The sequence below is a fragment of the Prionailurus bengalensis genome, unplaced genomic scaffold (assembly GCF_016509475.1).
Source record: "Prionailurus bengalensis isolate Pbe53 unplaced genomic scaffold, Fcat_Pben_1.1_paternal_pri Un_scaffold_100, whole genome shotgun sequence".
Taxonomy (NCBI): Eukaryota; Metazoa; Chordata; class Mammalia; order Carnivora; family Felidae; genus Prionailurus; species Prionailurus bengalensis.
Window position 1 is genome coordinate 8019 of NW_025091197.1, and position 66771 is coordinate 74789.

The 66771-nt window shown below is 55.1% G+C and overlaps 3 protein-coding genes and 3 long non-coding RNA genes across 12 annotated transcripts in view; all 6 read right to left on the bottom strand.

The window, feature by feature from the left end:
• The window catches only part of LOC122478589 (heat shock transcription factor, X-linked member 3-like), a 1543-nt gene extending 756 nt beyond the window's left edge, over positions 1 to 787 (bottom strand). Inside the window, exon 1 of the mRNA XM_043572117.1 lies at positions 269 to 787. Coding sequence (XP_043428052.1) covers positions 269 to 766 — 498 coding nt within the window. The 5' untranslated portion in view covers positions 767 to 787. The remainder of the gene's footprint in view (positions 1 to 268) is intronic.
• Positions 788 to 13239: 12452 nt separating this feature from the next.
• LOC122478591 (melanoma-associated antigen C3-like) lies at positions 13240 to 35266 on the bottom strand. Its single transcript, XM_043572128.1, has 5 exons — positions 34384 to 35266; positions 32296 to 32493; positions 32050 to 32249; positions 14993 to 15118; positions 13240 to 14617 (listed from the first exon to the last, which is right to left on the bottom strand). Exons 1-5 carry the CDS (start codon positions 35114 to 35116, stop codon positions 13733 to 13735), a joined length of 2142 nt encoding a protein of 713 aa, XP_043428063.1. The 5' UTR covers positions 35117 to 35266; the 3' UTR covers positions 13240 to 13732.
• LOC122478592 lies at positions 14957 to 19058 on the bottom strand. 2 transcript variants are annotated; one of them, XR_006296106.1, is made up of 3 exons: positions 17983 to 19058; positions 15277 to 15379; positions 14957 to 15118 (listed from the first exon to the last, which is right to left on the bottom strand). It is a non-coding gene; the product is annotated as an uncharacterized LOC122478592 (long non-coding RNA). The 2 variants fall into 2 exon arrangements; XR_006296105.1 differs by lacking the exon at positions 17983 to 19058 and adding an exon at positions 16232 to 16320.
• A 339-nt stretch (positions 35267 to 35605) lies between the features above and the next one.
• Positions 35606 to 42965, bottom strand: LOC122478593. Of its 2 annotated transcripts, none has more exons than XR_006296108.1 (3): positions 38631 to 42965; positions 35926 to 36028; positions 35606 to 35767 (listed from the first exon to the last, which is right to left on the bottom strand). It is a non-coding gene; the product is annotated as an uncharacterized LOC122478593 (long non-coding RNA). The 2 variants fall into 2 exon arrangements; XR_006296107.1 differs by lacking the exon at positions 38631 to 42965 and adding an exon at positions 36881 to 36969.
• An 11558-nt stretch (positions 42966 to 54523) lies between these two features.
• LOC122478596 (melanoma-associated antigen 9-like) lies at positions 54524 to 55901 on the bottom strand. Of its 4 annotated transcripts, none has more exons than XM_043572133.1 (2): positions 55485 to 55901; positions 54524 to 55352 (listed from the first exon to the last, which is right to left on the bottom strand). In XM_043572133.1, exons 1-2 carry the CDS (start codon positions 55749 to 55751, stop codon positions 55017 to 55019), a joined length of 603 nt encoding a protein of 200 aa, XP_043428068.1. In that variant the 5' UTR covers positions 55752 to 55901; the 3' UTR covers positions 54524 to 55016. The 4 variants fall into 4 exon arrangements, with proteins under 4 accessions (XP_043428068.1, XP_043428067.1, XP_043428065.1 ...); XM_043572132.1 differs by having other exon boundaries at positions 54524 to 54757; positions 54904 to 55901; XM_043572130.1 differs by having other exon boundaries at positions 54524 to 54760; positions 54904 to 55901.
• A 339-nt stretch (positions 55902 to 56240) lies between these two features.
• Positions 56241 to 60927, bottom strand: LOC122478594. 2 transcript variants are annotated; one of them, XR_006296110.1, is made up of 3 exons: positions 59266 to 60927; positions 56561 to 56663; positions 56241 to 56402 (listed from the first exon to the last, which is right to left on the bottom strand). It is a non-coding gene; the product is annotated as an uncharacterized LOC122478594 (long non-coding RNA). The 2 variants fall into 2 exon arrangements; XR_006296109.1 differs by lacking the exon at positions 59266 to 60927 and adding an exon at positions 57516 to 57604.
• Positions 60928 to 66771: the final 5844 nt, after the last annotated feature.

Here is a 66771-nt window from a genome sequence, read left to right on the forward strand (position 1 = left end):
AATAAAGACACATAAAGCCCAGTTGAAGGGATTCACATACCTATTTGACGTTACCTGGCCTCTGAATGTTTAGTCATACCTGCACACTCCATCTAAGGGGGTTGTAGGTTAATAGGAAAGTCTAGACTTTCTCATCTCTCCATAATGTCTCTTGAGAAAGAAAGTTGTCCTCGGAAATTAAACCCTTTCAGTAGATCATTCATCTGGGGTCTACTAGGAAGGTGCTGAAAAGACAGAAAACATGGGAAACCAAGGACTTTCTACTTACCAGCATTCTCTTATTCCCTGGGGACTGAATCCCCCAAGGGTCGGTTGCGCGTATTTTGCTGAAGCCGTACAGGTTCAGCAGGCGGATGAAAGTCTTCAAGCTGTCAGTTTCAAAGATTCTCTCCGCGCCTCTGCGGTGAAGAACCTCCCTCCGGAAAAGGTCTTCGTCGATGATCACGGTGTCCCCGGCATCGTTCCAGCGCACGGACGTGAAGGTGTTGTCCTCCAGGATCATCCAAAGCTTTCTTGGGAAGGAGAGCCCAAGAATACTGTTGTTTTCTCCCACGTTGGCAGCGCCTTGGTTTGGGGCCTGTGGTTGTGGGTTGTCTTGGGGGCCTGGATCTTGGATCACTGCTTGGTCCCTATTCATCACCAAAATCTCCCCGGAATCCAAATTTGGATCCTGGGATGAACTAGATGGTAATTCTGGTGCTGGCTCTCCATCATCAGATGGGGCCAGCTTCCCTTTGGGTATCTCCTTAGCACTCTGACTAGCCATGGAGCTAGTCTAGACCAAGAGCACTTTTGCCATGAGAATGTCTCACTGACCTCTCAAGTCGCAAATGCCTTCAGTCAGTATGGGGATGCCCAATATATACCGTCCACAAAATTCTAGAATCTCGTAGTGAGGCAACCAGATACCTAAGTCATCGCCTCTTTATTTGTCATGTGATGTCACAAAGGTGGCTCACAGCTGATCTGGCAAGGCAGCACTGGCCAAGTGTGGGGGAGGGGGTGGGCACAGGGCCCCCAGCTTCTCTCTTTTCCAAAAGTATATGCAAACATCTGGTTTGAGTTCCCAGGAAGGGCTCCTGTCTGCAGCCAGGAACGTTGTTTCATGGGACCAGGCCCTGGATGGGAAGAGAAACCATGATCCGAGGTCCACTCCCACTCCAGGGATGGGGGAGACAAGTTGCTGGTCTCTCAGATTTGGTCAAGAGCCAGGCCCTGGTTAGTCCTGGCTTGGGCTGCCCCCAAGACTGCCTGGGTCAGATGGACCCTTGGGGTCGGTACCTCTCAGAAGATGGCAATCCCTAGAGGACTTGTCCTAGTCTTACTTGGTAGCCTCCGTTTATTCCTACCTGCCCTCCCCCCCCCATACTTACTGCTTTGGTCTCTTCCAAAATTTCCTGCTGGTTACTTGGTACTGCTCAGAAAGGCCCCAACAAAAAGTCCTGTTTTCATGCCCCTTGTGTCAAGTTGTCCTCAGGGTAGGGTCTCAGTTAGGGCCCCTTTTATGCTGCCCCCACACAATTCCCTTTTTGGTCTCTTCCAACTGTTCCTGCTACTTAGTTGGTCCTGCTCAGATAGGCCCCAACAAAGGGTCCTATTTTCTTGTCCCCTGGGTCAAGTTGTCCCCAGAGTAGGGTCTCAGTTGATGAGCCCCCCTTTTATTCCTGCCCCCCCCACTTCCTGCTTTGGTCTCTTCCACGTATTCCTGCTGGTTAGTTGCTCCTACGCATATAGGCCCCAACAAAGAGTCCTATTTTCTTCCTCCAGGTCAAGTTGTCCTCAGGGCAGGGTTTCAGTTGGTAGTCCCCCATTTATTCCTGCTGCCCCCCCCACACTCACCGCTTTGGTCTCTTCCAACTGTTCCTGCTGGTTAGTTGCTCCTGCGCAAAGACCCCAAAAGAGACTCCGATTTTCTTGCCCCCTAGGTCAGGTTGTCCCCAGAGTAGGGTCTCAGTTGGTAGCCTCCCCTTTTATTCCTGTCACCCCCCCCCCCCCACTTCATGGTTTGATCTCTTCCATTGTTCGGGCTTGTTAGTTGCTCCTGCTCAAATAGGCCCCAACAAAGAGTCCTGTTTTCGTGCCCCTAGGTCAAGTTGTCCTCAGAATAGGGTTTCAATCGGTAGCCCCCCATTTATCCCTGTCGCCCTTCCCACAACGTACTGCTTTTGTCTCCTCCAAAGATTCCTGCTGGTTAGTTGTTACTGCTCAGACAGGTCCCATCAAAGAGTCCTGTTTTCTTGCCCCCTACAATAAGTTGTCCTCAGAGTAGGGTCTCAGTTGGTAGCCCCATTTTATTCCTGGCCCCCCCCCCACCACTTCTTGGTTTGATCTCTTCCACTGTTCCTGCTGGTTAGTTGGTCCTGCTCAGATAGGCCCCAACAAAGAGTCCTGTTTAATTGCCCTCTAAGTCAAGTTGTCCTCAGAGTAGAGTCTCAGTTGGTAGCCCCCCTTTTATTGCTGCACCCCCACACTTCCCACGTTGGTCTCCCCCAATTGCTCCTGCTGGTTAGTTGCTCCTGCTCAGCTAAGCCCCAAGAAAGGGTCCCATTTTCTTGTCTTGTCCCCTAGGTCAAATTGTCCCCAGAGTAGGGCCTCAGTTGCTAGCCCACCCTTTTATTCCGGACCCATTAACTAACTTCCTGCTTTGGTCTCTTCCAGCTGTCCCACTGGTTAGTTGGTGCTGCTCAGATAGGCCCCAACAAGGGTCCTGTTTTCTTGCCCCAGGTCAAATTGTCCTCAGAGTACATTCCTACTTGGTAGCCCCACTTCTATTTCTGCCCCTCCCCCACTTCCCGCTTTGGTCTGCTCCACTGTTCCTGCTGGTGAGTTGCTCCTGCTTAGGAGCTCCTGCTCCTGTTTATTTGCCCCAACAAATAGTCCAATTTTCTTCCCCCTAAGTCAAGTTGTCCTCAGAATATGGTCTCAGTTGGTAGCCTCCGCTTTTATTCCTACCCCTCCCCACACTTTCTGCTTAGCTGTCTAACACCTGGTCCTGCTGGTGAGTTGTTCCTCCTCAGATAGTCCCCAAGAAAGACTCCTATTTTCTTGCACCCAGGTCAAGTTGTCCTCAGAATAGGGTTTCAGTTTGTAGCCCCCCTTTCATTCCCTCTCCCGCACTTCCCAATTTGTGTCTTCCAACTATTCCTGCTGGTTAGTTGGTCCTGCTCAGATAGGGCCCAACAAAGAGTCCTCTTTTCTTTCTCCCAGGTCAAGTTGTCATCAGAGTAGGGAGTCAGTTGGTGGACCCCCTTTTGTTCCTACCACCCACCCCACGCTTCCTGCTTTGGTGTTTTCGAACTGTTCCTGCTGGTTGGTTGGTCCTGCTCAGAAAGGCTCCAACTGTGAGTCCTATTTTCATTCCCCTAGGTCAACCTGATCTCAGAGTAGGATTTCAGATGGTAGCCTCCTTTCTATTCCTACCACTCCCCCCACACACACACACTTCCTGGTTTGGTCTATTCCAACTGTTCCTGCTGGTTAGTTGGTCCTGCTCAGATAGTCCCCAACAATGACTCCTATTTTCTTGCCCACAGGTAAATTTGCCCTCAGAGTAGGGTTTCAGTTGGTAGCCCCCCTTTTATTCCTGCTGCCTTTGCCCCACACTTCCTGCTTTGCTGTCTTCCAACTCTTCCTGCTGATTAGATAGTACTGCTCAGATAGGCCAGAAGGAAGAGCCCTGGTTTCTTGCCCGTAGGTCACCTTGTCCATAGAGTAGGATCTCAGTTGGTGTCCACTTTTATTCCTGCCTCCCCACTTCCTGCTTTGGTCTCTTCCAACTGTTCCTACTATTTAGTTGGTCCTTCACAGATAGCCCCAAAGAAAGAGTCCTGTTTCTTCCCCCCCCCCCCCACCAGGTCATGTATTCCCCAGAGTATGGTCTCAGTTGGTAGCCCCCCCTTTTATTCCTGCCTCCCCACATTCTGCTTTGGTCTCTAACAACTGTTCCTGATGGGTAGTTGGTCCTGCTCAGAAAGGCCCCAACAAGGAGTCCTATTTTCTTGTCCCAGATCAAGCTCTCCTCAGAGTAAGGTTTCACTTGGAAGCACCCCTTTTGTTCCTACCGCCCCCCCCCACACACTTCATGCTTTGTTCTTTTCCAACTGTTCCTGCTTGTTAGTTAGTCCTGATCAGATAGGCCCCAAGAAAAAGTCCTGTTTCCGTGCCCCCAGGGCTAGTTGTTCTCCGACTGGATTTTCAGTTGGAAGCCCACTTTGCATTCCTGCCCAGGACACACTTCCTGCTTTGGTCTCTTCCAACTATTCCTCTTGGTTAGTTGGTCCTGCTCATGTAGGCCCAAACAAAGATTCCTCTTTTCTTGCCCCCAGGTCAAGTTGTCCTCAGAGTAGGGTCTCAGATGATAGCCCCCCTTTTATTTCTGCCTCCTCCCACTTTCTGCTTTGGTCTCTTACAACTATTCCTGATGGTTAGTTGGTCCTACTCAGATGGGCCCCAAGAAAGAGTCCTCTTTTCTTGCCCCCGAGGCCCAGTTTCCCTCAGAGTAGGGTTTCCTTTGGGTGCCCCAGTTTTATTCCTGCTCCACCCGACACTTCCCTAGGTGGTCTCTTCAACTGCTCAGGCTGGTTAGTTGATCCTGCTAAGATAGGCCCCAGGAAAGAGCCCTGTTTTCTTGCCCCCTAGGTCACATTGTCTTCAGAGAAGCATATCAGTAGGTAGCCCCCTTTTTATTCCTACCCCCTCCGCACACTTTCTGCTTAGCTATCTAACACCTGTTCCTACTGGTGAGTTGGTCCTCCTCAGATAGTCCCTACAAAGTGTCCTATTTTCTTGCCCCCAAGTCAAGTTGTCCTCGGAGTAGGGTTTCAGTTGGTAGGCCCTCTTTTATTCCCTCTCCCACACTTCCCGCTTCCGTCCCTTCCAACTATTCCTGCTGCTTAGTTGGTCCTGTGCAGATACGCCCAACAAAGAGTCCTAATTACTTGCCCCCCAGGTCAAATTGTCCCCAGAGTAAGGTCTTAGTTGTTGGCGTCCCCTTTTATTCCTGCACCCCCTACTTCCTGCTTTGGTCTCTTCCAACAGTTCCTGCTGCTTACTTGGTCCTGCTCAGGTAGACCCCAATAAAGACTCCTATTTTCTTGCCCCCTGGTCAATTTGTCCTCAAAGTAGGGTTTCAGTTGGCAGCCCCACTTTTATTCCTGCTGCCTCACCCACACAATGCCTGCTTTGGTCCCCTCCAACTGTTCCCTCTAGGTAGTTGGTCCTACTCAGAACCCCCCCCACAATTCCTGTTTCCTTGCCCCCAGGGCATGTTTTCCTCAGAGGTGTGTTTCCGTTGGTAGTCCCCCTTTTATTCCTGCCCCCACACACTTCCCCCTTTGGTCTCTTCCAACTACTTTGGTAACTTGGTCCTGCTCAGATAGGCCCCAACAAAGAGTCCTGTTTTCTTGGCCCCAGGTTACATGGTCCTCAGAGTAGGGCCTTAGTTGGTAGCCCCACTTTAATGCTGCCACCCCACTTCAAGCTCTTGTCTTCTGCAACTGTTCCTGCTGATTAGTTGGGCCTTGTTAGATAGGCTGCAGCAAAGAGTCCGGTTTCCTTGCCCCCTAGGCCAAGTTGTCCTCAGAGTAGGGTCTCAGTTTGTAGGCCCCCTTTTATTCCTACCCCCTCTGCACACTTTCTGCTTAGCTGTCTAACAACTGTTCCTACTGGTGAGCTGGTCCTCCTCAGATAGTCCCAACAAAGAGTCCCGTTTTCTTACCCCCATGTCAAGTTGTCTTCAGAGTAGCGTTTCAGTTTATAGCCCCCCTTTTATTCTCTCTCCCCCACTTCCTGCTTTGGTCTCTTCCACCTATTCCTGCTGCTTAGTTGGTCTTGCACAGATAGGGCCCAACAAAGAGTCCTCTTTACTTGCCCCCTAGGTCAAGTTGTCCCCAGAGTAAGGTCTTAGTTGTTAGCCCCCCCCCCTTTATTCCTGGGCCAACAGTTCTTGCTGGTTAGTTGGTCCTACTCAGGTAGGCCGCAACAATCAGTCCTATTTTCATGTCCTTATGTCATGTTGTCCTCAAAGTAGGGTTTCTGTCGGTAGCCCCCTTTTTATTCCTGCCACCCCCTTACACACACTTCCTCATTTCTTCTCTCGTAATGGTTCCTGCTGGTGAGTTGGTCCTGCTCATGTAGGCCCGAAACAAGAGTCCTGTTTTCTTGCCCCCTAGGTCAATTTGTCCTCAGAGTAGGGTCTCAGTTGGTTGCCTCCCTTTTTCTCCCGCATCCCCACATCCTGCTTTGGTCTCTCACAACTGCTGCTATTGGTTCATTGGTCCTGCTAAGATAGGCCCCAACAAAGGGTCCTGTTTTCATGCCCCCAGATCAAGTTATCCTCAGAGCAGGGTCTCAGTTGGTAGGCCCTCTTTTATACCTGCCCTCCCCACTTCCTGGTCTCTTCCAACTGCTCCTGCCGGTTAGTTGTTCCTGGTCAGATAAGCCCCAACAAAGAGGTCTGTTTTCTTGCTCCAGGTCAAATGGTCCTCAGAGTAGGGTCTCAGTTGGTAGCCCCACTTTTATTGATGCCTCCCCTCACTTCCAGCTTTGATCTGCTCCAAAGGTTCCTGCTGGTTAGTTGGTCCTGTTCAGATAGACTCCAACAAAGAGTCTTGTTTTCTTGCCCCCATGTCAGTTTGTCCTCAGAGTAGGGTTTCAGCTGGTAGCCCCTTTTTATTCCTGCACCCCCTCACACACTTCCAGCTTTGGTCTCTTCCAACTGTTCCTGCTGGTTAGTTGGTCCTGCTCAGATAGGCCCAAAAAAGAGTCCTGGTTTTTTTTTTCCCACTAGGTCAAGTTGATCTCACAGTAGGTCCTCAGTTGGTAGACCCCCTTTGATTGCCTCCACCAAACACCTGCCGCATTGGTCTGTTCCAACTGTATCTGCTGGTTAGTTGGTTCTTCTCAGATGGGCCGCAACAAAGAGTCCATTTCTCATGACCCCTAGATGAAGTTATCCTCAGAGTATGGTCTCTGTTGGTTGTACCCCTTCTATTCCTGCCACCCCCCTCTGCCTGCTTTGGTATGTTCCAACTGTATCTGCTGGTTAGTTGGTTGTCTTCAGATAGGCCCCAAGAAAATGTCCTATTTTCTTGCCCTCTAGGTCAAGTTTTCTGCAGAGTAGGGTCTCAGTTTGTAGCTTCCCCATTTATTCCGCCCCCCCCCCCACTTCCTCCTTTGGTTTAATCCAATTTTTCCTGCTGGTTGGTTACTCCTGCTCAGATAGGCCCCCCAAAAGAGTCCTGTTTTCTTCTTGCCCCAGGTCAAGTTCTCCTCCGAGTAGGGTTTCAGTTTGTGGCCCCCCTATTGTTTTCTCCCCCCACGCTTCCCGCTTTGGTCTCTTCCAGCTGGTCCTGCTGGTTAGTTGGTCCTGCTCAGGTAGGTCCCAACTAAGAGCCCTGTTTCTTGCCCCCAATGTCAACTTGTCTGAAGAACAGGTTCTCAGTTGGCAGCCTCCCTTTTTTCCTGCCCCCCAATCCTGCTTTGGTCTCTTCCAGCTGTTCCTGTTAGTTAGTTGGTCCTACTCAGATAGGCCGGAACCAATAGTCCTGTTTTCTTGTCCCCTATATCGAGTTGTCTTCAGAGTAGGGTCTCAGTCGGTGGCCCCCCTTTTATTCCTACCCTTCTGCACATGTTCTACTTGGCTGTCTAACAACTGTTCCTACCGGTGAGCTGGGCCTCCTCAGATAGTCCCAACAAAGAGTCCTGTTTTCTTGGCCCCAGGTTACATGGTCCTCAGAGTAAGGCCTTAGTTGGTAGCCCCACCTTAACGCTGCCACCCTGCTTCAAGCTTCTGTCTTCTCCAACTGTTCCTGCTGATTAGTTGGGCCTTGTTAGATAGGCCGCAGCAAAGAGTCCTGTTTCCTTGCCCCCTAGGTCTAGTTGTCCTCAGAGTATGGTCTCAGTTGGTAGCCTCCCCTTTTATTCCTAACCCTTCTGCACACGTTCTGCTTGGCTGTCTAACAACTGTTCCTACTGGTGAGCTGGCCCTCCTCAGATAGTCCCAACAAAGAGTCCTGTTTTCTTGATCAAGATCTGTTTTTCCAGATCAAGATGTCCTCAGAGTAGCGTTTCAGTTTGTAGCCCCCCTTTTATTCTCTCTCCCCCACTTCCCACTTTGATCTCTTCCAACTATTCCTGCTGGTTACTTGGTCTTGCTCAGATAGGGCCCAACAAAGAGTCCTCTTTACTTGCCCCCTAGGTCAAGTTGTCCCCAGAGTAAGGTCTTAGTTGTTAGCCCCCTTTTATTCCTGTACCCCCTACTTCCTGCTTTGGTCTCTTCCAACAGTTCCTGCTGCTTAGTTGGTCCTGCTCAGATAGGCCCCAAAGAAGAGTCCTGTTTTCTTACTCCCTAGGTCAAGTTGTCCTCAGAGTAGGGTCTCAGTTGGTAGCCCTGCTTTTATTCCCGCACCCCCCCCACACACATTTCCTGCATTGTTCTCTTCCAAATGTTCCTACTGCTTAGGTGGTCCTGCTCACATAGGCCCCAACTTAGAGTCCTGATTTCTTGTCCCATAGGTCAAGTTGTCCTCAGAGTCGGGTCTCAGTTTTTAGCCCCCCTGTTATAACTGCCCCACCCCCACATCCCGCTTGCTCTCTTCCAACTGTTCCTGCTGGTTAGCTGGTCCTGCTTAGATAGGCCCCAGCCAAGAGTCCTGTTTTCTTGCCCCAGGACAAGTTGTCCTCAGAGTAAGTTCTCAGTTGGTAGTCCCCCTTTTATTCCTGCCCCTCCCTCACTTCTCGCTTTGGTCTCTTCCAACTGCTCCTGTTGGTTAGTTGTTCCTGGTCAGGTAGGCCCCCAACAAAGAGTCCTGTTTTCTTGCCTCCTGAGTCAAGTTGTCCTCAGAGTCGGGTCTCAGTTGGTTGCTCCCCTTTTATTCCCACCCCCCACACACTTCCCTATTTGGTCTCTTCTAACTGTTCCTTCTAGTTAGTTGGTCCTGCTCACCTATGTCCCAACACAGAGTCCAGTTTTCTTGCCCCCTAGGTTAAGTTGCCCTCAGAGTAGGGTCTCAGTTGGTAGCCCCCCCCAACTTCTGCCCACCCCCGCACTTCCTGCATTGGTCTCGTCCAATTGTTCCTGCTGATGAGTACATCCTGCTCAGATAGGCCCCAACACAGAGTCCTGGTTTTTTGCCCCCAAGTCAAGTTGTCCTCAGAGTAGAGTTGCAGGCAGTAGCCCTGCCTTTATTCCTGCACATCCCAACTTCCCGCTTATGTCTGCTCCAGATGTCCCTGCTGGTTCCTTGCTCTGCTTAGGCCCCAACGAAAAGTCCTATTTTCTTGCCGCCTAGATGAAGCTGTCCCCAAGGTAGGGTCTCAGTTGGTAGCCCCCCCTTTATACTCGCAGCCTCACCCCACACATTTTGCTTTGGTCTTTTCCAAGTATTCCTGCTTGTTAGTTGGTTCTGCTCAGATAGGCCCCAACAAAAAGTCCTATATTCTTGCTCTCTGGTCAAGGAGTCCTCAGAGTAGGGTTTCAGGGGGTACCCGTCTTTTATTCCTGCCTCCTCACTTCCCACTTTGGTCTCTTCCAAATGTCCCTGCCGGTTAATTGTTCCTGCTCAGATAGGGCGAACAAAGAGTTATGTTTTCATGCCCCCTCGGTCAAGTTATCCTCAGAGTAGTGTCTGAGTTTGTACCCTCCTTTTATTCTTGTCCTCCCCCAATTCCCACTTTGACGTCTTCCAACAGTTCCTTCTGGTTAATTGGACCTGCTCTGATAGGCCCCGACAAAGACTGATTTTCTTCCCCCAGGTCAATTTGTCCTCAGAGTTGGTTTTCAGTTTGTAGCCCCACTTTCATTCCTGCCACCCCCCAACACACACACACACACTCACACGCACACACACACGCGCACACACACACACACACACACACACTTCCTGCTTTGGTCTCCTCCAAATGTTCCTGATGAGTTGGTTCTGCTCAGATAGGCACCACCAAGAGTCCTGTTTTCCTGCCCCCTATGTCTAATTGTCCTCAGAGTAGTGTCTCACTTGGTAGCACCCCTTTTATTCCTGCCCCTCCCCACTTCCCGCTTTGGTCTCTTGCAACTGTTCCCGCTGGTTAGTTGGTCCTACTCAGATAGGCCCCAGCAAAGAGTCCTGTTGACTTGCCCCCAGGTCAAGTTGTCCTCAGAGTAGGGTCTCAGTTGGTAGGCCCCCTTTATTGCTTCCACTTGCTGCTTTGGTCTCTTCCATCTGTTCCTTTTGGTTGGATGGTCCGGCTCAGATAGGCCCCAAGAAAGAGTCCTATTTTCATGCCCCAGGTCAAGGTGTCTTCAAAGTAGGGTTTCAGCTTTTAGTCCCCCTTTGTTCCCTTCCCCACTCTTCCCGCTGTGGTCTCCTCCAACTGTTCCTGCTTCTTAGTTGGTCCTGCTCAGATAGACACGCACCAGTAGTCCTGGTTTCTTGCCACCGGGTCAAATTATGTTCAGGATAGGGTCTCAGATGGTTGCCTTCCCTTTTATTCGTTTCCCCCACTTCCTGCATTGGTCTCTTCAAAACGTTAATGCTGGTTAGTTGCTCCGGCACAGATAGGCCCCAACAAAGAGTCCTTTTTTCTTGCCCCCAGGTAAAGTTCTACTCAGAGAATGGTTTCAGGTGCTTGCCCCCTTTTATTCCTGCTGCCCCCCTCACAGTTTCTGCTTTGGTCTCTTCCTACTGGTCCTGCTGATTAGGTGTTCCTGCTCAGAGAGGCCCCAACAAAGAGTCCTGTTCTCTTGCCCCCAGTTCAAGTTGCCCTCAGAGTAGTTTCTCAGTTGGTAGCCCCCCGTTTATTCCTACCGCCAACAAAGTTCCGCCTCGGTCTCTTCCACGTGCTCCTGCCGGTTAGGTGGTCCTCTTCAAATAGGCCACAACAATGAGTCCTTTTATCTTTCCCCCAGGTCAAGTTGTCCTCAGAGTAGGGTTCCAGTTGGTAGCCCCCGTTTTATTCCAGCCACCCCTCCCCAGCACACACTCCCATCTTTGGTCTCCACCAAATATTCCTGCTGGTTAGCTGGCCCTGTGCATTTAGGCCCGAGAAAAGAGTCCTGTTTTCTTGTCCTCTAAATCAAGTGGTCCTCAGAGTAGGATCCCAGTTGGTAGCCCCTCCCCCCCACTTTCTGCTTTGGTCTTTTCCAACTGTTCCATCTGGTTAGTTGGTCCTGCTCAGATAAGCCCCAAAAGAAAGTCCTGTTTTCTTGCCCCCAAGTCACGTTGTTCTCAGAGTTGGTTTTCAGTTGTTAGCTCCCCTTTTATTCATGGTGGCCACACACTTCCCACTTTGGTCTCTTCCAACTGATCCCGCTGGTTAGTTGGTGCTGCTCACGTAATGCCCTGATAACGCGTCCTGATTTCTTGCCCCTAGGTCACGTTGTCATCAGAGTAGGTCTCAGTTGGTAGCCCGCACGTTCCACACCCCCTCCTCAGGGGCACAGTTGTTCTCCAGGAGGACCACCCCCAAGACCAGCACCAGGAGGCTGGCCGTGGGCATGCCCTGCCTACTGCTTAGCATCCCATCACATATCAGGCCAAGGATGGTGACCAGGAAGAAGGCGTGGTCTCTGGCGTCCGCTTCCTTCACGTCAACACCAAAGACCAGCTGCAGATACTCGCAGGCTTGGTGGAAGATCACGGAGACGTGGTCCTGGTCATCTTGGCTGACCGGCACCAGCATCTCCGCCTGTGTGGTCGGTCGGCTGCTGAGTGGGATACTTGAGGAGCAGGAATGCCACCAGGTCAGCCAGCCTCATGCCGAATGCATCTGGGAGCGAGGGCTGGGCTCCTTCTGGGGCCCCTCTGGTGCTGGACCCCTCCTCATCGGGGCTGCTGGGGTCCTCATCGGACTGGCTCCACGGAGCACCTGCCATGTCAGCGGGGGAGGGGCAGGCATTCGGAAGGCTCAGACTGACTCTGTTGAGGGGCCCAGGCTCCCTCTGTCCTCCTTCTGCATCCTCGCCAAGAATGGCCACAGGGCCCAGGCCCTGCCCTCTGCCCACTTGAGGTGTCCCAGCCGCCTCCCCCCGCCCACACACACACACACACACACCCCGTGTCTGTGAGACTCCACTGTGGAAGTCTGGCCCGACTCATCCACCCAGATGCCCATCCTGCCCATGGCCCTTCACAGAAGGACGCGGGTGCCCGAACTCTGGCAGGTTCCTTCTCTGTGTCCTAGGGACCTGAGTCCTTCGGTCCTCCCCCCATGTCCCCACCTGGACCCACCACCCGGCCTGTGCCCCTGCCCTTTCTTACCTGGGATCCTGTCCCTCACCCCAAGGTCCTCAGCTCCCTCAAACCCCCGAGGTACGGTTGAGTGGACACAGCCTGCGGCCGCCCTCTCCAGAAACCCCGGCCTCAGCGGGGCCTGAGCGCCTCTACCCAGGGTGGGTGGGTGTAGTAGGCCCTACCGCTCTCCCTCAGGTCCAGACACCAGCTCCAGGATGAGCCTGGGCCCATCCCTCTGGGGCCCCGAGTCTACCACCCTTAGCCCCGCTGGGAGAAGGGCTCCGCCTGACCACCCTGCCGGGGTCTCTCGGGCTGCCGGCTGGACTGACCTGGATTCCGGGATGGGGGGCCGGCCGTGCTCCCTCACATGTCGACGTGCACGCCTTGCTGCCCGGCCGGGCCCCTTCTCTCTGCCGGCCCGAACCAGGCATCCCAGACTGAGGCTCCCACCTCTGTCACCATCCTTTCCGGGATCCTCACCTTGACTCTGACGGGCTCGGGCCGTGCCCCCGCCCTCTGCACAGCTGAGTCTGTGCGCCTCAGACCCAGGCTCTCACTCCCCGCCTTCCTGGAGACAGAGGCAGGGAGCACACCGCAGCCACTGTCCCCTCCCCGCTACATTGTGGTCAGCTGCCCAGAAGGCATCGCACTGAACAGAGATCCCAGGCCAGCCTGGCTCGGGCAGGGCATCTCCACCGCAGGGCTCCCCCCCTGGAGCCCCACCGCCTCAGCCTTCTTTCATTTCTTCTGCTCCTCTTAGGGGACCTTTCCCTGCCTTCCCGTGGGGACCGCAGCTGCTAGATAGTCACCTATGGGTGGGACGTGTCGTGCCTCTCCTAGTGTCCTCACTGCCAACACAGGGCCCTTCCGAGCGTGAGCAGAGCTCAGCGAACGTCCGGCCACAAATGTCCCAGTGAGCTGGGGACCTCTGCTCAGATCGAGTGTCTCCTCCTTTCTTGGAGACCCAAGCAAAGGCAGGCACACATCTCTATGTCCCTTGTCCAGAATGACAGATGACAAGGGACAAGAAGCAAGAACGAACATCTTTTATTTCTCCATGTCCTGAAACCATCCGTTTACTGCCAAGGTCTTCACGTTTGCAAGACATCCCTGTCTGTGCCCAGCCCAGGCACCGCGATTCCCTTCTGGATCCCGAACGAGGACGGAAGGGTTCCCAGCTCGTTGCACCAAACGGCACAACTCTGACTCTTGAACACCTGTGGCGTGGGTGCCGCTCCCACACTGAGCCCGAAGCTCACGAAACCTTCTATGACAAGGAACAACATCTGAAAACTTCCTCGAGGAAACAAAGATCGATTTCCGAGGCCACGTAGACAGAGAACAAGAACCCACCCAAACGTGCGCTTGGCCCCGCTTTCCCCCAAGCCGCCCTGGCCCTCCACTACTCACAACGCCCAGCGCCCGCTCTGCTCGCACTCGCAGGGGAGAAGTGGCCTGGCTTCGTGTCCCGCAGGAGAAGCTGCTCGACCCCAGGTGGGAACGGGCCCGGCTGCCCCTCGGGCTCAGGCCCGCTCTTCCTCATGGCTCACAGCGTCTTCGGACAGACACGGAGACCCGGGCTGCCTGCTGTTGACCGCGAGGATGTGCTGCAGCACTTGCACGCCGCTGGTTTCTGCGTGGGCCCTGGGACCCCACAGGAACTCGTAGCGTGCGGGCTCGCTGCCGGGCACCTGCCGGTACTCCAGGTACCCTTCCTGCACCCAGACTTCGGTCAGCAGCTCCCTGGGCTCCCCATAGAATACGTGCTCCCTGCCGGCATACACCCCCATGACCCCCAGCGCTTCCCACACCGCCTCCTCAGGGGCACGGTCGTCCTCCAGGAGGATCACCCATAGGACCAGCACCAGGAGGCTGGTCTTGGGCATGCCGTCCCTACCACTCGGCGTCCCATCGCAGCTGAGGCCCAGGATGCTGACCAGGACGTAGGAGCGCTCGCGGGGGTCCACTTCCTTCACGTCGACTCCAAAGACCAGCTGCAGATACTCGCAGGCTCGGCGGAAGATCACGGGGAAGCGGTCCTGGTCATCTTGGCTAACCGCCGCCAGCATCTCCGCCCGTGTGGTCGGCTGCTTGGTGCGATACTTGAGGAGCAGAAGCAGCACCAGGCCGGCCACCTTCACGCAGAGCGCATCTGGGAGCGAGGCCTGGGCCCCTGCCGGGGCCCCCCAGGTGCTCGACCCCTCCTCATCGGGGCTGCTGGAGCCCTGGTGGGACTGGCTCCCCGAAGCGCCTGCCATGGCACTGGGGGAGGGGCAGGAGCTCCGAGGGCTCTGGGGAGGACTCGGGGACCCGGCAGCAGCAGACCCCTCCTCCAGGGGGACCAGAATGAGGACAGAGCAGGAGGAGGACAGGGAGGAAGGAGAGGAGGAGGAGGAGGAGGAGGAGGAAGGAGATGGGTATCCCCCCTCCTCCTCCTCTGCTTTCTCCTCCTCCAACTCCTCCTCTTCCTCCGACTCCACCTCCTCCACCTCCACCTCCAACTCCACCTCCAACTCCAACTCCTCCTCTTCCAACTCCTCTTCCTCCAACTCCACCTCCTCCACCTCAACCTCCACCTCCTCCACCTCCACCTCCACCTCCAAATCCACTTCTTCCACCTCCTCCTCCTCCTCCGCCTTCTCCTCCTTCAACTCCACCTCCTCCACCTCCTCCTCCTCCTCCAAATCCACCTCCTCCTCCTCCTCCAAATCCACCTCCTCCACCTCCTCCACCTCCTCCACCTCCTCCTTCTTCAACTCCACCTCCTCCTTCTTCAACTCCACCTCCTCCACCTCCCTGTCCTCAGGCTCTGGCAGCGGTGCATCCCATGGCAGCGGGACCTCTCTTGGCTCCTCCTTCAGCTTGCAGAACACACTGCTCTCACCCAGGGGCATGATGGTCGCCAGACCCTGAAGACAGAAGAGGGGTGGCTCCTCAGGGGGAGGCCCAGCCCACCCAGACCCCGAGCTCCCAGGCCTGAGAGCGGGGCCGCGTGGGGGTTGGGGGCCGAGGGGTCCCCTCTGGGGTGGGATGGGCGAGCCCCCGGCCCCACGCGCGGAGCACGCACCTCGCCTGGACAACCGACTGGCACGCGGCCGCGCCTCCTCTGCTCTGTGAGCTCAGGACTCCTGCCTCAGACCAAGGCCTCAACTGCAGAGCTCGCAGAGCCCCTGGAAGAGGGAGGGAGGGGGGGAGGGAGGGGGCGCCTCAGGGTCTCAGGGTGGGTGCAGACCGCGAGCATCGTCCCGGGCCCCCACCCCCCACTGCGGCCAGGAGATTCTGGCCAGGACTCTGGGCGGCCCCGCCCCGGGAGCCCCCACCCCCCCCACCCCCCATCCAGCCTGGGCCTGCCCCTTCTGGGCCTCCGCTGACAGCCAGAGCGGACCCGAGCGGCAGGGCAGGCAGGCCTGGGCCCTACGCAGGTGTCCTGGGCTGCGAGGCAGCGCCTCCTCTCTCCCCTGCACCCCGGCCAGGGCCCGGGATCCTGCCTCGGCTGACCGGGGTCCAGCCCCGCACACCAAGGCCCTCCCCTCGCCCAGACCCACCGCGGGGGCGGCTTTCCGAGGGCGGCCCCGGGGCTGGGGTCCAAGGGGCCTCCGGCCGTCCTCCCGCAGGGCTCTCCCGGGGAGCCCCGGGCCCGCTGCCTCCCACCACAACCCTCACGGCCCGGCGAGGTCCGGGCCAAGGCGGCTGGCGTCGCACGAGGCGACCAAGTCCGGGGAGGCCCGGGGCCGATGGCGGGGGGCTCACGTGGCTTCCTTGGGGGTCCCTCAGCCCTATCCTCTCGTCCCCATCCGGACTCCCTGGGCGGCCTGGGCCTCGGGCTCTGCCGCCTGACGCCGGCTCCTCGCGCGCAACCAGCTCTCAGTCGGGCTGGGACCCAGAGCCCGAGTCCGCCCACGCCTCACGCCCTGGTCACAGTCGTCGTGGGCGCGCCGCCCTGCGGCCTCCACCGCCGCCCCCACCGCCGGACTCATTCCCCTCTGGGTCCCGGCCCCCTCGCTCCTCCCGCTGGGCCTCACCTCGAAGCCCACGAGGCTCTGCGCCCTTCCCGCGCCTGACGGGATTCGAGGCGCGGCCGGAAGACGCCGACGCCGACGCCGACGCCGACGCCGACGCCGACGCCGAGGCCCCCTCGCCCCGCCCCGCCCCGCCCCGCCCCGCCCCGCCAGTCTCTTGAGACCCGGATGCGGAAGTCCAGACACCCCGCGGGGCCTCATTCCCACTAGGGGCTTCCCTAGGCTGCCGCTAGGGGTCGCCTTCCGGGCCGGGGCCTGCGTTCTGGGGGCCAGAGTCCCTCCCTCGGTGTTCCCTCCGTGGCCTCCTGCACCCCGGGGACGGCCTGTGTGCGTGGCCGCTGACGATGGGAACTCGTGCCCCTCAGACCGGGGTCTGAAGGTCTCTGGGACGCACCGCCCAGGCTCAGTGACGGGGCGCCGGCCACCTCTGGCCGCCCGATGCAGGGGCTCCCCGGGCCTGCGGCACGGACTGACTTCGTAGCTCTGGGCTGGGGTGGACCTGGTCTCCTGACAGCACCTGGGCCCTCCTCCCCTCTGCCCACCGGAGCGGCTGCTCCCAACAGACAGCGGGTCCTCGGTTCTCCCCAGCTCACCCATCCGACCCCCACTCCCCCGTCCAGGTGATCCGAGACCCGGATGCCCAAGTCCAGCCTCGCCCAGTGTCCCCATCCCTCCCGGGGGCCTGCGCGGACTGACTCTGTTGTGGGGTCCAGGCTCCTTTGCCTGCAGGTCCCTCTGTTCCTCATTAGGAATCGCCCCGGGACACGGGCCCTGCCCTCTGCCCACCTGAGGTGTCCCAGCCACCCCCCGCCCCCTGCGCCTCCTCCGGTGTCTCTGAGACCCGGCTGCGGAAGTCTGGCCCGACTCTCCTCCGCGAGTCCCCATGCCTCCCAAGGGCCCTTCTCAGAAGGCCTGAAGTCTTGAACTTTGGGGCGTCCCCTCTGTCCTGGGGGCCCGAGTCCCTCAGTCCTCCCTCTGACCCCCACCTGGACACCGTGGCCCCGTCCTGTGTCCCTGCCGTTTCCTGACCTAGGATCCTGTCCCTCACCCCAAGGTCCTCAGCTTCCTCAGATCCCCGAGGCACAGTTGAGTGGACGGGGCCTGCGGCCACCCTCTACACGTACCCCGGCACCCACGGCCCAGGCTGATCTCCTCTCCCCGGGGCGGGATGGGCCCTGCGGATCGCCATGAAGTCCCCACACCTGCTGCAGAAGAGCCTGGGCCCGTCCCCCCTATTATTCCTGCCGCCCCGCCACACACACTTCCGACTTTTCTCTCTTCCAACTGTTCCTGCTGGTTACTTGGTCCTGCTCAGATAGGCCTGAACAAAGCCTCCTGTTTTCCTTGCTCCTAGGACAAGTTGTCCTCAGAGGAGTGTCTCAGTTGGTAGCCCCCCTTCTATTCCTCCCCCCTCTCTTCTTGCTTTGGTCTCTTCTAGCTGTTCTTGCTGGTTGGTTGGTTCTGCTCCGACAGGGCCCCAACAAAGTGTTCTATTTTCTTGACCCCATGTCATGTTGTCCTCAGAGTACTGTTGCAGTTGGTAGCCCCCCACCCCCCCCCCCCCGTTTATTCCTGCCACACCCCCCCACACACATTTCTTGCTTTGGTCTCTTCCAAGTGTAATCACTGGTTTGTTGGTCATGCTCAGATATGTCCCAGCAAAGAGTCCTGTTGCCTTGTCCCCAACACAAGTTGTCCTCAGAGTAGGGACTCAGTTGGCAGCCCCCCTATTACTCCTGCTCCCTCCCACTTACCGGTTTGGTCTCTTCCAACGATTCCTGATGTGTAGTTGGTCCTGCTCAACAGGCCCCAATAAAGAGTCCTGTTTTCTTGCCCCCTGGGTCAAGTAGTGTTCCGAGTAGGGTCTCAGTTACTAGCCCCCTTTCATTCCTGCTCACCACACTTCCTGCTTTGGTCTCTTCCAACTCTTCCTGCTGGTTAGATGGTCCTACTCAGATTGGCTCCAAATAAGAGTCTTAATTTACTTGCCCGCTTTGTCCAGTTGTTCTCAGAGTATGGTCTCAGCTGGTAGCCCCCCTTTTATTCCTGCCCTCCAATTCCTGCTTTGGCCTCTTCCAACTGTTCCCACTGGTTAGTTGGTCCTACTCAGATTGGCCCCCAAAGAGTCCTATTATCTTGCCGCCAGGTTAAGTTGTCCTCAGAATTGGGTCCCATTTGGCAGGCCCCCTCTTATCCCCCCCCCCATTCCCGTTTGGTTCTCTTCCAAAGGCTCCTGCTGGTTATTTGCTCCTGCTCAGATAGGACCGAACAAACAGTCTTGTTTTCTTACCATCTAGATCAAGTTGTCCCCAGAGTAGGGTCTTACTTGGTAGCCCCCCCCTTTTTTTTCCCTGCCCTCCCACTCTGTCTACTTTGGTCTCTTCCAACGGTTCCTGCTTGTTACTTGGTCCTGCTCAGATAGGGCCCAACAAAGAGTCCTATTTTCTTTCCCCCAGGTCAAGTGGTCATCAGAGTAGGGAGTCGGTTGGTGCCCCCACCCTTTTATTCCTATTGCCCACCCCACACTTCCTGCTTCGGTCTTTTCAACCTGTGCCTGCTGGTTAATTGGTCCTGCTCAGATAGGCCCCAACTACGAGTCCTATTTTTATTCCACTAGGTCAAGTTGACCTCAGAGTAGGATTTCAGGTGGTAGCCTCCCCTTTTATTCCTGCCTCCCCCTTCCTGCTTTGGTCTCTTCCAACTGTTCCTATAGGTTAGTTTGTCCTGCTTGTGTATGTCTCCACAAAGAATCCTATTTTCCTGCCCCTAGGACAAGTTGTCCTCACAGTTGTGTTTAATTTGGCACCCCCCTTTTGTACCTGCTGACCACGCCCCCCCACACACACTTCCTGCTTTGGTCTCTTTCAACTGCTCCTGCTGATTAGTTGGTCTTGTTCAGTAAGGCCCAACAAAAAGTCCTGTTTTCTTGGCCCCAGGTCAAGTTGTCCTCAGAGTTGGGTTTAAGTTTGTAGCCCCCCTTTTAGTGCTCCCCCCCACACACTTCTCACTTTGGTCTCTTTCATCTCTTCCTGCTGGTTAGTTGGCCCTGCTCAGATAGGCTGCACCATGATTCCTGTTTTCTTTCCCCCCAGGTCAAGTTGTCTCCAGAGTAGGGTCTTAGTTGGTAGCCCCCTTTTATTCCCGATCCACCCAGTTCCTGCTTTGGTATCTTCCAAGTGTTCCTGCTGGTTAATTGTTCCTTCTCAAGTAGGCTGCAAGAAACAGTCCTAATTTCATGCCCCTAGGTCACATTGTTCTCAGCATCTGGTTTAATTTGGCAGTCCCCTTTATATTCCTGCCACTCCTCCAAACACACTTCCTGGTTTGGTCTCTTCCAACTGTTCCTGCTGGTTAGTTGGTCCAGCTCACATAGGCACGAACCAAGAGTCCTGTTTTCTTGCCCCCGAGGTCACGTTGTCCTCAGAGTAGGGTGTGTGTTGGTTGCCTCCCTTGTTTCCTGCCCCCCCCCCACTTCCAGCTTTGGTCCATTCCAACTGGTCTATTGGTTACTTGGTCCTGCTCACATGGGCCACAAAAGGGAGTCCTGTTTTCTTGCCCCCAGGCCAAGTCGTCCTCAGATTAGGGTCTCAGTTGGTAGCCCCCGTTTATACCTGCCCCGGCAAACTTCTCGCTTTGGTCTCTTCAAGTACTCCTGGTGGCTAGTTGGTCCTGGTCAGATAGGCCCCAACAAAGACCCCTGTTTACTTGCCCCAGTTCAAGTTGTCCTCAGAGTAGGGTCTTCGTTGGTAGCCCCCCTTTTACTCATGCCTCCCACACTTCCTGCTTTGGTGTCTTCCAGCTCTTCCTGCTGATTAGGTAGTACCGCTCAGATAGGCCAGAAGGAAGAACCCTGGTTTCTTGCCCCCCAGGTCACGTTGTCCATAGAGTAGGATCTCAGTTGGTGTCCACTTTTATTCCTGCCTCCCCATTTCCTGCTTTGAACTCATCCAACTGTTCCTGCTCGTTAGTTGGTCCGACTCAGATAGGCCCCAATAAGAGTCATGTTTTCTTGCCTCGTGTGTCAAGTTGTCCACAGGGTAGCATCTCAATTTGTAGCCCCCCATTTGTTCCTGCCCCCCCCCACCTTCCTGGTTTGGTCCTTCCAGATTTTACTGCTGGTTGGTTGGTTCTGCTCAGATAGGCCACAACAAAAAGTCCTACTTTCTTGCCCCCAAGTCAACTTGTCCTCAGAGTAGGATTTCAGTTTGTAGTCCCCCTTTTATTCCCTCCCCACCCCACTTCCTGCTTTGGTCTCTTCCAACTGTTCCTGCTGGTTAGTTCGTCCTTATCAGATAGGTCCCAACAAAGAGCCCTGTTTTCTTGCCCCCTAGATCAAGTTGCCCTCAGAGTATGGTCTCAGTTACTAGCCCCCCCTTTTATTCCTGCCCCCCACACTTCCTGCATTAGTCTCTTCCAACTGTTCCTGCTGGTTAGACATCAATCTCAGATAGCCCCCCCCCCAAAATGTCCTGTTTTATGGTCCCCAGAGTCAAGCTGTCCTCAGAGTACAGTCCCAGTTGGGAGCACCATTTTTATTGCTGCCCCCCCCCCCGACACTTCCCGCTTTGGACTGTTCCAACCCTTCCTGCTGGTATAGTTGGTACTGCTCAGATAGGCCCCATCAAGGAAACATATTTTCTGCCTCCTAGGTAAAGTTGTTTCCAGAGTAGGGTCTTAGTTGGTAGCACCCCTTTTATAGCTCCCCCCCCACCACCACTTCTCAATTTGGTCTCTTGCAACTGTTCCTTTATCCTGCTCAGTTAGGTAGGCCCCAACAAAGAGTCCTATTTTCATGCCCCTAGGTCAAGCTGTCCTCAAAGTAGGGTTTAATTGGTAGCCCCCTTTTTATTCCTGCCACCACCACCCCCAACACACAGTTCCTGCTTTGTTCTCTTCCAACTCTTACTACTGGTTAGTCGGTACTGCTCAGATAGGCCCCCAAATAATCGTGTTTCCTTGCCCCCAGGTCAAGTTGTTCTCAGAGTTGGGTATAAGGTGGTAGCCCCCGCTTTTATTCCTGTACCTCACACACTTCCCTTCTTGGCCTCTTCCAACTTCTCCTGTTAGTTAGTTGGTCCTGCTCAGATAGGCCCCAACAAAAAGTCCTGTTTTCTTACCCCCAGATTAACTTGCCCTCAGAGTACTGTCTCCATTGGTAGCCCCCTTTTTATTCCTGTCCCACAACGCTTCTTGCTCTGGTCTCTTCCAACTGTTCCTGCTGGTGAGTGCGTCTTCTCAGATAGCCCCGGAGAAAGAGTCCCGTTTCTTGCCCCCAAGGTCACGATGTCCTCAGAGTAGGGTCTGACTTGGTTGCCCCTGTTTTGTGTCTGAACCCCCACACTTCTCGCTTTGGTCTCTTCCAACTCTTCCTGCTGATTAGTTGATCCTGCTCAGAGAGGCCCAGACCAAGTTTCCTGTTTTGTTGCCCCCCCAGGTCAAGTTGTCCTCAGAGTAGGGTCTCAGTTGGTTGCCACCATTTTATTTCTTCCCCCCCAATTCCAAGTTTGGCCTCTTCCAACTGTTCTTGTGGGTTAGTTGGTCCTGCTCAGATAGGTCCCCCAAGAGTCCTGATTTATTGCCCCTAGGTCAAGTTGTCCTCAGAGTAGGATCTGAGTTGGTAGACCCCCTTTGATTCCTGCTCCCCCCCCACACACTTCCCACATCGGTGTGCTCCAACTGTACCCGCTGGTCGGTTGGTCCTGCTCAGATAGGCCCCACCAAGAGTCCTGTTTTCTTGATCCCTAATTCAAATTGTCCCCAGGGTAGTGTCTCAGTTTGAAGCCCCCCTTTTATTCCCTCCCCCACCACTTCCCGCTTTGATCCCTACCAACTACTCCTGCTGCTTAGTTGGTACTTCTCAGATAGGCCCCAGTAAAGAGTCCTATTTTCCTGCTCCAGGTCACATTGTCCTCAGAGTAGGGTCTCGGTCCGTAGGCCCCTTTGAAGCCAACACCCCTCTTTGGTCTCTTCCAAATTCTCCTGCTGGTTAGTTGGTCCTGGTCAGATAGGCCCTAACAAAGAGTCCTGTTCTCTTGTTCCAGGTTGTCCTCAGAGTAGGGTGTAAATTGGTAGCCCCACTTTTATTGCTGTCCCCCCCCCCCACATGTCCCACTTTGGTCTGCTCCAACTGTTCCTGCTGGTTTGTCGGTCCTGCTTAGGTAGTCCTCCACAAAGAGTCCTGTTCTTGCCCTCGAGGTCAAGTTTTCCCCAGAGTAGGGTCTCAGTTGGTAGCCTCCCGTTTCATTCCTTCCTCCCCACACATTCTGCTTGGGTCTCTAACAACTGTTCCTGCTGGTTAGCTGGTCCTGCTTAGATAGGCCCCGCAAAAGAGTCCTGTTTACTTGCCCCCAAGGTCATGTTGTCCTCAGAGTAGTGTGTCAGTTGGGAGCCCTCCTTTTATTAATGCCCCTCCCAACTGCCACTTCCCACTTTGGTCTGTTCCAAGTGTTCCTGGCGGTGAGTTGTTCCCTTTCAGATAGGTCCCAACAAAGAGTCCTATTTTCTTGTCCCCAGGTCAAGGTGTCCTTAGAGTTGGATTTAAGTTGGTAGCCCCCCTTTTATTCCTGCACCCCACACACTTCCCTCCTTGGTCTCTTCCAACCTCTTCTGTTGGTTAGTTTGTCCTACTCAGGCAGGGCCCAACAAAGTGTCCCATTTTGTTGCCCCCTAGAAAATGTTGTCCCCAGACTAGGGTCTCATTTGTAGCGTCCTTTTCATTCCTGCCCCCCTCCAATTCCTATCTCTTCCAACTGTTCCTGCTGGTTAGTTGGTCTTGCTCAGATAGGCCCAAAGAATAAGTCATGTTTTCTTGCCCCCAGGTAAATTGTCCTCAGAGTTGGGTTTAAGTTCGTAGCCCACCTTGTTTCCTGCGCCCCACACGCTTCCCTCCTTGGTCTCGTCCAACCGCTCCTGTTGGGAAGTTTGTCCTGCCCATATGGGGCCCAACAAAGATTCCTGTTTTCTCTCCCCTAGGTCATGTTGTCCCCAGAGTTGGTTCTCCTTTGTAGCCTCCCTTTTTATTCCTGCTCCTCCCATTCCTGCTTTGTTCTCTTCCAACACTTCCTGCTGTTTAGTTGGTCCTGCTCAGATAGGCCCCAAGAATAAGTCATGTTTTCTTGCCCCAAAGTAAGTTGTCCTCAGAGTTGGGTTTAAGATGGTAGCACCCCTTTTATTCCTGCACCACACACAATTCCCTCCTTGGTTTCTTCCAAAATTCTCCTTGTGGTTACTTGGTCTTGCTCAGATACGCCCAAAGAAAGAGTCTTGTTTTCTTGCCCCCTAGGTCAGGTTGTCCCCAGAGTAGGGTCTTAGTTTGTCGCCCCCTCCCTTTATTCCGCCCCCCCACCCCCACACACTTCCTGCTTTGGTCTCTTCCAACTGTTCCGGGTGGATAGTTTGTCCTGCTTAGATAGGCCCCAACAAAAAGTGCTGTTTTCCTGCCCTCAAATCAAGTTGTCCTCAGAGTATGATTTCAGTTGGTAGTCCCCCTTTTACTACTGCCACCCCCCGACACACACTTGCTGATTTGGTGTCTTTCAACTGTTCTGCTCGTTAGATGTTCCTTCTCAGGCCCCAACAATACTCCTGTTTTCTTGCCCCGAGTTCAAGTTGTCCTCAGAGTTGAGTTTCAGTTTGGATCCCCTCCCCCATTATTCCTGTTTCCCACATACTTCCCTCTTTGGTCTCTTTCAACTGTTCCTGCTGGTTAGTTGGTCTTGCTCAGAGAGGCCCCACCAAGATTCCTGTTTTGTTTGTTTTGTTTTGTTTTGTTTTGTTTTGTTTTGCTCCCTAGGTCAAGTTGTCCCCAGGGTAGGGTCTCAGATGGTAGCCTCCCCTTTTATTCCTGCCCGCCCACACTTTCTGGTTTGGTCTCTTCCAACTGTTCCTGCTGGTTACTTGTTCTACCTAGATAGGCCTCAACAAAAATCCTATGTTCCTGCGGCCTAGATCAAGTTGTCGCCAGAGGAGGGTCCTAGTTGGTAGCCTCCTCTTTGATTTCTGCCCCCCACCCACACACACACTTTCTGCTTGGGTCTCTTCCAAATGTTCCTGCTTGTTAGTTGGTCTTGCTCAGATAGGCCCCAACAAAAAATCCTGTTTTTTTGCGCCCAGGACAAGTTGTCCTCTGAGTTGGGGCTCAGTTGGAGGTACCCCTTTTATTCCTGTCCCCCACATACTTTCTGCTTTGGTCTCTTCCATCTGTTCCTGCTGGTTACTTGGTCCTGCTTATATAGCGCTCAACAAAGAGTCCTGTTCTCTTGCCTCCAGGTCAAGTTGTCCTCAGACTAGGGTTTCAGTTGGTACCCCCTTTTATTCCTGCTTCTCCCCCCCCCCCCACACACACACTTCCTGCTTCCGACTCTTCCTACTGTTCCTCCTGGTTAGTTGGTCCTGCTCAGATAGGCCCCAACAAAGAGTCATTTTCTTGCCACCAGGTCAAATTCTCCAGAGTCGGGTTTCAACTGTTAGCCCCACTTTTTTCCCTGACCCCAACGCTCTTCCAGGTTTGGTCTCTTCCAAGTGTTACGGCAAGTTAGTTGGTCCTGCTCACATAGGTCCCACCAAGAGTATTGTTTGTTTTATTGCTCCCTAGGTCAAGTTGTCCCCAGAGTAGGGTCTCAGTTGTTAGCCCCCTGTTATTCCTGCCCCCACCCAATTCCCACTTTGGTCTCTTCCAACAGTTCCTGCTGCTTAGTTGGTCCTGCTCAGATAGGCCCCAAATAGAGTCCTATTTTCTTGTCCCCTAAGTCAAGTTGTCCTCAGAGTAGGGTCTCAGATGATAGCCCCCCTTTTATTTCTGCCTCCTCCCACTTTCTGCTTTGGTCTCTTACAACTATTCCTGATGGTTAGTTGGTCCTACTCAGATGGGCCCCAAGAAAGAGTCCTCTTTTCTTGCCCCTGAGGCCCAGTTTCCCTCAGAGTAGGGTTTCCTTTGGGTGCCCCAGTTTTATTCCTGCTCCACCCGACACTTCCCTAGGTGGTCTCTTCAACTGCTCAGGCTGGTTAGTTGATCCTGCTAAGATAGGCCCCAGGAAAGAGCCCTGTTTTCTTGCCCCCTAGGTCACATTGTCTTCAGAGAAGCATATCAGTAGGTAGCCCCCTTTTTATTCCTACCCCCTCCGCACACTTTCTGCTTAGCTATCTAACACCTGTTCCTACTGGTGAGTTGGTCCTCCTCAGATAGTCCCTACAAAGTGTCCTATTTTCTTGCCCCCAAGTCAAGTTGTCCTCGGAGTAGGGTTTCAGTTGGTAGGCCCTCTTTTATTCCCTCTCCCACACTTCCCGCTTCCGTCCCTTCCAACTATTCCTGCTGCTTAGTTGGTCCTGTGCAGATACGCCCAACAAAGAGTCCTAATTACTTGCCCCCCAGGTCAAATTGTCCCCAGAGTAAGGTCTTAGTTGTTGGCGTCCCCTTTTATTCCTGCACCCCCTACTTCCTGCTTTGGTCTCTTCCAACAGTTCCTGCTGCTTACTTGGTCCTGCTCAGGTAGACCCCAATAAAGACTCCTATTTTCTTGCCCCCTGGTCAATTTGTCCTCAAAGTAGGGTTTCAGTTGGCAGCCCCACTTTTATTCCTGCTGCCTCACCCACACAATGCCTGCTTTGGTCCCCTCCAACTGTTCCCTCTAGGTAGTTGGTCCTACTCAGAACCCCCCCCACAATTCCTGTTTCCTTGCCCCCAGGGCATGTTTTCCTCAGAGGTGTGTTTCCGTTGGTAGTCCCCCTTTTATTCCTGCCCCCACACACTTCCCCCTTTGGTCTCTTCCAACTACTTTGGTAACTTGGTCCTGCTCAGATAGGCCCCAACAAAGAGTCCTGTTTTCTTGGCCCCAGGTTACATGGTCCTCAGAGTAGGGCCTTAGTTGGTAGCCCCACTTTAATGCTGCCACCCCGCTTCAAGCTCTTGTCTTCTGCAACTGTTCCTGCTGATTAGTTGGGCCTTCTTAGATAGGCTGCAGCAAAGAGTCCGGTTTCCTTGCCCCCTAGGCCAAGTTGTCCTCAGAGTAGGGTCTCAGTTTGTAGGCCCCCTTTTATTCCTACCCCCTCTGCACACTTTCTGCTTAGCTGTCTAACAACTGTTCCTACTGGTGAGCTGGTCCTCCTCAGATAGTCCCAACAAAGAGTCCCGTTTTCTTACCCCCATGTCAAGTTGTCTTCAGAGTAGCGTTTCAGTTTATAGCCCCCCTTTTATTCTCTCTCCCCCACTTCCTGCTTTGGTCTCTTCCACCTATTCCTGCTGCTTAGTTGGTCTTGCACAGATAGGGCCCAACAAAGAGTCCTCTTTACTTGCCCCCTAGGTCAAGTTGTCCCCAGAGTAAGGTCTTAGTTGTTAGCCCCCCCCCTTTATTCCTGGGCCAACAGTTCTTGCTGGTTAGTTGGTCCTACTCAGGTAGGCCGCAACAATCAGTCCTATTTTCATGTCCTTATGTCATGTTGTCCTCAAAGTAGGGTTTCTGTCGGTAGCCCCCTTTTTATTCCTGCCACCCCCTTACACACACTTCCTCATTTCTTCTCTCGTAATGGTTCCTGCTGGTGAGTTGGTCCTGCTCATGTAGGCCCGAAACAAGAGTCCTGTTTTCTTGCCCCCTAGGTCAATTTGTCCTCAGAGTAGGGTCTCAGTTGGTTGCCTCCCTTTTTCTCCCGCATCCCCACATCCTGCTTTGGTCTCTCACAACTGCTGCTATTGGTTCATTGGTCCTGCTAAGATAGGCCCCAACAAAGGGTCCTGTTTTCATGCCCCCAGATCAAGTTATCCTCAGAGCAGGGTCTCAGTTGGTAGGCCCTCTTTTATACCTGCCCTCCCCACTTCCTGGTCTCTTCCAACTGCTCCTGCCGGTTAGTTGTTCCTGGTCAGATAAGCCCCAACAAAGAGGTCTGTTTTCTTGCTCCAGGTCAAATGGTCCTCAGAGTAGGGTCTCAGTTGGTAGCCCCACTTTTATTGATGCCTCCCCTCACTTCCAGCTTTGATCTGCTCCAAAGGTTCCTGCTGGTTAGTTGGTCCTGTTCAGATAGACTCCAACAAAGAGTCTTGTTTTCTTGCCCCCATGTCAGTTTGTCCTCAGAGTAGGGTTTCAGCTGGTAGCCCCTTTTTATTCCTGCACCCCCTCACACACTTCCAGCTTTGGTCTCTTCCAACTGTTCCTGCTGGTTAGTTGGTCCTGCTCAGATAGGCCCAAAAAAGAGTCCTGGTTTTTTTTTTCCCACTAGGTCAAGTTGATCTCACAGTAGGTCCTCAGTTGGTAGACCCCCTTTGATTGCCTCCACCAAACACCTGCCGCATTGGTCTGTTCCAACTGTATCTGCTGGTTAGTTGGTTCTTCTCAGATGGGCCGCAACAAAGAGTCCATTTCTCATGACCCCTAGATGAAGTTATCCTCAGAGTATGGTCTCTGTTGGTTGTACCCCTTCTATTCCTGCCACCCCCCTCTGCCTGCTTTGGTATGTTCCAACTGTATCTGCTGGTTAGTTGGTTGTCTTCAGATAGGCCCCAAGAAAATGTCCTATTTTCTTGCCCTCTAGGTCAAGTTTTCTGCAGAGTAGGGTCTCAGTTTGTAGCTTCCCCATTTATTCCGCCCCCCCCCCCACTTCCTCCTTTGGTTTAATCCAATTTTTCCTGCTGGTTGGTTACTCCTGCTCAGATAGGCCCCCCAAAAGAGTCCTGTTTTCTTCTTGCCCCAGGTCAAGTTCTCCTCCGAGTAGGGTTTCAGTTTGTGGCCCCCCTATTGTTTTCTCCCCCCACGCTTCCCGCTTTGGTCTCTTCCAGCTGGTCCTGCTGGTTAGTTGGTCCTGCTCAGGTAGGTCCCAACTAAGAGCCCTGTTTCTTGCCCCCAATGTCAACTTGTCTGAAGAACAGGTTCTCAGTTGGCAGCCTCCCTTTTTTCCTGCCCCCCAATCCTGCTTTGGTCTCTTCCAGCTGTTCCTGTTAGTTAGTTGGTCCTACTCAGATAGGCCGGAACCAATAGTCCTGTTTTCTTGTCCCCTATATCGAGTTGTCTTCAGAGTAGGGTCTCAGTCGGTGGCCCCCCTTTTATTCCTACCCTTCTGCACATGTTCTACTTGGCTGTCTAACAACTGCTCCTACCGGTGAGCTGGGCCTCCTCAGATAGTCCCAACAAAGAGTCCTGTTTTCTTGGCCCCAGGTTACATGGTCCTCAGAGTAAGGCCTTAGTTGGTAGCCCCACCTTAACGCTGCCACCCTGCTTCAAGCTTCTGTCTTCTCCAACTGTTCCTGCTGATTAGTTGGGCCTTGTTAGATAGGCCGCAGCAAAGAGTCCTGTTTCCTTGCCCCCTAGGTCTAGTTGTCCTCAGAGTATGGTCTCAGTTGGTAGCCTCCCCTTTTATTCCTAACCCTTCTGCACACGTTCTGCTTGGCTGTCTAACAACTGTTCCTACTGGTGAGCTGGCCCTCCTCAGATAGTCCCAACAAAGAGTCCTGTTTTCTTGATCAAGATCTGTTTTTCCAGATCAAGATGTCCTCAGAGTAGCGTTTCAGTTTGTAGCCCCCCTTTTATTCTCTCTCCCCCACTTCCCACTTTGATCTCTTCCAACTATTCCTGCTGGTTACTTGGTCTTGCTCAGATAGGGCCCAACAAAGAGTCCTCTTTACTTGCCCCCTAGGTCAAGTTGTCCCCAGAGTAAGGTCTTAGTTGTTAGCCCCCTTTTATTCCTGTACCCCCTACTTCCTGCTTTGGTCTCTTCCAACAGTTCCTGCTGCTTAGTTGGTCCTGCTCAGATAGGCCCCAAAGAAGAGTCCTGTTTTCTTACTCCCTAGGTCAAGTTGTCCTCAGAGTAGGGTCTCAGTTGGTAGCCCTGCTTTTATTCCCGCACCCCCCCCACACACATTTCCTGCATTGTTCTCTTCCAAATGTTCCTACTGCTTAGGTGGTCCTGCTCACATAGGCCCCAACTTAGAGTCCTGATTTCTTGTCCCATAGGTCAAGTTGTCCTCAGAGTCGGGTCTCAGTTTTTAGCCCCCCTGTTATAACTGCCCCACCCCCACATCCCGCTTGCTCTCTTCCAACTGTTCCTGCTGGTTAGCTGGTCCTGCTTAGATAGGCCCCAGCCAAGAGTCCTGTTTTCTTGCCCCAGGACAAGTTGTCCTCAGAGTAAGTTCTCAGTTGGTAGTCCCCCTTTTATTCCTGCCCCTCCCTCACTTCTCGCTTTGGTCTCTTCCAACTGCTCCTGTTGGTTAGTTGTTCCTGGTCAGGTAGGCCCCCAACAAAGAGTCCTGTTTTCTTGCCTCCTGAGTCAAGTTGTCCTCAGAGTCGGGTCTCAGTTGGTTGCTCCCCTTTTATTCCCACCCCCCACACACTTCCCTATTTGGTCTCTTCTAACTGTTCCTTCTAGTTAGTTGGTCCTGCTCACCTATGTCCCAACACAGAGTCCAGTTTTCTTGCCCCCTAGGTTAAGTTGCCCTCAGAGTAGGGTCTCAGTTGGTAGCCCCCCCCAACTTCTGCCCACCCCCGCACTTCCTGCATTGGTCTCGTCCAATTGTTCCTGCTGATGAGTACATCCTGCTCAGATAGGCCCCAACACAGAGTCCTGGTTTTTTGCCCCCAAGTCAAGTTGTCCTCAGAGTAGAGTTGCAGGCAGTAGCCCTGCCTTTATTCCTGCACATCCCAACTTCCCGCTTATGTCTGCTCCAGATGTCCCTGCTGGTTCCTTGCTCTGCTTAGGCCCCAACGAAAAGTCCTATTTTCTTGCCGCCTAGATGAAGCTGTCCCCAAGGTAGGGTCTCAGTTGGTAGCCCCCCCTTTATACTCGCAGCCTCACCCCACACATTTTGCTTTGGTCTTTTCCAAGTATTCCTGCTTGTTAGTTGGTTCTGCTCAGATAGGCCCCAACAAAAAGTCCTATATTCTTGCTCTCTGGTCAAGGAGTCCTCAGAGTAGGGTTTCAGGGGGTACCCGTCTTTTATTCCTGCCTCCTCACTTCCCACTTTGGTCTCTTCCAAATGTCCCTGCCGGTTAATTGTTCCTGCTCAGATAGGGCGAACAAAGAGTTATGTTTTCATGCCCCCTCGGTCAAGTTATCCTCAGAGTAGTGTCTGAGTTTGTACCCTCCTTTTATTCTTGTCCTCCCCCAATTCCCACTTTGACGTCTTCCAACAGTTCCTTCTGGTTAATTGGACCTGCTCTGATAGGCCCCGACAAAGACTGATTTTCTTCCCCCAGGTCAATTTGTCCTCAGAGTTGGTTTTCAGTTTGTAGCCCCACTTTCATTCCTGCCACCCCCCAACACACACACACACACTCACACGCACACACACACGCGCGCACACACACACACACACACACACTTCCTGCTTTGGTCTCCTCCAAATGTTCCTGATGAGTTGGTTCTGCTCAGATAGGCACCACCAAGAGTCCTGTTTTCCTGCCCCCTATGTCTAATTGTCCTCAGAGTAGTGTCTCACTTGGTAGCACCCCTTTTATTCCTGCCCCTCCCCACTTCCCGCTTTGGTCTCTTGCAACTGTTCCCGCTGGTTAGTTGGTCCTACTCAGATAGGCCCCAGCAAAGAGTCCTGTTGACTTGCCCCCAGGTCAAGTTGTCCTCAGAGTAGGGTCTCAGTTGGTAGGCCCCCTTTATTGCTTCCACTTGCTGCTTTGGTCTCTTCCATCTGTTCCTTTTGGTTGGATGGTCCGGCTCAGATAGGCCCCAAGAAAGAGTCCTATTTTCATGCCCCAGGTCAAGGTGTCTTCAAAGTAGGGTTTCAGCTTTTAGTCCCCCTTTGTTCCCTTCCCCACTCTTCCCGCTGTGGTCTCCTCCAACTGTTCCTGCTTCTTAGTTGGTCCTGCTCAGATAGACACGCACCAGTAGTCCTGGTTTCTTGCCACCGGGTCAAATTATGTTCAGGATAGGGTCTCAGATGGTTGCCTTCCCTTTTATTCGTTTCCCCCACTTCCTGCATTGGTCTCTTCAAAACGTTAATGCTGGTTAGTTGCTCCGGCACAGATAGGCCCCAACAAAGAGTCCTTTTTTCTTGCCCCCAGGTAAAGTTCTACTCAGAGAATGGTTTCAGGTGCTTGCCCCCTTTTATTCCTGCTGCCCCCCTCACAGTTTCTGCTTTGGTCTCTTCCTACTGGTCCTGCTGATTAGGTGTTCCTGCTCAGAGAGGCCCCAACAAAGAGTCCTGTTCTCTTGCCCCCAGTTCAAGTTGCCCTCAGAGTAGTTTCTCAGTTGGTAGCCCCCCGTTTATTCCTACCGCCAACAAAGTTCCGCCTCGGTCTCTTCCACGTGCTCCTGCCGGTTAGGTGGTCCTCTTCAAATAGGCCACAACAATGAGTCCTTTTATCTTTCCCCCAGGTCAAGTTGTCCTCAGAGTAGGGTTCCAGTTGGTAGCCCCCGTTTTATTCCAGCCACCCCTCCCCAGCACACACTCCCATCTTTGGTCTCCACCAAATATTCCTGCTGGTTAGCTGGCCCTGTGCATTTAGGCCCGAGAAAAGAGTCCTGTTTTCTTGTCCTCTAAATCAAGTGGTCCTCAGAGTAGGATCCCAGTTGGTAGCCCCTCCCCCCCACTTTCTGCTTTGGTCTTTTCCAACTGTTCCATCTGGTTAGTTGGTCCTGCTCAGATAAGCCCCAAAAGAAAGTCCTGTTTTCTTGCCCCCAAGTCACGTTGTTCTCAGAGTTGGTTTTCAGTTGTTAGCTCCCCTTTTATTCATGGTGGCCACACACTTCCCACTTTGGTCTCTTCCAACTGATCCCGCTGGTTAGTTGGTGCTGCTCACGTAATGCCCTGATAACGCGTCCTGATTTCTTGCCCCTAGGTCACGTTGTCATCAGAGTAGGTCTCAGTTGGTAGCCCGCACGTTCCACACCCCCTCCTCAGGGGCACAGTTGTTCTCCAGGAGGACCACCCCCAAGACCAGCACCAGGAGGCTGGCCGTGGGCATGCCCTGCCTACTGCTTAGCATCCCATCACATATCAGGCCAAGGATGGTGACCAGGAAGAAGGCGTGGTCTCTGGCGTCCGCTTCCTTCACGTCAACACCAAAGACCAGCTGCAGATACTCGCAGGCTTGGTGGAAGATCACGGAGACGTGGTCCTGGTCATCTTGGCTGACCGGCACCAGCATCTCCGCCTGTGTGGTCGGTCGGCTGCTGAGTGGGATACTTGAGGAGCAGGAATGCCACCAGGTCAGCCAGCCTCATGCCGAATGCATCTGGGAGCGAGGGCTGGGCTCCTTCTGGGGCCCCTCTGGTGCTGGACCCCTCCTCATCGGGGCTGCTGGGGTCCTCATCGGACTGGCTCCACGGAGCACCTGCCATGTCAGCGGGGGAGGGGCAGGCATTCGGAAGGCTCAGACTGACTCTGTTGAGGGGCCCAGGCTCCCTCTGTCCTCCTTCTGCATCCTCGCCAAGAATGGCCACAGGGCCCAGGCCCTGCCCTCTGCCCACTTGAGGTGTCCCAGCCGCCTCCCCCCGCCCACACACACACACACACACACCCCGTGTCTGTGAGACTCCACTGTGGAAGTCTGGCCCGACTCATCCACCCAGATGCCCATCCTGCCCATGGCCCTTCACAGAAGGACGCGGGTGCCCGAACTCTGGCAGGTTCCTTCTCTGTGTCCTAGGGACCTGAGTCCTTCGGTCCTCCCCCCATGTCCCCACCTGGACCCACCACCCGGCCTGTGCCCCTGCCCTTTCTTACCTGGGATCCTGTCCCTCACCCCAAGGTCCTCAGCTCCCTCAAACCCCCGAGGTACGGTTGAGTGGACACAGCCTGCGGCCGCCCTCTCCAGAAACCCCGGCCTCAGCGGGGCCTGAGCGCCTCTACCCAGGGTGGGTGGGTGTAGTAGGCCCTACCGCTCTCCCTCAGGTCCAGACACCAGCTCCAGGATGAGCCTGGGCCCATCCCTCTGGGGCCCCGAGTCTACCACCCTTAGCCCCGCTGGGAGAAGGGCTCCGCCTGACCACCCTGCCGGGGTCTCTCGGGCTGCCGGCTGGACTGACCTGGATTCCGGGATGGGGGGCCGGCCGTGCTCCCTCACATGTCGACGTGCACGCCTTGCTGCCCGGCCGGGCCCCTTCTCTCTGCCGGCCCGAACCAGGCATCCCAGACTGAGGCTCCCACCTCTGTCACCATCCTTTCCGGGATCCTCACCTTGACTCTGACGGGCTCGGGCCGTGCCCCCGCCCTCTGCACAGCTGAGTCTGTGCGCCTCAGACCCAGGCTCTCACTCCCCGCCTTCCTGGAGACAGAGGCAGGGAGCACACCGCAGCCACTGTCCCCTCCCCGCTACATTGTGGTCAGCTGCCCAGAAGGCATCGCACTGAACAGAGATCCCAGGCCAGCCTGGCTCGGGCAGGGCATCTCCACCGCAGGGCTCCCCCCCTGGAGCCCCACCGCCTCAGCCTTCTTTCATTTCTTCTGCTCCTCTTAGGGGACCTTTCCCTGCCTTCCCGTGGGGACCGCAGCTGCTAGATAGTCACCTATGGGTGGGACGTGTCGTGCCTCTCCTAGTGTCCTCACTGCCAACACAGGGCCCTTCCGAGCGTGAGCAGAGCTCAGCGAACGTCCGGCCACAAATGTCCCAGTGAGCTGGGGACCTCTGCTCAGATCGAGTGTCTCCTCCTTTCTTGGAGACCCAAGCAAAGGCAGGCACACATCTCTATGTCCCTTGTCCAGAATGACAGATGACAAGGCACAAGAAGCAAGAACGAACATCTTTTATTTCTCCATGTCCTGAAACCATCCGTTTACTGCCAAGGTCTTCACGTTTGCAAGACATCCCTGTCTGTGCCCAGCCCAGGCACCGCGATTCCCTTCTGGATCCCGAACGAGGACGGAAGGGTTCCCAGCTCGTTGCACCAAACGGCACAACTCTGACTCTTGAACACCTGTGGCGTGGGTGCCGCTCCCACACTGAGCCCGAAGCTCACGAAACCTTCTATGACAAGGAACAACATCTGAAAACTTCCTCGAGGAAACAAAGATCGATTTCCGAGGCCACGTAGACAGAGAACAAGAACCCACCCAAACGTGCGCTTGGCCCCGCTTTCCCCCAAGCCGCCCTGGCCCTCCACTACTCACAACGCCCAGCGCCCGCTCTGCTCGCACTCGCAGGGGAGAAGTGGCCTGGCTTCGTGTCCCGCAGGAGAAGCTGCTCGACCCCAGGTGGGAACGGGCCCGGCTGCCCCTCGGGCTCAGGCCCGCTCTTCCTCATGGCTCACAGCGTCTTCGGACAGACACGGAGACCCGGGCTGCCTGCTGTTGACCGCGAGGATGTGCTGCAGCACTTGCACGCCGCTGGTTTCTGCGTGGGCCCTGGGACCCCACAGGAACTCGTAGCGTGCGGGCTCGCTGCCGGGCACCTGCCGGTACTCCAGGTACCCTTCCTGCACCCAGACTTCGGTCAGCAGCTCCCTGGGCTCCCCATAGAATACGTGCTCCCTGCCGGCATACACCCCCATGACCCCCAGCGCTTCCCACACCGCCTCCTCAGGGGCACGGTCGTCCTCCAGGAGGATCACCCATAGGACCAGCACCAGGAGGCTGGTCTTGGGCATGCCGTCCCTACCACTCGGCGTCCCATCGCAGCTGAGGCCCAGGATGCTGACCAGGACGTAGGAGCGCTCGCGGGGGTCCACTTCCTTCACGTCGACTCCAAAGACCAGCTGCAGATACTCGCAGGCTCGGCGGAAGATCACGGGGAAGCGGTCCTGGTCATCTTGGCTAACCGCCGCCAGCATCTCCGCCCGTGTGGTCGGCTGCTTGGTGCGATACTTGAGGAGCAGAAGCAGCACCAGGCCGGCCACCTTCACGCAGAGCGCATCTGGGAGCGAGGCCTGGGCCCCTGCCGGGGCCCCCCAGGTGCTCGACCCCTCCTCATCGGGGCTGCTGGAGCCCTGGTGGGACTGGCTCCCCGAAGCGCCTGCCATGGCACTGGGGGAGGGGCAGGAGCTCCGAGGGCTCTGGGGAGGACTCGGGGACCCGGCAGCAGCAGACCCCTCCTCCAGGGGGACCAGAATGAGGACAGAGCAGGAGGAGGACAGGGAGGAAGGAGAGGAGGAGGAGGAGGAGGAGGAGGAAGGAGATGGGTATCCCCCCTCCTCCTCCTCTGCTTTCTCCTCCTCCAACTCCTCCTCTTCCTCCGACTCCACCTCCTCCACCTCCACCTCCAACTCCACCTCCAACTCCAACTCCTCCTCTTCCAACTCCTCTTCCTCCAACTCCACCTCCTCCACCTCAACCTCCACCTCCTCCACCTCCACCTCCACCTCCAAATCCACTTCTTCCACCTCCTCCTCCTCCTCCGCCTTCTCCTCCTTCAACTCCACCTCCTCCACCTCCTCCTCCTCCTCCAAATCCACCTCCTCCTCCTCCTCCAAATCCACCTCCTCCACCTCCTCCACCTCCTCCACCTCCTCCTTCTTCAACTCCACCTCCTCCTTCTTCAACTCCACCTCCTCCACCTCCCTGTCCTCAGGCTCTGGCAGCGGTGCATCCCATGGCAGCGGGACCTCTCTTGGCTCCTCCTTCAGCTTGCAGAACACACTGCTCTCACCCAGGGGCATGATGGTCGCCAGACCCTGAAGACAGAAGAGGGGTGGCTCCTCAGGGGGAGGCCCAGCCCACCCAGACCCCGAGCTCCCAGGCCTGAGAGCGGGGCCGCGTGGGGGTTGGGGGCCGAGGGGTCCCCTCTGGGGTGGGATGGGCGAGCCCCCGGCCCCACGCGCGGAGCACGCACCTCGCCTGGACAACCGACTGGCACGCGGCCGCGCCTCCTCTGCTCTGTGAGCTCAGGACTCCTGCCTCAGACCAAGGCCTCAACTGCAGAGCTCGCAGAGCCCCTGGAAGAGGGAGGGAGGGGGGGAGGGAGGGGGCGCCTCAGGGTCTCAGGGTGGGTGCAGACCGCGAGCATCGTCCCGGGCCCCCACCCCCCACTGCGGCCAGGAGATTCTGGCCAGGACTCTGGGCGGCCCCGCCCCGGGAGCCCCCACCCCCCCCACCCCCCATCCAGCCTGGGCCTGCCCCTTCTGGGCCTCCGCTGACAGCCAGAGCGGACCCGAGCGGCAGGGCAGGCAGGCCTGGGCCCTACGCAGGTGTCCTGGGCTGCGAGGCAGCGCCTCCTCTCTCCCCTGCACCCCGGCCAGGGCCCGGGATCCTGCCTCGGCTGACCGGGGTCCAGCCCCGCACACCAAGGCCCTCCCCTCGCCCAGACCCACCGCGGGGGCGGCTTTCCGAGGGCGGCCCCGGGGCTGGGGTCCAAGGGGCCTCCGGCCGTCCTCCCGCAGGGCTCTCCCGGGGAGCCCCGGGCCCGCTGCCTCCCACCACAACCCTCACGGCCCGGCGAGGTCCGGGCCAAGGCGGCTGGCGTCGCACGAGGCGACCAAGTCCGGGGAGGCCCGGGGCCGATGGCGGGGGGCTCACGTGGCTTCCTTGGGGGTCCCTCAGCCCTATCCTCTCGTCCCCATCCGGACTCCCTGGGCGGCCTGGGCCTCGGGCTCTGCCGCCTGACGCCGGCTCCTCGCGCGCAACCAGCTCTCAGTCGGGCTGGGACCCAGAGCCCGAGTCCGCCCACGCCTCACGCCCTGGTCACAGTCGTCGTGGGCGCGCCGCCCTGCGGCCTCCACCGCCGCCCCCACCGCCGGACTCATTCCCCTCTGGGTCCCGGCCCCCTCGCTCCTCCCGCTGGGCCTCACCTCGAAGCCCACGAGGCTCTGCGCCCTTCCCGCGCCTGACGGGATTCGAGGCGCGGCCGGAAGACGCCGACGCCGACGCCGACGCCGACGCCGACGCCGACGCCGAGGCCCCCTCGCCCCGCCCCGCCCCGCCCCGCCCCGCCCCGCCAGTCTCTTGAGACCCGGATGCGGAAGTCCAGACACCCCGCGGGGCCTCATTCCCACTAGGGGCTTCCCTAGGCTGCCGCTAGGGGTCGCCTTCCGGGCCGGGGCCTGCGTTCTGGGGGCCAGAGTCCCTCCCTCGGTGTTCCCTCCGTGGCCTCCTGCACCCCGGGGACGGCCTGTGTGCGTGGCCGCTGACGATGGGAACTCGTGCCCCTCAGACCGGGGTCTGAAGGTCTCTGGGACGCACCGCCCAGGCTCAGTGACGGGGCGCCGGCCACCTCTGGCCGCCCGATGCAGGGGCTCCCCGGGCCTGCGGCACGGACTGACTTCGTAGCTCTGGGCTGGGGTGGACCTGGTCTCCTGACAGCACCTGGGCCCTCCTCCCCTCTGCCCACCGGAGCGGCTGCTCCCAACAGACAGCGGGTCCTCGGTTCTCCCCAGCTCACCCATCCGACCCCCACTCCCCCGTCCAGGTGATCCGAGACCCGGATGCCCAAGTCCAGCCTCGCCCAGTGTCCCCATCCCTCCCGGGGGCCTGCGCGGACTGACTCTGTTGTGGGGTCCAGGCTCCTTTGCCTGCAGGTCCCTCTGTTCCTCATTAGGAATCGCCCCGGGACACGGGCCCTGCCCTCTGCCCACCTGAGGTGTCCCAGCCACCCCCCGCCCCCTGCGCCTCCTCCGGTGTCTCTGAGACCCGGCTGCGGAAGTCTGGCCCGACTCTCCTCCGCGAGTCCCCATGCCTCCCAAGGGCCCTTCTCAGAAGGCCTGAAGTCTTGAACTTTGGGGCGTCCCCTCTGTCCTGGGGGCCCGAGTCCCTCAGTCCTCCCTCTGACCCCCACCTGGACACCGTGGCCCCGTCCTGTGTCCCTGCCGTTTCCTGACCTAGGATCCTGTCCCTCACCCCAAGGTCCTCAGCTTCCTCAGATCCCCGAGGCACAGTTGAGTGGACGGGGCCTGCGGCCACCCTCTACACGTACCCCGGCACCCACGGCCCAGGCTGATCTCCTCTCCCCGGGGCGGGATGGGCCCTGCGGATCGCCATGAAGTCCCCACACCTGCTGCAGAAGAGCCTGGGCCCGTCCCCCCTATTATTCCTGCCGCCCCGCCACACACACTTCCGACTTTTCTCTCTTCCAACTGTTCCTGCTGGTTACTTGGTCCTGCTCAGATAGGCCTGAACAAAGCCTCCTGTTTTCTTGCTCCTAGGACAAGTTGTCCTCAGAGGAGTGTCTCAGTTGGTAGCCCCCCTTCTATTCCTCCCCCCTCTCTTCTTGCTTTGGTCTCTTCTAGCTGTTCTTGCTGGTTGGTTGGTTCTGCTCCGACAGGGCCCCAACAAAGTGTTCTATTTTCTTGACCCCATGTCATGTTGTCCTCAGAGTACTGTTGCAGTTGGTAGCCCCCCACCCCCCCCCCCCCGTTTATTCCTGCCACACCCCCCCACACACATTTCTTGCTTTGGTCTCTTCCAAGTGTAATCACTGGTTTGTTGGTCATGCTCAGATATGTCCCAGCAAAGAGTCCTGTTGCCTTGTCCCCAACACAAGTTGTCCTCAGAGTAGGGACTCAGTTGGCAGCCCCCCTATTACTCCTGCTCCCTCCCACTTACCGGTTTGGTCTCTTCCAACGATTCCTGATGTGTAGTTGGTCCTGCTCAACAGGCCCCAATAAAGAGTCCTGTTTTCTTGCCCCCTGGGTCAAGTAGTGTTCCGAGTAGGGTCTCAGTTACTAGCCCCCTTTCATTCCTGCTCACCACACTTCCTGCTTTGGTCTCTTCCAACTCTTCCTGCTGGTTAGATGGTCCTACTCAGATTGGCTCCAAATAAGAGTCTTAATTTACTTGCCCGCTTTGTCCAGTTGTTCTCAGAGTATGGTCTCAGCTGGTAGCCCCCCTTTTATTCCTGCCCTCCAATTCCTGCTTTGGCCTCTTCCAACTGTTCCCACTGGTTAGTTGGTCCTACTCAGATTGGCCCCCAAAGAGTCCTATTATCTTGCCGCCAGGTTAAGTTGTCCTCAGAATTGGGTCCCATTTGGCAGGCCCCCTCTTATCCCCCCCCCCATTCCCGTTTGGTTCTCTTCCAAAGGCTCCTGCTGGTTATTTGCTCCTGCTCAGATAGGACCGAACAAACAGTCTTGTTTTCTTACCATCTAGATCAAGTTGTCCCCAGAGTAGGGTCTTACTTGGTAGCCCCCCCCTTTTTTTTCCCTGCCCTCCCACTCTGTCTACTTTGGTCTCTTCCAACGGTTCCTGCTTGTTACTTGGTCCTGCTCAGATAGGGCCCAACAAAGAGTCCTATTTTCTTTCCCCCAGGTCAAGTGGTCATCAGAGTAGGGAGTCGGTTGGTGCCCCCACCCTTTTATTCCTATTGCCCACCCCACACTTCCTGCTTCGGTCTTTTCAACCTGTGCCTGCTGGTTAATTGGTCCTGCTCAGATAGGCCCCAACTACGAGTCCTATTTTTATTCCACTAGGTCAAGTTGACCTCAGAGTAGGATTTCAGGTGGTAGCCTCCCCTTTTATTCCTGCCTCCCCCTTCCTGCTTTGGTCTCTTCCAACTGTTCCTATAGGTTAGTTTGTCCTGCTTGTGTATGTCTCCACAAAGAATCCTATTTTCCTGCCCCTAGGACAAGTTGTCCTCACAGTTGTGTTTAATTTGGCACCCCCCTTTTGTACCTGCTGACCACGCCCCCCCCACACACACTTCCTGCTTTGGTCTCTTTCAACTGCTCCTGCTGATTAGTTGGTCTTGTTCAGTAAGGCCCAACAAAAAGTCCTGTTTTCTTGGCCCCAGGTCAAGTTGTCCTCAGAGTTGGGTTTAAGTTTGTAGCCCCCCTTTTAGTGCTCCCCCCCACACACTTCTCACTTTGGTCTCTTTCATCTCTTCCTGCTGGTTAGTTGGCCCTGCTCAGATAGGCTGCACCATGATTCCTGTTTTCTTTCCCCCCAGGTCAAGTTGTCTCCAGAGTAGGGTCTTAGTTGGTAGCCCCCTTTTATTCCCGATCCACCCAGTTCCTGCTTTGGTATCTTCCAAGTGTTCCTGCTGGTTAATTGTTCCTTCTCAAGTAGGCTGCAAGAAACAGTCCTAATTTCATGCCCCTAGGTCACATTGTTCTCAGCATCTGGTTTAATTTGGCAGTCCCCTTTATATTCCTGCCACTCCTCCAAACACACTTCCTGGTTTGGTCTCTTCCAACTGTTCCTGCTGGTTAGTTGGTCCAGCTCACATAGGCACGAACCAAGAGTCCTGTTTTCTTGCCCCCGAGGTCACGTTGTCCTCAGAGTAGGGTGTGTGTTGGTTGCCTCCCTTGTTTCCTGCCCCCCCCCCACTTCCAGCTTTGGTCCATTCCAACTGGTCTATTGGTTACTTGGTCCTGCTCACATGGGCCACAAAAGGGAGTCCTGTTTTCTTGCCCCCAGGCCAAGTCGTCCTCAGATTAGGGTCTCAGTTGGTAGCCCCCGTTTATACCTGCCCCGGCAAACTTCTCGCTTTGGTCTCTTCAAGTACTCCTGGTGGCTAGTTGGTCCTGGTCAGATAGGCCCCAACAAAGACCCCTGTTTACTTGCCCCAGTTCAAGTTGTCCTCAGAGTAGGGTCTTCGTTGGTAGCCCCCCTTTTACTCATGCCTCCCACACTTCCTGCTTTGGTGTCTTCCAGCTCTTCCTGCTGATTAGGTAGTACCGCTCAGATAGGCCAGAAGGAAGAACCCTGGTTTCTTGCCCCCCAGGTCACGTTGTCCATAGAGTAGGATCTCAGTTGGTGTCCACTTTTATTCCTGCCTCCCCATTTCCTGCTTTGAACTCATCCAACTGTTCCTGCTCGTTAGTTGGTCCGACTCAGATAGGCCCCAATAAGAGTCATGTTTTCTTGCCTCGTGTGTCAAGTTGTCCACAGGGTAGCATCTCAATTTGTAGCCCCCCATTTGTTCCTGCCCCCCCCCACCTTCCTGGTTTGGTCCTTCCAGATTTTACTGCTGGTTGGTTGGTTCTGCTCAGATAGGCCACAACAAAAAGTCCTACTTTCTTGCCCCCAAGTCAACTTGTCCTCAGAGTAGGATTTCAGTTTGTAGTCCCCCTTTTATTCCCTCCCCACCCCACTTCCTGCTTTGGTCTCTTCCAACTGTTCCTGCTGGTTAGTTCGTCCTTATCAGATAGGTCCCAACAAAGAGCCCTGTTTTCTTGCCCCCTAGATCAAGTTGCCCTCAGAGTATGGTCTCAGTTACTAGCCCCCCCTTTTATTCCTGCCCCCCACACTTCCTGCATTAGTCTCTTCCAACTGTTCCTGCTGGTTAGACATCAATCTCAGATAGCCCCCCCCCCAAAATGTCCTGTTTTATGGTCCCCAGAGTCAAGCTGTCCTCAGAGTACAGTCCCAGTTGGGAGCACCATTTTTATTGCTGCCCCCCCCCCCGACACTTCCCGCTTTGGACTGTTCCAACCCTTCCTGCTGGTATAGTTGGTACTGCTCAGATAGGCCCCATCAAGGAAACATATTTTCTGCCTCCTAGGTAAAGTTGTTTCCAGAGTAGGGTCTTAGTTGGTAGCACCCCTTTTATAGCTCCCCCCCCACCACCACTTCTCAATTTGGTCTCTTGCAACTGTTCCTTTATCCTGCTCAGTTAGGTAGGCCCCAACAAAGAGTCCTATTTTCATGCCCCTAGGTCAAGCTGTCCTCAAAGTAGGGTTTAATTGGTAGCCCCCTTTTTATTCCTGCCACCACCACCCCCAACACACAGTTCCTGCTTTGTTCTCTTCCAACTCTTACTACTGGTTAGTCGGTACTGCTCAGATAGGCCCCCAAATAATCGTGTTTCCTTGCCCCCAGGTCAAGTTGTTCTCAGAGTTGGGTATAAGGTGGTAGCCCCCGCTTTTATTCCTGTACCTCACACACTTCCCTTCTTGGCCTCTTCCAACTTCTCCTGTTAGTTAGTTGGTCCTGCTCAGATAGGCCCCAACAAAAAGTCCTGTTTTCTTACCCCCAGATTAACTTGCCCTCAGAGTACTGTCTCCATTGGTAGCCCCCTTTTTATTCCTGTCCCACAACGCTTCTTGCTCTGGTCTCTTCCAACTGTTCCTGCTGGTGAGTGCGTCTTCTCAGATAGCCCCGGAGAAAGAGTCCCGTTTCTTGCCCCCAAGGTCACGATGTCCTCAGAGTAGGGTCTGACTTGGTTGCCCCTGTTTTGTGTCTGAACCCCCACACTTCTCGCTTTGGTCTCTTCCAACTCTTCCTGCTGATTAGTTGATCCTGCTCAGAGAGGCCCAGACCAAGTTTCCTGTTTTGTTGCCCCCCCAGGTCAAGTTGTCCTCAGAGTAGGGTCTCAGTTGGTTGCCACCATTTTATTTCTTCCCCCCCAATTCCAAGTTTGGCCTCTTCCAACTGTTCTTGTGGGTTAGTTGGTCCTGCTCAGATAGGTCCCCCAAGAGTCCTGATTTATTGCCCCTAGGTCAAGTTGTCCTCAGAGTAGGATCTGAGTTGGTAGACCCCCTTTGATTCCTGCTCCCCCCCCACACACTTCCCACATCGGTGTGCTCCAACTGTACCCGCTGGTCGGTTGGTCCTGCTCAGATAGGCCCCACCAAGAGTCCTGTTTTCTTGATCCCTAATTCAAATTGTCCCCAGGGTAGTGTCTCAGTTTGAAGCCCCCCTTTTATTCCCTCCCCCACCACTTCCCGCTTTGATCCCTACCAACTACTCCTGCTGCTTAGTTGGTACTTCTCAGATAGGCCCCAGTAAAGAGTCCTATTTTCCTGCTCCAGGTCACATTGTCCTCAGAGTAGGGTCTCGGTCCGTAGGCCCCTTTGAAGCCAACACCCCTCTTTGGTCTCTTCCAAATTCTCCTGCTGGTTAGTTGGTCCTGGTCAGATAGGCCCTAACAAAGAGTCCTGTTCTCTTGTTCCAGGTTGTCCTCAGAGTAGGGTGTAAATTGGTAGCCCCACTTTTATTGCTGTCCCCCCCCCCCACATGTCCCACTTTGGTCTGCTCCAACTGTTCCTGCTGGTTTGTCGGTCCTGCTTAGGTAGTCCTCCACAAAGAGTCCTGTTCTTGCCCTCGAGGTCAAGTTTTCCCCAGAGTAGGGTCTCAGTTGGTAGCCTCCCGTTTCATTCCTTCCTCCCCACACATTCTGCTTGGGTCTCTAACAACTGTTCCTGCTGGTTAGCTGGTCCTGCTTAGATAGGCCCCGCAAAAGAGTCCTGTTTACTTGCCCCCAAGGTCATGTTGTCCTCAGAGTAGTGTGTCAGTTGGGAGCCCTCCTTTTATTAATGCCCCTCCCAACTGCCACTTCCCACTTTGGTCTGTTCCAAGTGTTCCTGGCGGTGAGTTGTTCCCTTTCAGATAGGTCCCAACAAAGAGTCCTATTTTCTTGTCCCCAGGTCAAGGTGTCCTTAGAGTTGGATTTAAGTTGGTAGCCCCCCTTTTATTCCTGCACCCCACACACTTCCCTCCTTGGTCTCTTCCAACCTCTTCTGTTGGTTAGTTTGTCCTACTCAGGCAGGGCCCAACAAAGTGTCCCATTTTGTTGCCCCCTAGAAAATGTTGTCCCCAGACTAGGGTCTCATTTGTAGCGTCCTTTTCATTCCTGCCCCCCTCCAATTCCTATCTCTTCCAACTGTTCCTGCTGGTTAGTTGGTCTTGCTCAGATAGGCCCAAAGAATAAGTCATGTTTTCTTGCCCCCAGGTAAATTGTCCTCAGAGTTGGGTTTAAGTTCGTAGCCCACCTTGTTTCCTGCGCCCCACACGCTTCCCTCCTTGGTCTCGTCCAACCGCTCCTGTTGGGAAGTTTGTCCTGCCCATATGGGGCCCAACAAAGATTCCTGTTTTCTCTCCCCTAGGTCATGTTGTCCCCAGAGTTGGTTCTCCTTTGTAGCCTCCCTTTTTATTCCTGCTCCTCCCATTCCTGCTTTGTTCTCTTCCAACACTTCCTGCTGTTTAGTTGGTCCTGCTCAGATAGGCCCCAAGAATAAGTCATGTTTTCTTGCCCCAAAGTAAGTTGTCCTCAGAGTTGGGTTTAAGATGGTAGCACCCCTTTTATTCCTGCACCACACACAATTCCCTCCTTGGTTTCTTCCAAAATTCTCCTTGTGGTTACTTGGTCTTGCTCAGATACGCCCAAAGAAAGAGTCTTGTTTTCTTGCCCCCTAGGTCAGGTTGTCCCCAGAGTAGGGTCTTAGTTTGTCGCCCCCTCCCTTTATTCCGCCCCCCCACCCCCACACACTTCCTGCTTTGGTCTCTTCCAACTGTTCCGGGTGGATAGTTTGTCCTGCTTAGATAGGCCCCAACAAAAAGTGCTGTTTTCCTGCCCTCAAATCAAGTTGTCCTCAGAGTATGATTTCAGTTGGTAGTCCCCCTTTTACTACTGCCACCCCCCGACACACACTTGCTGATTTGGTGTCTTTCAACTGTTCTGCTCGTTAGATGTTCCTTCTCAGGCCCCAACAATACTCCTGTTTTCTTGCCCCGAGTTCAAGTTGTCCTCAGAGTTGAGTTTCAGTTTGGATCCCCTCCCCCATTATTCCTGTTTCCCACATACTTCCCTCTTTGGTCTCTTTCAACTGTTCCTGCTGGTTAGTTGGTCTTGCTCAGAGAGGCCCCACCAAGATTCCTGTTTTGTTTGTTTTGTTTTGTTTTGTTTTGTTTTGCTCCCTAGGTCAAGTTGTCCCCAGGGTAGGGTCTCAGATGGTAGCCTCCCCTTTTATTCCTGCCCGCCCACACTTTCTGGTTTGGTCTCTTCCAACTGTTCCTGCTGGTTACTTGTTCTACCTAGATAGGCCTCAACAAAAATCCTATGTTCCTGCGGCCTAGATCAAGTTGTCGCCAGAGGAGGGTCCTAGTTGGTAGCCTCCTCTTTGATTTCTGCCCCCCACCCACACACACACTTTCTGCTTGGGTCTCTTCCAAATGTTCCTGCTTGTTAGTTGGTCTTGCTCAGATAGGCCCCAACAAAAAATCCTGTTTTTTTGCGCCCAGGACAAGTTGTCCTCTGAGTTGGGGCTCAGTTGGAGGTACCCCTTTTATTCCTGTCCCCCACATACTTTCTGCTTTGGTCTCTTCCATCTGTTCCTGCTGGTTACTTGGTCCTGCTTATATAGCGCTCAACAAAGAGTCCTGTTCTCTTGCCTCCAGGTCAAGTTGTCCTCAGACTAGGGTTTCAGTTGGTACCCCCTTTTATTCCTGCTTCTCCCCCCCCCCCACACACACACACTTCCTGCTTCCGACTCTTCCTACTGTTCCTCCTGGTTAGTTGGTCCTGCTCAGATAGGCCCCAACAAAGAGTCATTTTCTTGCCACCAGGTCAAATTCTCCAGAGTCGGGTTTCAACTGTTAGCCCCACTTTTTTCCCTGACCCCAACGCTCTTCCAGGTTTGGTCTCTTCCAAGTGTTACGGCAAGTTAGTTGGTCCTGCTCACATAGGTCCCACCAAGAGTATTGTTTGTTTTATTGCTCCCTAGGTCAAGTTGTCCCCAGAGTAGGGTCTCAGTTGTTAGCCCCCTGTTATTCCTGCCCCCACCCAATTCCCACTTTGGTCTCTTCCAACAGTTCCTGCTGCTTAGTTGGTCCTGCTCAGATAGGCCCCAAATAGAGTCCTATTTTCTTGTCCCCTAAGTCAAGTTGTCCTCAGAGTAGGGTCTCAGATGATAGCCCCCCTTTTATTTCTGCCTCCTCCCACTTTCTGCTTTGGTCTCTTACAACTATTCCTGATGGTTAGTTGGTCCTACTCAGATGGGCCCCAAGAAAGAGTCCTCTTTTCTTGCCCCTGAGGCCCAGTTTCCCTCAGAGTAGGGTTTCCTTTGGGTGCCCCAGTTTTATTCCTGCTCCACCCGACACTTCCCTAGGTGGTCTCTTCAACTGCTCAGGCTGGTTAGTTGATCCTGCTAAGATAGGCCCCAGGAAAGAGCCCTGTTTTCTTGCCCCCTAGGTCACATTGTCTTCAGAGAAGCATATCAGTAGGTAGCCCCCTTTTTATTCCTACCCCCTCCGCACACTTTCTGCTTAGCTATCTAACACCTGTTCCTACTGGTGAGTTGGTCCTCCTCAGATAGTCCCTACAAAGTGTCCTATTTTCTTGCCCCCAAGTCAAGTTGTCCTCGGAGTAGGGTTTCAGTTGGTAGGCCCTCTTTTATTCCCTCTCCCACACTTCCCGCTTCCGTCCCTTCCAACTATTCCTGCTGCTTAGTTGGTCCTGTGCAGATACGCCCAACAAAGAGTCCTAATTACTTGCCCCCCAGGTCAAATTGTCCCCAGAGTAAGGTCTTAGTTGTTGGCGTCCCCTTTTATTCCTGCACCCCCTACTTCCTGCTTTGGTCTCTTCCAACAGTTCCTGCTGCTTACTTGGTCCTGCTCAGGTAGACCCCAATAAAGACTCCTATTTTCTTGCCCCCTGGTCAATTTGTCCTCAAAGTAGGGTTTCAGTTGGCAGCCCCACTTTTATTCCTGCTGCCTCACCCACACAATGCCTGCTTTGGTCCCCTCCAACTGTTCCCTCTAGGTAGTTGGTCCTACTCAGAACCCCCCCCACAATTCCTGTTTCCTTGCCCCCAGGGCATGTTTTCCTCAGAGGTGTGTTTCCGTTGGTAGTCCCCCTTTTATTCCTGCCCCCACACACTTCCCCCTTTGGTCTCTTCCAACTACTTTGGTAACTTGGTCCTGCTCAGATAGGCCCCAACAAAGAGTCCTGTTTTCTTGGCCCCAGGTTACATGGTCCTCAGAGTAGGGCCTTAGTTGGTAGCCCCACTTTAATGCTGCCACCCCGCTTCAAGCTCTTGTCTTCTGCAACTGTTCCTGCTGATTAGTTGGGCCTTCTTAGATAGGCTGCAGCAAAGAGTCCGGTTTCCTTGCCCCCTAGGCCAAGTTGTCCTCAGAGTAGGGTCTCAGTTTGTAGGCCCCCTTTTATTCCTACCCCCTCTGCACACTTTCTGCTTAGCTGTCTAACAACTGTTCCTACTGGTGAGCTGGTCCTCCTCAGATAGTCCCAACAAAGAGTCCCGTTTTCTTACCCCCATGTCAAGTTGTCTTCAGAGTAGCGTTTCAGTTTATAGCCCCCCTTTTATTCTCTCTCCCCCACTTCCTGCTTTGGTCTCTTCCACCTATTCCTGCTGCTTAGTTGGTCTTGCACAGATAGGGCCCAACAAAGAGTCCTCTTTACTTGCCCCCTAGGTCAAGTTGTCCCCAGAGTAAGGTCTTAGTTGTTAGCCCCCCCCCTTTATTCCTGGGCCAACAGTTCTTGCTGGTTAGTTGGTCCTACTCAGGTAGGCCGCAACAATCAGTCCTATTTTCATGTCCTTATGTCATGTTGTCCTCAAAGTAGGGTTTCTGTCGGTAGCCCCCTTTTTATTCCTGCCACCCCCTTACACACACTTCCTCATTTCTTCTCTCGTAATGGTTCCTGCTGGTGAGTTGGTCCTGCTCATGTAGGCCCGAAACAAGAGTCCTGTTTTCTTGCCCCCTAGGTCAATTTGTCCTCAGAGTAGGGTCTCAGTTGGTTGCCTCCCTTTTTCTCCCGCATCCCCACATCCTGCTTTGGTCTCTCACAACTGCTGCTATTGGTTCATTGGTCCTGCTAAGATAGGCCCCAACAAAGGGTCCTGTTTTCATGCCCCCAGATCAAGTTATCCTCAGAGCAGGGTCTCAGTTGGTAGGCCCTCTTTTATACCTGCCCTCCCCACTTCCTGGTCTCTTCCAACTGCTCCTGCCGGTTAGTTGTTCCTGGTCAGATAAGCCCCAACAAAGAGGTCTGTTTTCTTGCTCCAGGTCAAATGGTCCTCAGAGTAGGGTCTCAGTTGGTAGCCCCACTTTTATTGATGCCTCCCCTCACTTCCAGCTTTGATCTGCTCCAAAGGTTCCTGCTGGTTAGTTGGTCCTGTTCAGATAGACTCCAACAAAGAGTCTTGTTTTCTTGCCCCCATGTCAGTTTGTCCTCAGAGTAGGGTTTCAGCTGGTAGCCCCTTTTTATTCCTGCACCCCCTCACACACTTCCAGCTTTGGTCTCTTCCAACTGTTCCTGCTGGTTAGTTGGTCCTGCTCAGATAGGCCCAAAAAAGAGTCCTGGTTTTTTTTTTCCCACTAGGTCAAGTTGATCTCACAGTAGGTCCTCAGTTGGTAGACCCCCTTTGATTGCCTCCACCAAACACCTGCCGCATTGGTCTGTTCCAACTGTATCTGCTGGTTAGTTGGTTCTTCTCAGATGGGCCGCAACAAAGAGTCCATTTCTCATGACCCCTAGATGAAGTTATCCTCAGAGTATGGTCTCTGTTGGTTGTACCCCTTCTATTCCTGCCACCCCCCTCTGCCTGCTTTGGTATGTTCCAACTGTATCTGCTGGTTAGTTGGTTGTCTTCAGATAGGCCCCAAGAAAATGTCCTATTTTCTTGCCCTCTAGGTCAAGTTTTCTGCAGAGTAGGGTCTCAGTTTGTAGCTTCCCCATTTATTCCGCCCCCCCCCACTTCCTCCTTTGGTTTAATCCAATTTTTCCTGCTGGTTGGTTACTCCTGCTCAGATAGGCCCCCCAAAAGAGTCCTGTTTTCTTCTTGCCCCAGGTCAAGTTCTCCTCCGAGTAGGGTTTCAGTTTGTGGCCCCCCTATTGTTTTCTCCCCCCACGCTTCCCGCTTTGGTCTCTTCCAGCTGGTCCTGCTGGTTAGTTGGTCCTGCTCAGGTAGGTCCCAACTAAGAGCCCTGTTTCTTGCCCCCAATGTCAACTTGTCTGAAGAACAGGTTCTCAGTTGGCAGCCTCCCTTTTTTCCTGCCCCCCAATCCTGCTTTGGTCTCTTCCAGCTGTTCCTGTTAGTTAGTTGGTCCTACTCAGGCCGGAACCAATAGTCCTGTTTTCTTGTCCCCTATATCGAGTTGTCTTCAGAGTAGGGTCTCAGTCGGTGGCCCCCCTTTTATTCCTACCCTTCTGCACATGTTCTACTTGGCTGTCTAACAACTGCTCCTACCGGTGAGCTGGGCCTCCTCAGATAGTCCCAACAAAGAGTCCTGTTTTCTTGGCCCCAGGTTACATGGTCCTCAGAGTAAGGCCTTAGTTGGTAGCCCCACCTTAACGCTGCCACCCTGCTTCAAGCTTCTGTCTTCTCCAACTGTTCCTGCTGATTAGTTGGGCCTTGTTAGATAGGCCGCAGCAAAGAGTCCTGTTTCCTTGCCCCCTAGGTCTAGTTGTCCTCAGAGTATGGTCTCAGTTGGTAGCCTCCCCTTTTATTCCTAACCCTTCTGCACACGTTCTGCTTGGCTGTCTAACAACTGTTCCTACTGGTGAGCTGGCCCTCCTCAGATAGTCCCAACAAAGAGTCCTGTTTTCTTGATCAAGATCTGTTTTTCCAGATCAAGATGTCCTCAGAGTAGCGTTTCAGTTTGTAGCCCCCCTTTTATTCTCTCTCCCCCACTTCCCACTTTGATCTCTTCCAACTATTCCTGCTGGTTACTTGGTCTTGCTCAGATAGGGCCCAACAAAGAGTCCTCTTTACTTGCCCCCTAGGTCAAGTTGTCCCCAGAGTAAGGTCTTAGTTGTTAGCCCCCTTTTATTCCTGTACCCCCTACTTCCTGCTTTGGTCTCTTCCAACAGTTCCTGCTGCTTAGTTGGTCCTGCTCAGATAGGCCCCAAAGAAGAGTCCTGTTTTCTTACTCCCTAGGTCAAGTTGTCCTCAGAGTAGGGTCTCAGTTGGTAGCCCTGCTTTTATTCCCGCACCCCCCCCACACACATTTCCTGCATTGTTCTCTTCCAAATGTTCCTACTGCTTAGGTGGTCCTGCTCACATAGGCCCCAACTTAGAGTCCTGATTTCTTGTCCCATAGGTCAAGTTGTCCTCAGAGTCGGGTCTCAGTTTTTAGCCCCCCTGTTATAACTGCCCCACCCCCACATCCCGCTTGCTCTCTTCCAACTGTTCCTGCTGGTTAGCTGGTCCTGCTTAGATAGGCCCCAGCCAAGAGTCCTGTTTTCTTGCCCCAGGACAAGTTGTCCTCAGAGTAAGTTCTCAGTTGGTAGTCCCCCTTTTATTCCTGCCCCTCCCTCACTTCTCGCTTTGGTCTCTTCCAACTGCTCCTGTTGGTTAGTTGTTCCTGGTCAGGTAGGCCCCCAACAAAGAGTCCTGTTTTCTTGCCTCCTGAGTCAAGTTGTCCTCAGAGTCGGGTCTCAGTTGGTTGCTCCCCTTTTATTCCCACCCCCCACACACTTCCCTATTTGGTCTCTTCTAACTGTTCCTTCTAGTTAGTTGGTCCTGCTCACCTATGTCCCAACACAGAGTCCAGTTTTCTTGCCCCCTAGGTTAAGTTGCCCTCAGAGTAGGGTCTCAGTTGGTAGCCCCCCCCAACTTCTGCCCACCCCCGCACTTCCTGCATTGGTCTCGTCCAATTGTTCCTGCTGATGAGTACATCCTGCTCAGATAGGCCCCAACACAGAGTCCTGGTTTTTTGCCCCCAAGTCAAGTTGTCCTCAGAGTAGAGTTGCAGGCAGTAGCCCTGCCTTTATTCCTGCACATCCCAACTTCCCGCTTATGTCTGCTCCAGATGTCCCTGCTGGTTCCTTGCTCTGCTTAGGCCCCAACGAAAAGTCCTATTTTCTTGCCGCCTAGATGAAGCTGTCCCCAAGGTAGGGTCTCAGTTGGTAGCCCCCCCTTTATACTCGCAGCCTCACCCCACACATTTTGCTTTGGTCTTTTCCAAGTATTCCTGCTTGTTAGTTGGTTCTGCTCAGATAGGCCCCAACAAAAAGTCCTATATTCTTGCTCTCTGGTCAAGGAGTCCTCAGAGTAGGGTTTCAGGGGGTACCCGTCTTTTATTCCTGCCTCCTCACTTCCCACTTTGGTCTCTTCCAAATGTCCCTGCCGGTTAATTGTTCCTGCTCAGATAGGGCGAACAAAGAGTTATGTTTTCATGCCCCCTCGGTCAAGTTATCCTCAGAGTAGTGTCTGAGTTTGTACCCTCCTTTTATTCTTGTCCTCCCCCAATTCCCACTTTGACGTCTTCCAACAGTTCCTTCTGGTTAATTGGACCTGCTCTGATAGGCCCCGACAAAGACTGATTTTCTTCCCCCAGGTCAATTTGTCCTCAGAGTTGGTTTTCAGTTTGTAGCCCCACTTTCATTCCTGCCACCCCCCAACACACACACACACACTCACACGCACACACACACGCGCACACACACACACACACACACTTCCTGCTTTGGTCTCCTCCAAATGTTCCTGATGAGTTGGTTCTGCTCAGATAGGCACCACCAAGAGTCCTGTTTTCCTGCCCCCTATGTCTAATTGTCCTCAGAGTAGTGTCTCACTTGGTAGCACCCCTTTTATTCCTGCCCCTCCCCACTTCCCGCTTTGGTCTCTTGCAACTGTTCCCGCTGGTTAGTTGGTCCTACTCAGATAGGCCCCAGCAAAGAGTCCTGTTGACTTGCCCCCAGGTCAAGTTGTCCTCAGAGTAGGGTCTCAGTTGGTAGGCCCCCTTTATTGCTTCCACTTGCTGCTTTGGTCTCTTCCATCTGTTCCTTTTGGTTGGATGGTCCGGCTCAGATAGGCCCCAAGAAAGAGTCCTATTTTCATGCCCCAGGTCAAGGTGTCTTCAAAGTAGGGTTTCAGCTTTTAGTCCCCCTTTGTTCCCTTCCCCACTCTTCCCGCTGTGGTCTCCTCCAACTGTTCCTGCTTCTTAGTTGGTCCTGCTCAGATAGACACGCACCAGTAGTCCTGGTTTCTTGCCACCGGGTCAAATTATGTTCAGGATAGGGTCTCAGATGGTTGCCTTCCCTTTTATTCGTTTCCCCCACTTCCTGCATTGGTCTCTTCAAAACGTTAATGCTGGTTAGTTGCTCCGGCACAGATAGGCCCCAACAAAGAGTCCTTTTTTCTTGCCCCCAGGTAAAGTTCTACTCAGAGAATGGTTTCAGGTGCTTGCCCCCTTTTATTCCTGCTGCCCCCCTCACAGTTTCTGCTTTGGTCTCTTCCTACTGGTCCTGCTGATTAGGTGTTCCTGCTCAGAGAGGCCCCAACAAAGAGTCCTGTTCTCTTGCCCCCAGTTCAAGTTGCCCTCAGAGTAGTTTCTCAGTTGGTAGCCCCCCGTTTATTCCTACCGCCAACAAAGTTCCGCCTCGGTCTCTTCCACGTGCTCCTGCCGGTTAGGTGGTCCTCTTCAAATAGGCCACAACAATGAGTCCTTTTATCTTTCCCCCAGGTCAAGTTGTCCTCAGAGTAGGGTTCCAGTTGGTAGCCCCCGTTTTATTCCAGCCACCCCTCCCCAGCACACACTCCCATCTTTGGTCTCCACCAAATATTCCTGCTGGTTAGCTGGCCCTGTGCATTTAGGCCCGAGAAAAGAGTCCTGTTTTCTTGTCCTCTAAATCAAGTGGTCCTCAGAGTAGGATCCCAGTTGGTAGCCCCTCCCCCCCACTTTCTGCTTTGGTCTTTTCCAACTGTTCCATCTGGTTAGTTGGTCCTGCTCAGATAAGCCCCAAAAGAAAGTCCTGTTTTCTTGCCCCCAAGTCACGTTGTTCTCAGAGTTGGTTTTCAGTTGTTAGCTCCCCTTTTATTCATGGTGGCCACACACTTCCCACTTTGGTCTCTTCCAACTGATCCCGCTGGTTAGTTGGTGCTGCTCACGTAATGCCCTGATAACGCGTCCTGATTTCTTGCCCCTAGGTCACGTTGTCATCAGAGTAGGTCTCAGTTGGTAGCCCGCACGTTCCACACCCCCTCCTCAGGGGCACAGTTGTTCTCCAGGAGGACCACCCCCAAGACCAGCACCAGGAGGCTGGCCGTGGGCATGCCCTGCCTACTGCTTAGCATCCCATCACATATCAGGCCAAGGATGGTGACCAGGAAGAAGGCGTGGTCTCTGGCGTCCGCTTCCTTCACGTCAACACCAAAGACCAGCTGCAGATACTCGCAGGCTTGGTGGAAGATCACGGAGACGTGGTCCTGGTCATCTTGGCTGACCGGCACCAGCATCTCCGCCTGTGTGGTCGGTCGGCTGCTGAGTGGGATACTTGAGGAGCAGGAATGCCACCAGGTCAGCCAGCCTCATGCCGAATGCATCTGGGAGCGAGGGCTGGGCTCCTTCTGGGGCCCCTCTGGTGCTGGACCCCTCCTCATCGGGGCTGCTGGGGTCCTCATCGGACTGGCTCCACGGAGCACCTGCCATGTCAGCGGGGGAGGGGCAGGCATTCGGAAGGCTCAGACTGACTCTGTTGAGGGGCCCAGGCTCCCTCTGTCCTCCTTCTGCATCCTCGCCAAGAATGGCCACAGGGCCCAGGCCCTGCCCTCTGCCCACTTGAGGTGTCCCAGCCGCCTCCCCCCGCCCACACACACACACACACACACCCCGTGTCTGTGAGACTCCACTGTGGAAGTCTGGCCCGACTCATCCACCCAGATGCCCATCCTGCCCATGGCCCTTCACAGAAGGACGCGGGTGCCCGAACTCTGGCAGGTTCCTTCTCTGTGTCCTAGGGACCTGAGTCCTTCGGTCCTCCCCCCATGTCCCCACCTGGACCCACCACCCGGCCTGTGCCCCTGCCCTTTCTTACCTGGGATCCTGTCCCTCACCCCAAGGTCCTCAGCTCCCTCAAACCCCCGAGGTACGGTTGAGTGGACACAGCCTGCGGCCGCCCTCTCCAGAAACCCCGGCCTCAGCGGGGCCTGAGCGCCTCTACCCAGGGTGGGTGGGTGTAGTAGGCCCTACCGCTCTCCCTCAGGTCCAGACACCAGCTCCAGGATGAGCCTGGGCCCATCCCTCTGGGGCCCCGAGTCTACCACCCTTAGCCCCGCTGGGAGAAGGGCTCCGCCTGACCACCCTGCCGGGGTCTCTCGGGCTGCCGGCTGGACTGACCTGGATTCCGGGATGGGGGGCCGGCCGTGCTCCCTCACATGTCGACGTGCACGCCTTGCTGCCCGGCCGGGCCCCTTCTCTCTGCCGGCCCGAACCAGGCATCCCAGACTGAGGCTCCCACCTCTGTCACCATCCTTTCCGGGATCCTCACCTTGACTCTGACGGGCTCGGGCCGTGCCCCCGCCCTCTGCACAGCTGAGTCTGTGCGCCTCAGACCCAGGCTCTCACTCCCCACCTTCCTGGAGACAGAGGCAGGGAGCACACCGCAGCCACTGTCCCCTCCCCGCTACATTGTGGTCAGCTGCCCAGAAGGCATCGCACTGAACAGAGATCCCAGGCCAGCCTGGCTCGGGCAGGGCATCTCCACCGCAGGGCTCCCCCCCTGGAGCCCCACCGCCTCAGCCTTCTTTCATTTCTTCTGCTCCTCTTAGGGGACCTTTCCCTGCCTTCCCGTGGGGACCGCAGCTGCTAGATAGTCACCTATGGGTGGGACGTGTCGTGCCTCTCCTAGTGTCCTCACTGCCAACACAGGGCCCTTCCGAGCGTGAGCAGAGCTCAGCGAACGTCCGGCCACAAATGTCCCAGTGAGCTGGGGACCTCTGCTCAGATCGAGTGTCTCCTCCTTTCTTGGAGACCCAAGCAAAGGCAGGCACACATCTCTATGTCCCTTGTCCAGAATGACAGATGACAAGGCACAAGAAGCAAGAACGAACATCTTTTATTTCTCCATGTCCTGAAACCATCCGTTTACTGCCAAGGTCTTCACGTTTGCAAGACATCCCTGTCTGTGCCCAGCCCAGGCACCGCGATTCCCTTCTGGATCCCGAACGAGGACGGAAGGGTTCCCAGCTCGTTGCACCAAACGGCACAACTCTGACTCTTGAACACCTGTGGCGTGGGTGCCGCTCCCACACTGAGCCCGAAGCTCACGAAACCTTCTATGACAAGGAACAACATCTGAAAACTTCCTCGAGGAAACAAAGATCGATTTCCGAGGCCACGTAGACAGAGAACAAGAACCCACCCAAACGTGCGCTTGGCCCCGCTTTCCCCCAAGCCGCCCTGGCCCTCCACTACTCACAACGCCCAGCGCCCGCTCTGCTCGCACTCGCAGGGGAGAAGTGGCCTGGCTTCGTGTCCCGCAGGAGAAGCTGCTCGACCCCAGGTGGGAACGGGCCCGGCTGCCCCTCGGGCTCAGGCCCGCTCTTCCTCATGGCTCACAGCGTCTTCGGACAGACACGGAGACCCGGGCTGCCTGCTGTTGACCGCGAGGATGTGCTGCAGCACTTGCACGCCGCTGGTTTCTGCGTGGGCCCTGGGACCCCACAGGAACTCGTAGCGTGCGGGCTCGCTGCCGGGCACCTGCCGGTACTCCAGGTACCCTTCCTGCACCCAGACTTCGGTCAGCAGCTCCCTGGGCTCCCCATAGAATACGTGCTCCCTGCCGGCATACACCCCCATGACCCCCAGCGCTTCCCACACCGCCTCCTCAGGGGCACGGTCGTCCTCCAGGAGGATCACCCATAGGACCAGCACCAGGAGGCTGGTCTTGGGCATGCCGTCCCTACCACTCGGCGTCCCATCGCAGCTGAGGCCCAGGATGCTGACCAGGACGTAGGAGCGCTCGCGGGGGTCCACTTCCTTCACGTCGACTCCAAAGACCAGCTGCAGATACTCGCAGGCTCGGCGGAAGATCACGGGGAAGCGGTCCTGGTCATCTTGGCTAACCGCCGCCAGCATCTCCGCCCGTGTGGTCGGCTGCTTGGTGCGATACTTGAGGAGCAGAAGCAGCACCAGGCCGGCCACCTTCACGCAGAGCGCATCTGGGAGCGAGGCCTGGGCCCCTGCCGGGGCCCCCCAGGTGCTCGACCCCTCCTCATCGGGGCTGCTGGAGCCCTGGTGGGACTGGCTCCCCGAAGCGCCTGCCATGGCACTGGGGGAGGGGCAGGAGCTCCGAGGGCTCTGGGGAGGACTCGGGGACCCGGCAGCAGCAGACCCCTCCTCCAGGGGGACCAGAATGAGGACAGAGCAGGAGGAGGACAGGGAGGAAGGAGAGGAGGAGGAGGAGGAGGAGGAGGAAGGAGATGGGTATCCCCCCTCCTCCTCCTCTGCTTTCTCCTCCTCCAACTCCTCCTCTTCCTCCGACTCCACCTCCTCCACCTCCACCTCCAACTCCACCTCCAACTCCAACTCCTCCTCTTCCAACTCCTCTTCCTCCAACTCCACCTCCTCCACCTCAACCTCCACCTCCTCCACCTCCACCTCCACCTCCAAATCCACTTCTTCCACCTCCTCCTCCTCCTCCGCCTTCTCCTCCTTCAACTCCACCTCCTCCACCTCCTCCTCCTCCTCCAAATCCACCTCCTCCTCCTCCTCCAAATCCACCTCCTCCACCTCCTCCACCTCCTCCACCTCCTCCTTCTTCAACTCCACCTCCTCCTTCTTCAACTCCACCTCCTCCACCTCCCTGTCCTCAGGCTCTGGCAGCGGTGCATCCCATGGCAGCGGGACCTCTCTTGGCTCCTCCTTCAGCTTGCAGAACACACTGCTCTCACCCAGGGGCATGATGGTCGCCAGACCCTGAAGACAGAAGAGGGGTGGCTCCTCAGGGGGAGGCCCAGCCCACCCAGACCCCGAGCTCCCAGGCCTGAGAGCGGGGCCGCGTGGGGGTTGGGGGCCGAGGGGTCCCCTCTGGGGTGGGATGGGCGAGCCCCCGGCCCCACGCGCGGAGCACGCACCTCGCCTGGACAACCGACTGGCACGCGGCCGCGCCTCCTCTGCTCTGTGAGCTCAGGACTCCTGCCTCAGACCAAGGCCTCAACTGCAGAGCTCGCAGAGCCCCTGGAAGAGGGAGGGAGGGGGGGAGGGAGGGGGCGCCTCAGGGTCTCAGGGTGGGTGCAGACCGCGAGCATCGTCCCGGGCCCCCACCCCCCACTGCGGCCAGGAGATTCTGGCCAGGACTCTGGGCGGCCCCGCCCCGGGAGCCCCCACCCCCCCCACCCCCCATCCAGCCTGGGCCTGCCCCTTCTGGGCCTCCGCTGACAGCCAGAGCGGACCCGAGCGGCAGGGCAGGCAGGCCTGGGCCCTACGCAGGTGTCCTGGGCTGCGAGGCAGCGCCTCCTCTCTCCCCTGCACCCCGGCCAGGGCCCGGGATCCTGCCTCGGCTGACCGGGGTCCAGCCCCGCACACCAAGGCCCTCCCCTCGCCCAGACCCACCGCGGGGGCGGCTTTCCGAGGGCGGCCCCGGGGCTGGGGTCCAAGGGGCCTCCGGCCGTCCTCCCGCAGGGCTCTCCCGGGGAGCCCCGGGCCCGCTGCCTCCCACCACAACCCTCACGGCCCGGCGAGGTCCGGGCCAAGGCGGCTGGCGTCGCACGAGGCGACCAAGTCCGGGGAGGCCCGGGGCCGATGGCGGGGGGCTCACGTGGCTTCCTTGGGGGTCCCTCAGCCCTATCCTCTCGTCCCCATCCGGACTCCCTGGGCGGCCTGGGCCTCGGGCTCTGCCGCCTGACGCCGGCTCCTCGCGCGCAACCAGCTCTCAGTCGGGCTGGGACCCAGAGCCCGAGTCCGCCCACGCCTCACGCCCTGGTCACAGTCGTCGTGGGCGCGCCGCCCTGCGGCCTCCACCGCCGCCCCCACCGCCGGACTCATTCCCCTCTGGGTCCCGGCCCCCTCGCTCCTCCCGCTGGGCCTCACCTCGAAGCCCACGAGGCTCTGCGCCCTTCCCGCGCCTGACGGGATTCGAGGCGCGGCCGGAAGACGCCGACGCCGACGCCGACGCCGACGCCGACGCCGACGCCGAGGCCCCCTCGCCCCGCCCCGCCCCGCCCCGCCCCGCCCCGCCAGTCTCTTGAGACCCGGATGCGGAAGTCCAGACACCCCGCGGGGCCTCATTCCCACTAGGGGCTTCCCTAGGCTGCCGCTAGGGGTCGCCTTCCGGGCCGGGGCCTGCGTTCTGGGGGCCAGAGTCCCTCCCTCGGTGTTCCCTCCGTGGCCTCCTGCACCCCGGGGACGGCCTGTGTGCGTGGCCGCTGACGATGGGAACTCGTGCCCCTCAGACCGGGGTCTGAAGGTCTCTGGGACGCACCGCCCAGGCTCAGTGACGGGGCGCCGGCCACCTCTGGCCGCCCGATGCAGGGGCTCCCCGGGCCTGCGGCACGGACTGACTTCGTAGCTCTGGGCTGGGGTGGACCTGGTCTCCTGACAGCACCTGGGCCCTCCTCCCCTCTGCCCACCGGAGCGGCTGCTCCCAACAGACAGCGGGTCCTCGGTTCTCCCCAGCTCACCCATCCGACCCCCACTCCCCCGTCCAGGTGATCCGAGACCCGGATGCCCAAGTCCAGCCTCGCCCAGTGTCCCCATCCCTCCCGGGGGCCTGCGCGGACTGACTCTGTTGTGGGGTCCAGGCTCCTTTGCCTGCAGGTCCCTCTGTTCCTCATTAGGAATCGCCCCGGGACACGGGCCCTGCCCTCTGCCCACCTGAGGTGTCCCAGCCACCCCCCGCCCCCTGCGCCTCCTCCGGTGTCTCTGAGACCCGGCTGCGGAAGTCTGGCCCGACTCTCCTCCGCGAGTCCCCATGCCTCCCAAGGGCCCTTCTCAGAAGGCCTGAAGTCTTGAACTTTGGGGCGTCCCCTCTGTCCTGGGGGCCCGAGTCCCTCAGTCCTCCCTCTGACCCCCACCTGGACACCGTGGCCCCGTCCTGTGTCCCTGCCGTTTCCTGACCTAGGATCCTGTCCCTCACCCCAAGGTCCTCAGCTTCCTCAGATCCCCGAGGCACAGTTGAGTGGACGGGGCCTGCGGCCACCCTCTACACGTACCCCGGCACCCACGGCCCAGGCTGATCTCCTCTCCCCGGGGCGGGATGGGCCCTGCGGATCGCCATGAAGTCCCCACACCTGCTGCAGAAGAGCCTGGGCCCGTCCCCCCTATTATTCCTGCCGCCCCGCCACACACACTTCCGACTTTTCTCTCTTCCAACTGTTCCTGCTGGTTACTTGGTCCTGCTCAGATAGGCCTGAACAAAGCCTCCTGTTTTCTTGCTCCTAGGACAAGTTGTCCTCAGAGGAGTGTCTCAGTTGGTAGCCCCCCTTCTATTCCTCCCCCCTCTCTTCTTGCTTTGGTCTCTTCTAGCTGTTCTTGCTGGTTGGTTGGTTCTGCTCCGACAGGGCCCCAACAAAGTGTTCTATTTTCTTGACCCCATGTCATGTTGTCCTCAGAGTACTGTTGCAGTTGGTAGCCCCCCACCCCCCCCCCCCCGTTTATTCCTGCCACACCCCCCCACACACATTTCTTGCTTTGGTCTCTTCCAAGTGTAATCACTGGTTTGTTGGTCATGCTCAGATATGTCCCAGCAAAGAGTCCTGTTGCCTTGTCCCCAACACAAGTTGTCCTCAGAGTAGGGACTCAGTTGGCAGCCCCCCTATTACTCCTGCTCCCTCCCACTTACCGGTTTGGTCTCTTCCAACGATTCCTGATGTGTAGTTGGTCCTGCTCAACAGGCCCCAATAAAGAGTCCTGTTTTCTTGCCCCCTGGGTCAAGTAGTGTTCCGAGTAGGGTCTCAGTTACTAGCCCCCTTTCATTCCTGCTCACCACACTTCCTGCTTTGGTCTCTTCCAACTCTTCCTGCTGGTTAGATGGTCCTACTCAGATTGGCTCCAAATAAGAGTCTTAATTTACTTGCCCGCTTTGTCCAGTTGTTCTCAGAGTATGGTCTCAGCTGGTAGCCCCCCTTTTATTCCTGCCCTCCAATTCCTGCTTTGGCCTCTTCCAACTGTTCCCACTGGTTAGTTGGTCCTACTCAGATTGGCCCCCAAAGAGTCCTATTATCTTGCCGCCAGGTTAAGTTGTCCTCAGAATTGGGTCCCATTTGGCAGGCCCCCTCTTATCCCCCCCCCCATTCCCGTTTGGTTCTCTTCCAAAGGCTCCTGCTGGTTATTTGCTCCTGCTCAGATAGGACCGAACAAACAGTCTTGTTTTCTTACCATCTAGATCAAGTTGTCCCCAGAGTAGGGTCTTACTTGGTAGCCCCCCCCTTTTTTTTCCCTGCCCTCCCACTCTGTCTACTTTGGTCTCTTCCAACGGTTCCTGCTTGTTACTTGGTCCTGCTCAGATAGGGCCCAACAAAGAGTCCTATTTTCTTTCCCCCAGGTCAAGTGGTCATCAGAGTAGGGAGTCGGTTGGTGCCCCCACCCTTTTATTCCTATTGCCCACCCCACACTTCCTGCTTCGGTCTTTTCAACCTGTGCCTGCTGGTTAATTGGTCCTGCTCAGATAGGCCCCAACTACGAGTCCTATTTTTATTCCACTAGGTCAAGTTGACCTCAGAGTAGGATTTCAGGTGGTAGCCTCCCCTTTTATTCCTGCCTCCCCCTTCCTGCTTTGGTCTCTTCCAACTGTTCCTATAGGTTAGTTTGTCCTGCTTGTGTATGTCTCCACAAAGAATCCTATTTTCCTGCCCCTAGGACAAGTTGTCCTCACAGTTGTGTTTAATTTGGCACCCCCCTTTTGTACCTGCTGACCACGCCCCCCCCACACACACTTCCTGCTTTGGTCTCTTTCAACTGCTCCTGCTGATTAGTTGGTCTTGTTCAGTAAGGCCCAACAAAAAGTCCTGTTTTCTTGGCCCCAGGTCAAGTTGTCCTCAGAGTTGGGTTTAAGTTTGTAGCCCCCCTTTTAGTGCTCCCCCCCACACACTTCTCACTTTGGTCTCTTTCATCTCTTCCTGCTGGTTAGTTGGCCCTGCTCAGATAGGCTGCACCATGATTCCTGTTTTCTTTCCCCCCAGGTCAAGTTGTCTCCAGAGTAGGGTCTTAGTTGGTAGCCCCCTTTTATTCCCGATCCACCCAGTTCCTGCTTTGGTATCTTCCAAGTGTTCCTGCTGGTTAATTGTTCCTTCTCAAGTAGGCTGCAAGAAACAGTCCTAATTTCATGCCCCTAGGTCACATTGTTCTCAGCATCTGGTTTAATTTGGCAGTCCCCTTTATATTCCTGCCACTCCTCCAAACACACTTCCTGGTTTGGTCTCTTCCAACTGTTCCTGCTGGTTAGTTGGTCCAGCTCACATAGGCACGAACCAAGAGTCCTGTTTTCTTGCCCCCGAGGTCACGTTGTCCTCAGAATAGGGTGTGTGTTGGTTGCCTCCCTTGTTTCCTGCCCCCCCCCCACTTCCAGCTTTGGTCCATTCCAACTGGTCTATTGGTTACTTGGTCCTGCTCACATGGGCCACAAAAGGGAGTCCTGTTTTCTTGCCCCCAGGCCAAGTCGTCCTCAGATTAGGGTCTCAGTTGGTAGCCCCCGTTTATACCTGCCCCGGCAAACTTCTCGCTTTGGTCTCTTCAAGTACTCCTGGTGGCTAGTTGGTCCTGGTCAGATAGGCCCCAACAAAGACCCCTGTTTACTTGCCCCAGTTCAAGTTGTCCTCAGAGTAGGGTCTTCGTTGGTAGCCCCCCTTTTACTCATGCCTCCCACACTTCCTGCTTTGGTGTCTTCCAGCTCTTCCTGCTGATTAGGTAGTACCGCTCAGATAGGCCAGAAGGAAGAACCCTGGTTTCTTGCCCCCCAGGTCACGTTGTCCATAGAGTAGGATCTCAGTTGGTGTCCACTTTTATTCCTGCCTCCCCATTTCCTGCTTTGAACTCATCCAACTGTTCCTGCTCGTTAGTTGGTCCGACTCAGATAGGCCCCAATAAGAGTCATGTTTTCTTGCCTCGTGTGTCAAGTTGTCCACAGGGTAGCATCTCAATTTGTAGCCCCCCATTTGTTCCTGCCCCCCCCCACCTTCCTGGTTTGGTCCTTCCAGATTTTACTGCTGGTTGGTTGGTTCTGCTCAGATAGGCCACAACAAAAAGTCCTACTTTCTTGCCCCCAAGTCAACTTGTCCTCAGAGTAGGATTTCAGTTTGTAGTCCCCCTTTTATTCCCTCCCCACCCCACTTCCTGCTTTGGTCTCTTCCAACTGTTCCTGCTGGTTAGTTCGTCCTTATCAGATAGGTCCCAACAAAGAGCCCTGTTTTCTTGCCCCCTAGATCAAGTTGCCCTCAGAGTATGGTCTCAGTTACTAGCCCCCCCTTTTATTCCTGCCCCCCACACTTCCTGCATTAGTCTCTTCCAACTGTTCCTGCTGGTTAGACATCAATCTCAGATAGCCCCCCCCCCAAAATGTCCTGTTTTATGGTCCCCAGAGTCAAGCTGTCCTCAGAGTACAGTCCCAGTTGGGAGCACCATTTTTATTGCTGCCCCCCCCCCCGACACTTCCCGCTTTGGACTGTTCCAACCCTTCCTGCTGGTATAGTTGGTACTGCTCAGATAGGCCCCATCAAGGAAACATATTTTCTGCCTCCTAGGTAAAGTTGTTTCCAGAGTAGGGTCTTAGTTGGTAGCACCCCTTTTATAGCTCCCCCCCCACCACCACTTCTCAATTTGGTCTCTTGCAACTGTTCCTTTATCCTGCTCAGTTAGGTAGGCCCCAACAAAGAGTCCTATTTTCATGCCCCTAGGTCAAGCTGTCCTCAAAGTAGGGTTTAATTGGTAGCCCCCTTTTTATTCCTGCCACCACCACCCCCAACACACAGTTCCTGCTTTGTTCTCTTCCAACTCTTACTACTGGTTAGTCGGTACTGCTCAGATAGGCCCCCAAATAATCGTGTTTCCTTGCCCCCAGGTCAAGTTGTTCTCAGAGTTGGGTATAAGGTGGTAGCCCCCGCTTTTATTCCTGTACCTCACACACTTCCCTTCTTGGCCTCTTCCAACTTCTCCTGTTAGTTAGTTGGTCCTGCTCAGATAGGCCCCAACAAAAAGTCCTGTTTTCTTACCCCCAGATTAACTTGCCCTCAGAGTACTGTCTCCATTGGTAGCCCCCTTTTTATTCCTGTCCCACAACGCTTCTTGCTCTGGTCTCTTCCAACTGTTCCTGCTGGTGAGTGCGTCTTCTCAGATAGCCCCGGAGAAAGAGTCCCGTTTCTTGCCCCCAAGGTCACGATGTCCTCAGAGTAGGGTCTGACTTGGTTGCCCCTGTTTTGTGTCTGAACCCCCACACTTCTCGCTTTGGTCTCTTCCAACTCTTCCTGCTGATTAGTTGATCCTGCTCAGAGAGGCCCAGACCAAGTTTCCTGTTTTGTTGCCCCCCCAGGTCAAGTTGTCCTCAGAGTAGGGTCTCAGTTGGTTGCCACCATTTTATTTCTTCCCCCCCAATTCCAAGTTTGGCCTCTTCCAACTGTTCTTGTGGGTTAGTTGGTCCTGCTCAGATAGGTCCCCCAAGAGTCCTGATTTATTGCCCCTAGGTCAAGTTGTCCTCAGAGTAGGATCTGAGTTGGTAGACCCCCTTTGATTCCTGCTCCCCCCCCACACACTTCCCACATCGGTGTGCTCCAACTGTACCCGCTGGTCGGTTGGTCCTGCTCAGATAGGCCCCACCAAGAGTCCTGTTTTCTTGATCCCTAATTCAAATTGTCCCCAGGGTAGTGTCTCAGTTTGAAGCCCCCCTTTTATTCCCTCCCCCACCACTTCCCGCTTTGATCCCTACCAACTACTCCTGCTGCTTAGTTGGTACTTCTCAGATAGGCCCCAGTAAAGAGTCCTATTTTCCTGCTCCAGGTCACATTGTCCTCAGAGTAGGGTCTCGGTCCGTAGGCCCCTTTGAAGCCAACACCCCTCTTTGGTCTCTTCCAAATTCTCCTGCTGGTTAGTTGGTCCTGGTCAGATAGGCCCTAACAAAGAGTCCTGTTCTCTTGTTCCAGGTTGTCCTCAGAGTAGGGTGTAAATTGGTAGCCCCACTTTTATTGCTGTCCCCCCCCCCCACATGTCCCACTTTGGTCTGCTCCAACTGTTCCTGCTGGTTTGTCGGTCCTGCTTAGGTAGTCCTCCACAAAGAGTCCTGTTCTTGCCCTCGAGGTCAAGTTTTCCCCAGAGTAGGGTCTCAGTTGGTAGCCTCCCGTTTCATTCCTTCCTCCCCACACATTCTGCTTGGGTCTCTAACAACTGTTCCTGCTGGTTAGCTGGTCCTGCTTAGATAGGCCCCGCAAAAGAGTCCTGTTTACTTGCCCCCAAGGTCATGTTGTCCTCAGAGTAGTGTGTCAGTTGGGAGCCCTCCTTTTATTAATGCCCCTCCCAACTGCCACTTCCCACTTTGGTCTGTTCCAAGTGTTCCTGGCGGTGAGTTGTTCCCTTTCAGATAGGTCCCAACAAAGAGTCCTATTTTCTTGTCCCCAGGTCAAGGTGTCCTTAGAGTTGGATTTAAGTTGGTAGCCCCCCTTTTATTCCTGCACCCCACACACTTCCCTCCTTGGTCTCTTCCAACCTCTTCTGTTGGTTAGTTTGTCCTACTCAGGCAGGGCCCAACAAAGTGTCCCATTTTGTTGCCCCCTAGAAAATGTTGTCCCCAGACTAGGGTCTCATTTGTAGCGTCCTTTTCATTCCTGCCCCCCTCCAATTCCTATCTCTTCCAACTGTTCCTGCTGGTTAGTTGGTCTTGCTCAGATAGGCCCAAAGAATAAGTCATGTTTTCTTGCCCCCAGGTAAATTGTCCTCAGAGTTGGGTTTAAGTTCGTAGCCCACCTTGTTTCCTGCGCCCCACACGCTTCCCTCCTTGGTCTCGTCCAACCGCTCCTGTTGGGAAGTTTGTCCTGCCCATATGGGGCCCAACAAAGATTCCTGTTTTCTCTCCCCTAGGTCATGTTGTCCCCAGAGTTGGTTCTCCTTTGTAGCCTCCCTTTTTATTCCTGCTCCTCCCATTCCTGCTTTGTTCTCTTCCAACACTTCCTGCTGTTTAGTTGGTCCTGCTCAGATAGGCCCCAAGAATAAGTCATGTTTTCTTGCCCCAAAGTAAGTTGTCCTCAGAGTTGGGTTTAAGATGGTAGCACCCCTTTTATTCCTGCACCACACACAATTCCCTCCTTGGTTTCTTCCAAAATTCTCCTTGTGGTTACTTGGTCTTGCTCAGATACGCCCAAAGAAAGAGTCTTGTTTTCTTGCCCCCTAGGTCAGGTTGTCCCCAGAGTAGGGTCTTAGTTTGTCGCCCCCTCCCTTTATTCCGCCCCCCCACCCCCACACACTTCCTGCTTTGGTCTCTTCCAACTGTTCCGGGTGGATAGTTTGTCCTGCTTAGATAGGCCCCAACAAAAAGTGCTGTTTTCCTGCCCTCAAATCAAGTTGTCCTCAGAGTATGATTTCAGTTGGTAGTCCCCCTTTTACTACTGCCACCCCCCGACACACACTTGCTGATTTGGTGTCTTTCAACTGTTCTGCTCGTTAGATGTTCCTTCTCAGGCCCCAACAATACTCCTGTTTTCTTGCCCCGAGTTCAAGTTGTCCTCAGAGTTGAGTTTCAGTTTGGATCCCCTCCCCCATTATTCCTGTTTCCCACATACTTCCCTCTTTGGTCTCTTTCAACTGTTCCTGCTGGTTAGTTGGTCTTGCTCAGAGAGGCCCCACCAAGATTCCTGTTTTGTTTGTTTTGTTTTGTTTTGTTTTGTTTTGCTCCCTAGGTCAAGTTGTCCCCAGGGTAGGGTCTCAGATGGTAGCCTCCCCTTTTATTCCTGCCCGCCCACACTTTCTGGTTTGGTCTCTTCCAACTGTTCCTGCTGGTTACTTGTTCTACCTAGATAGGCCTCAACAAAAATCCTATGTTCCTGCGGCCTAGATCAAGTTGTCGCCAGAGGAGGGTCCTAGTTGGTAGCCTCCTCTTTGATTTCTGCCCCCCACCCACACACACACTTTCTGCTTGGGTCTCTTCCAAATGTTCCTGCTTGTTAGTTGGTCTTGCTCAGATAGGCCCCAACAAAAAATCCTGTTTTTTTGCGCCCAGGACAAGTTGTCCTCTGAGTTGGGGCTCAGTTGGAGGTACCCCTTTTATTCCTGTCCCCCACATACTTTCTGCTTTGGTCTCTTCCATCTGTTCCTGCTGGTTACTTGGTCCTGCTTATATAGCGCTCAACAAAGAGTCCTGTTCTCTTGCCTCCAGGTCAAGTTGTCCTCAGACTAGGGTTTCAGTTGGTACCCCCTTTTATTCCTGCTTCTCCCCCCCCCCACACACACACACACTTCCTGCTTCCGACTCTTCCTACTGTTCCTCCTGGTTAGTTGGTCCTGCTCAGATAGGCCCCAACAAAGAGTCATTTTCTTGCCACCAGGTCAAATTCTCCAGAGTCGGGTTTCAACTGTTAGCCCCACTTTTTTCCCTGACCCCAACGCTCTTCCAGGTTTGGTCTCTTCCAAGTGTTACGGCAAGTTAGTTGGTCCTGCTCACATAGGTCCCACCAAGAGTATTGTTTGTTTTATTGCTCCCTAGGTCAAGTTGTCCCCAGAGTAGGGTCTCAGTTGTTAGCCCCCTGTTATTCCTGCCCCCACCCAATTCCCACTTTGGTCTCTTCCAACAGTTCCTGCTGCTTAGTTGGTCCTGCTCAGATAGGCCCCAAATAGAGTCCTATTTTCTTGTCCCCTAAGTCAAGTTGTCCTCAGAGTAGGGTCTCAGATGATAGCCCCCCTTTTATTTCTGCCTCCTCCCACTTTCTGCTTTGGTCTCTTACAACTATTCCTGATGGTTAGTTGGTCCTACTCAGATGGGCCCCAAGAAAGAGTCCTCTTTTCTTGCCCCTGAGGCCCAGTTTCCCTCAGAGTAGGGTTTCCTTTGGGTGCCCCAGTTTTATTCCTGCTCCACCCGACACTTCCCTAGGTGGTCTCTTCAACTGCTCAGGCTGGTTAGTTGATCCTGCTAAGATAGGCCCCAGGAAAGAGCCCTGTTTTCTTGCCCCCTAGGTCACATTGTCTTCAGAGAAGCATATCAGTAGGTAGCCCCCTTTTTATTCCTACCCCCTCCGCACACTTTCTGCTTAGCTATCTAACACCTGTTCCTACTGGTGAGTTGGTCCTCCTCAGATAGTCCCTACAAAGTGTCCTATTTTCTTGCCCCCAAGTCAAGTTGTCCTCGGAGTAGGGTTTCAGTTGGTAGGCCCTCTTT

Excerpts from the sequence above, each read along its gene's own strand:
- LOC122478591 (XM_043572128.1), bottom strand. The coding sequence starts at position 35,116 with ATGGCAGGCGCTTCGGGGAGCCAGTCCCACCAGGGCTCCAGCAGCCCC. Across the intron at positions 32,494-34,383 it reads CCATGAGGAAGAGCGGGCCT|GTGCTCCGTGGAGCCAGTCC; the intron begins GAGCCCGAGGGG and ends CTGACATGGCAG. Across the intron at positions 14,618-14,992 it reads AGGACAGGGAGGTGGAGGAG|TCCTCCTCCTCCTCCTCCTC; the intron begins GTGGAGTTGAAG and ends TACCCATCTCCT.
- LOC122478596 (XM_043572132.1), bottom strand. The coding sequence starts at position 55,751 with ATGGCAGGCGCTTCGGGGAGCCAGTCCCACCAGGGCTCCAGCAGCCCC.